Here is a 72,089-nt window from a genome sequence, read left to right as displayed (position 1 = left end):
AGACCAAGTTTCAGCAGAATTCAAAACTCAGGTGGGCCCAAGTGCTTTTATATGTTTTAACGGTGTTTCACATGATTTTAAATGGTATGGCCCACCTGAGTTCCGCATACAGCTAATTTTTGGGATATCCCATAATTTAGAGGGTACCCATCAAATGCACGGTGTTGATGGTCGACACGCATCATGGTGGGGCTCACACAGCTCGACCTCACGGGAGTTAATGGTGAGGCCGAGCGCATAGTACCTTTTCCTATATATATATATATATATATATATATATATATATATGGGAAATGGTTCTATGAGGTCGAGCTGAGTGGGTCCCACCATGATGTGTGTTGAACATCTATCCCATCAGCTAGTTGCATCATTCCATGATGGGCCACGGGATTAAAAATCAAGTCAATCCATGACTTTGGTGGGCCACACCTCGTACAACAGTTGAGAGGGTAACATTCATAATAATTTATTGAGCCCACTGAGATGTGGTTCATAAATCCAGCCCATCCATTGTATGTGTCCCACTTGGATGAGGGGTTAGACTAAGTTTCAGCGCATCCAACACCCAAGTGGGCCCCACTAAGTGATTTTATATGTTTTAGTCATGTCTTCACATGGTTTTAGATGGTATGGCCCACATGAGTTCTATATATGGCTGAATTTTGGGGTATCCAATAGCCTAAAGGAGGCCCATCAAATGCACGGTGTTGATGTTCAACAAACATCATGGTGGGCCCCACACAGATCGACCTCATGGGAACCATTTCCATGTACACACACACACACTCAAACCCATTACGTCAGTGTTGACACACACTCTGTCTACTGATCCATGAGTTGAAACCCGGCCCATGAGGGGCCTGGGCTGGACCTCTGTCTTGGTTTTCTTTGTAAACTGGGCTGGATTCTACAACACCTGTTTCATCCCAGCCTGTAAAACACATAACCTCTATGGGGCCCACCATTTTGAATAAGTGAAATCCACTCCGTCCATCAGTTTCTATCCTCGATCCTGGCTCTAAGTTAAAACATCAGCAAGATCTAACAGCTCAGATGCGCCACACTACAATAGACAATGGCTATGGGATACCAACCAGAGGTTTTTGTTTGAGGTCACCATGGTAGGTAGCTTTCATCAAACCTGTTAATCAGGTATAACTCATCAGGATGAATTGAAGATACAAAAATCACCGTTTAGTCAGGGTTATCTTCTGCATGAACGGTCCAAGTAATGGTTCTCACCTGACGGACGGAGTGGATTTCAAATATACAATTTGGGTTGACCCTAGAGAAATTGGACCTTTTGCGTGCTTGAGGAAACAGGTCAGTATTGGACATCCAAGCTCCGACTGTGGGATCACCACGTTGTATAAGTGAAATCAGCTCTGTCCATTGTGTGAGAACCATTACGTTAGCCATACATTCAAACGATGAACTTTATAAAAATATCATATGAGCTATGCCAATGAAAAAAAATATATATATATGTAAACTTCCTAAAACCTCTATGTTTGTGCTGCGTGGCCCATCTGGGTGTTGAATGAGGCTATTCCATTCATTCTTCTAAGCCACACCTGATGAACGGGTTTGATGAAAGATGTAATGGCCCCACACAAAAACCTATGGTTGGATTCCATCCCATCGTTTCCTGTGGTGTCGCCCACCTGAATAGTAGATTTGGGTGATTTTTTATATCCGGGTCTAACATCAAGGAGAACACCTGATTGACGGTGTAGATTCACTCTGACTACATGATGGGCATAGATAGCTTTATTGTTTTAAACTTTGTAGAGGACGCTTGCGTGACTTTAGTTGGCAGACGGTGGTGCGAGTCGTGCGACTTTCGCTAACGTGGACGGAGTGACTTCATGTGGATGAGATCCAGCCGTCCATCATGTGCTTTATCCTTTTTTTTCGGATGGGGCTAAAAAATCAGGCTGACAACACTCATGTGAGCTACACCATGGGACACAGTTGAGATGTGAAGTCCTCCCACCATTAAAATAATCCAAAATGTGTGTGGGCCTACCATTGTGTGTATATAACATCTAATCCTTTCATCAGACGCTTCCACACCCGGATCAATGATTTCCCAAAAGCTTAAGACATTCCAAGATTCATCTGGGCCACACCATGTGAATTTAGAGGTCTTAGTCATGATTTTACACTGTTCCTTATAGTGTGGCCCACCTGAGTCATTTTAAAGGTTTCACGGTCGAGATGTAGAGGCCCATCTAATGGACGGGGTAGATCTTATGCATATCTGTCATAGCATTGGTAAGTTTACAAGGGGGAAGCCGAACTGTGACGCCAGCGTGATGTATATGTTTCATCCAGGCCATCCATCCAGTTAAATATATCATTTTAGGGTATTAGTCCAAAAAGGTTTAAGTAGCCCATAACACAAGAAGCAATAGTGATAATGATGCTATGTTGAAACCTTACCAGGGCTCACCCTATTTATTTGCCATCCAACCTATTTATAAAATGTATACATAGAATTGAATAAAGGGAAAACAAAAATATCAGCTTGATCAAAAGCTTCAGTGGAACCTTAAATAAGGGTTCAATCCCCACTGTTTCCTGTGGTGTGGTCCACTCCATCCGCCTCATGTTTACGCTCATATCCTAAAATGACACGACAATATGGGTAAACAGCGTGTATAAAATATATACGTTGCGGTGGGCCATATAGAGCTCCTGCCAGGACCGAGTCCGTCCTAGAATGTAATCCGCGTGGTGGGGCCACTATTGATGTATATGTTTTATGAAAGCGACTGGGCTGATGTACCACACACCACCGATTTGGCTAGTGTGCTAGTGTGCTGATGTCACCAAGTTTTGTGGGTATATCACGAGGTATGTGTTAAATCCCAACCGTCCTTTCATTTGGCAAGCTCATCCTAAGGCTTGAATCGAAAAAATAAAAAAGATCAACAGATCATGTGGACCACACTGCAAGAGGTTTTGGGGGATTGAACGTCACCATTGAAACCCTTTTAGGAGAAATGAAAGTTTTGAATCGATATGATATTGGTTTTTCTTCGTATCTATATCTACATGACCTTACGAACAGATTGGATGGAAAATAAACATTATGATGGGCCCTAAGAATGTTTTAAGGGTGAGAATCATTGTCCCCACTGCTATTTTTTGTGTGGTCCACTTATGCTTTGGATATGAATCATTTTTGCTACAATACTCTAAAATGATATCACAAAATGGATTAACGGTGTTGATATAATAAATACATCATTTTGAGGTAATGTAACTTTATCTCATTTGAACCGTTACTACTACTAAGGAGCTCCAGGAGCTGCAACGGTCTCGTCTTCGCACGACACGTATCCACACCAGCCATATCGCTGGTGTGCGGTACACCAGCCGTTCTGCTTCCCATGCTATATGCTTTTAGCCGGACCCATTTAAGGTTTCAAAGCTATTCTTGTCAACATCATGCATTTTTTCTTATTCTTTAGGTGGAATCAACTCCGTCCATCATGTGAGAACCCTTATGTTAGCCGTACAAACAAATATGATCATCTCGATAAAAGTATCGTATTAGCCGTACCAATGAAAACAATGTAAAAACAATTCTAAAGCATCTTACGTTTTGGGCAGCGTGGCCCACCTGCGTGTTTTATGAGGCTGATTTTTTGTATTTTTCCATTCATTCTCATAAGCATATGGATGAACGAGTTTGATGAAAGATATACACCATGATGCCCCCACACATAAACCTATGGATAGCATCCATCCCTATCGTTTGCTATGAAATTTTGACTCATGAGCCAGAAAGCTCAGCGTGGTCTACGGTATATTGCCCTTTCTCTCTGAATTTCACATCCTATCTTTGTAAACTTCACCTTGCATGTATTTTTTAAGTTGTGCCATTTCTCTTGGGAGTGACATTTATGCATGCAAGACATTTATGCCAACCTTGAAAGGAAATGGCAATATGCAGTGGTCTTCCCGAGAGATTATCACAAAATTGAGCTGTGGTCACCTCACCGTTATTTATGAGGAATTTGATCGTACTGGCCTCGCAGTTTGGGTAAATTAACTAACGAGATTCAACCTTTCAAATATTTTAAGAGTGGCCCTCTATCAAGCTTCTGTAAATTACTTGGACCAAAATGCCCTTGTCCTTATTTCAGTAGTTGTATAGTTTCTTAGGGAATAAGAAGTTACGTCGTATTTAATGCCAAGAAAGTGACGTGTACGGAATCCTTTTTTGCGAGTGGGCAAGGACCAAACTAGTGGGGCTCAAATGGATGTTTGCGTATAATCCATGCCGCCCATCCTTTTCGTTGTGTTATTTTAGGGCTAGGGCCAAATATTAGCATTAGCCAGAGCTCGTGTGGGCCACATAACAGAAAATAATGGTGACAATAGAACCTACTATTGAAACTTTTCGGGCTCACTGTGATGCTTGTTAGAAGTTGACATTGCCCAAGTCAGGACTTTTTAGGCCCACGGCGAGTAGGCTGACAAGGCGGACGGAATGGATCACCGCATTGTGGGCCTATCAACCTGATCTAGCGCTCGTGTAGGCTAGAAAATAGAAATAATAGTGGGGCCACATTGATGTATGTGTATAATCTATACCACTCATCCTTTCTGAGCCCACGACGAGCTGACATACAAGGTGGAAGGAATGGATTACCCAATTGTGGGCCTTAGGCTATTATACCAAAGACTATCCTTTCATTTGGTAGTAAAGGAAGTGAACATGCAACAATCATGACCCATATAATATGACAACCACGACCCAAATAACATGATAACTATGGTCTGTGATAACTACAACCCATATAGCACGACAACCACGATCCAGGCAACATGACAACCACGACCCATATAACATAGCAACTACGACGCATGCAAACCATGACCCATATAACATGACAACCAAGACCCTTATAACATGACAACCACGATCCATGACAACTACGACCCATATAACATAAAAACAACGACCCATGTAACATGACAACCATAACTCATATATACATGAGATATTCGGTATCTACATATGTCATGTACTAACTTTGATGGGTCATGGTCCATTACAATCGTGACCTATATAACAGGACAATTACGACGCATATAACATGATAACTACAACCAATGACAACCAAGACCTATATAACAAGACAATAACGACCCATACCTCATGATAACCACGGCCCTTACTGCATTATAACCACCTGATGCGACCTATGTTACGATACAGATATCATTTGCATGACTATGGCGTGACTTACACTAACTTGGTGAGTACATGGAATATTCGATATCTATGTATGTCATGTACTAACTTTGATGGACAGTAAGGATCTTATGTGCAAGTCACACCATCGTCGTGCGTATGTAGCCATATGGGACGTAGTTGGCATATGAGTCGTAGTTATCTTGTTATATGGATCATGATTGTCATGTTATATGGGTTGCGGTTCTCATTTCTTGCTCCCAGATTGCATCACAACCACAACTCTTACCTCATAATAACCACGACCCTTACCACATCACAACCATGACCCTCGTGGTTGTCATGTTATATGGGTCGTGGTTGTCATGTTATATGGGTTGTAGTTGTCATGGATCGTGGTTGTCATGTTATACAAGTCGTGGTTCTCATGTTATATGGGTCGTGGTTTGCATGTGTCGTAGTTGCCATGTTATATGGGTCGTGGTTGTCATGTTGCCTGAATCATGGTTGTGGTTTTCAATATGTTCACTTCATTTTCTACCAAACCATTGGTACCATAACTTAAAGCCCACAATGCGATGATCCGATCCATCCACCCTGTCGGCTAGCTTGCTGTAGGCCCAAAAAGTTCTAATGTCACGCCCCAAACTCAGAAATTGGGCTCACAAAATTGTCGATCACCAAATCGGGCACCGACTGCCTCCGTAGTACCCCATTCTCAGCTCCTGGCATCCATTTACCAGGTTTCTATCCTGGGATCCTATAAGGAGAATTTTCAACATCAGTTTGATTCGTAATAAGCATAACCAAGGCATAACCCACAAACAACAACCAAAAACTCCATCACATTTTCATTATGATAAAAAACTTATAAGTATAGTGCACATAAAGGAAAATATAATGATGATAGACAAAAGCTCTAAGATGATTTGCTATGCGGTCTTACCTCAGCGCTGCTACGGTCCAACGCCATGTGCATGCAACGGTCGTGTATAAGCTTACGGAAAGGTTAGAGGGTGGTGAAAGTGTGTGCGCAATGTAGTAATACAATTATGTAATATCAGAGTATTGTGAAATATGCTAATGAATTCATGAATACTATTGGTCGTACCAAGGCCATGCAATGCAAGGTATGAATGATGTCGGCCATACCAAGGTCATGCGATGCAAGGCACGAATGATGTCGGCCATACCAAGGTCATGCAATGCGAGATGTAATTCAAGCACACCAATCCTTATCTAAGCCCATATATCAATACAACTCAACTCTGGAATATCACCGGGGTCTAGTACACTCGAGACTAGATTGCCGCCCCATCGCGCGCAACAAGGTGAGTGGAAGAGACCTCACTATCCGCCTGCCAATATCGAGCTTAGCTTGGCTCGTCGATAGTAGACCCATTCCTCGAGCTGGTCAAACTCAGTCTAGCTTTGCCCCCTCCTCTTGGGGAGGTAAGATCACACCCCCTTCCAACTGACCTCACGACACAGTAGAAAGCACGACCTTCTGGTATTTGGCACTCGGCGCTCATGCATTCACTCGGTTTAGGCGTTGGAGTAATCTCTTGGTACTATAAGGGTTAAGAAAATTTCACCCAGGAATATCTATAGCACCCCATGTAGAACAAGATTTTTGGTGTCCAACCTTACCAACTACGATACAGCTGTAGAGGCTATGGCCCTGATGTCATTATGGCGTACAGTTATCATGTTACACAATGCGAAATACATGAATCACACTATCCAGTCATGCAGCAATCCTACGCGTATAATGCGCTCATGTGGGCAACTCCCCCCATCAGGGAGTAACATAATAATCTGCCCAATGGCATGTGCTATGATCAATCATTCCTCATATCAAGCATACATATGATGCGTATAGGCATGGATCGTGGAGCTATATTAAGCATATTATGATGATCATGTATCCTCCTTATATCAAGGTTGGGCTTAAGCGGCTTACCCACAATCCTAGGGATCCGGAAAGGGTTCCTTCACCATACTATTGCATGGCCCGCTAGATGCCCTAGGAGTCCTATATGGACTTCAAAAATAAAAAAAGTAATCCCACTAACAACCAATGGGGGCCCAACATCTTGGGATAGCCTAATGAGAATAGATAGAGCATGCGAGTGGGGCCCAATAATCAGGGTCAACGCACTTAGAGAATGGTACGAATGGGCTTAACAAGGCCTAAGGGAAGGTCACAATGAGGACATCTAAACATCATTGCCCATCAATGTGGACATCTAACCAACATTGCTCCCAAGGAGTGGTCCACATAAGGGATTCATATATAACTTAATGGCCACACATACATTACATTGGGCCTCATTCATGGGCCTCTCATATATCGTGTTGGGCTTCATACAAGGGTCTCAAACGTATAGCAATAGGCCATGCCCATGGGCCTTGAACACATCACAATGGGCCTTGCCCATGGGCCTCAAATACATCACATTGGCCTCGCCTATGGGCCTCGACACTGGGCCTCATATATAACGAGTGGGCCGCATCATATGGGCCTCATACATATCAAGTGGGCCATATCACATGGGCCGCACCTATGGGCCTCATATACATCATGTGGACCGTGTCCACGGGCCGCACCAATGAGCCTCATATACATCAAGTCGGGCCCACCGTTATGTATTTTTGAGATCTGACCTATTCATAAGTTAACATAGAGATAAATGAAGTGAAAACAATATCAGATTGCTTGGAAACTACTGTGGCTCCTAAGAAGTTTGAACGGTGGATGTCATTGTCCACTATTTCAATGGTGGCTCCACTTGAACTTTAGATCTGACTAATTCTTTCACCGATGCCGTAAAATGATATTTCAAAATGGTTGGATAGTTTGGATACAACACATGCATCATGGTGGGTCCCATAGATAGACGACGTGGATGAAACAGGTGGGACCCATAGAACTTGCTGCCATCAGTACAACAGCTGAGTATGATGCAGCTGCTGCTGCTTCACGTAGCATAGGTGGGTCCCACGTAGGGCCCACCACAACATTTATTTATAAATATAATATATATATATATATATATATATAATATTATATTAATATCATAACAACGTCCAGGCCCTAGACGGCCTGGACAGATGCATACAACAAGGTGTAGCCCCACATGTGGGGTGGGTCCCACCGTCCAAGGATGGTGTGGATAAAATATATGAGGTGGGTCCCACGTGATGGGCCACCCTCCCCATAAAATAATAATATTATATTATATTATAATAATATTATATTACTATTACTTGTAGCTGGTTAGTACACCCCACTGTCAGTTCACCTTTAAGGTGAGCACGTCCAGCGTCCAGGTACACTGGACGGCCAGGATGCATGAATCAAAGTGGGTCCCACGTGGACGTGGCCTTCCTAATATTTGTGTTTTCCCATCACCATTAAGGTAGGGCCCACTTGGCTTGGACGGTGTGGATCCAACACATCCATCAAGTGGGTCCCACGAAGGTGGACGACATGGATAAGTTACATACATCATGGGGCCATCAACAAGGGAAAGAGAGAGAGATAGAGAGAGAGAGAGAGGCGAGTGATGGAGGGACCCCGGCACTATGGGCCCTCCCTTCCATGATTTACGATATACATCAAGTGGGTCCCATTACATATGAGCCCACCGATCAAAATCAATGGTAGAGATCCATTCTCCACCAAAATGTAAGGTCAAGATGACCCTATTATACAAGGAAAATAACATCATGATGGGGTCCATGGAGAATGGCCCCATCATGGAATGATCATGAGAATCATGGTGGGCCATCGGCCACACCTAGGGTCTAAAGTGGGATCCATACCATCAATCGGTAGCCCCTACTTGGCCCATCATCAAAATATAAAATCTAGGCCCATAGAAACACCCACCGTCTTCATGGGAATGTAGTCTCCTTGGCTTTGATCTCAATGGAAGATGATGAAGAATGAAGGGTTGAGATGGGAGATGAGAGGGTTAGGAAGTGGGCCACACACAAAACTCTCTCATGGAGGCTTAAAGAGCTTGGACATGGGATTTTTTTGGTTGCTTGGAAAATGGTTTGAGAAATGAGAGAGAGGGATAGGTGATGGAGTGATGGGTGAAGTGAGGGATGGGTGTGTAAGAGATTTGTTGACTTTTAGGATAGCTTGTGTAAGAGGGGTATGGGTTGTGATAGGTTGAGTGATGTGTTGAGTGATGTGTGTACTGGACATGTACTTGACCCTTGATGGGATTGATTGATTGATTGATGTGATATTTAGGTAGAGATTTTCTTAGGAACGCGCGGTGTTTTTTCTTAAACTGAACGCAGGCCCACATCTCCTGGCCTAGGTATTGTCTCGGCGCGCGAGACGCGGCATCGGAACCACGGCGATCCCGCAGTCGATAGGGTACAAGTCTTGGGTTAAGTCGACTCGGGTTGACAGCATGTGACTTAGGGTCACACGCAAATGCTTGTTATAGGTCGTGGGTTGCTGGAATTCGAATTTTATAACAGCTACGGTTAATATCCGTGGCTATAGCCTACATTAATTTTTTTTAATAATCATTCATTCATTTATTCAATTACCACCTGCATAATCATTCATTCATTTAATTACCACCTTCATAATCATTCATTCATTCAGTTACAATCATTCATTCATTCAATTACCACCTGCATAATCATTTATTCATTCAATTACCACCTACATAATCATTCATTCATTCAATTACAATCATTCATTCATTCAATTACCACCTGCATAATCATTCATTCATTCAATTACCACCTGCATAATCATTCATTCATTCAATTACAATCATTCATTCATTCAATTATCACCTGCATAATCATTCATTCATTCAATTACAATCACATATGAGCTACCTCAGATTGAAGCAATTACTAATGGTAAAGAGTTACAAGACCATTCAGCAATGGTGAAGTAAGAACCATTCTCTGGCCTCATATGAGTTGCCTCAACTTGAAGCAAGGCAAGAGAAACACTTTCATTTTAGTTGCGGATGACTTCCATGGCCAGCTGGTGAGCAGTCTTGTTCTGCCACTTTTCAAGTTCATCGATGGCTCATACGTGTCTTTGTCAGCAAAAAGCTTTAGATTAAATCGTGCCGGTGCCTTTGTTATGCCCTCCCACTTCTCAACTATCTCTTTCAGTTTGTCAAAGCCCTGCATAGGACAGGAAGAAACTTAATGTATGCTTACTTTGCCGGTATAGAACCGTTCGGATTTTCTATTAGTTGCCCCAGGAATGATATGTAGATGAAAATGGGGCAAAACCAAGCATTAAGACACTGCTGATATAGAAATTTTCTGTGGTAGTGTTCTCTTAAAAATGGTTAGACATTTGCTAAATTTCAGATCCTAAAACCCATGAAATAATTCAAGTTGTAAGTATGGTTAGAAGAAATTTAGATGTTGTAAATAACATAACCCAAACACAAACTTGGGTACTCACCAGGCGGGTTATGAAATCGCCGAAAGATTCTCCCTGTTGGCGTTTGCGACTCCAGTTGTAGGTTTAGGGATTTGAGAATACATTTAGGTTAAGGTTATAGGTTTAGGTTTAGGTTTAGGTTTAGGTTTTAGGTTTAGGTTAAGGTTAAGGTTATAGGTTTAGGTTATAGGTTTAAGTTAGGTTTAGGTTATAGGTTATAGGTTATAGCTTTAGGGAATTGAGAATAGGTTAAGGTTTAAGTTTAGGAAATCGGGTTCGAGTTCGGGATCGGGTTTAGTTTTGAATTTTCAAGTTTAGGTTTAGGTTTAGGTTAGGGAGTTGAGATTAGGATTAGGTGTAAGTTTAGGTTCAGGTTAGGGAGTTGAGATTAGGATTAGGTGTAGGTTTAGGTTTAAGGATTTGAGAATACATTTAGGTTTTAGGTTATAGGTTTAGGTTTAGGTTTTAGGTTAGGTTAAGGTTGGGTTATAGGTTATAAGTTTAGGTTATAGGTTATAGGTTAAGGTTTAGTTTATAGGTTTTGGTTTAGATTAAGGTTATAGGTTTAGGTTTAGGTTTAGGTTAAGGTTTAGGTTATAGGTTTAGGTTAAGGATTAAGTTTTGGTTATAGGTTATAGGTTAAAGCTTTAAGGAATTGAGAATAGGTTAAGGTTTAGGTTTAGAAAATCGGGTTCAGGTTTGAGATCGGGTTTAGTTTGGGTTTTCAAGTTTAGGTTTAGGTTAAGGAGTTGAGATTAAGATTAGGTGTAGGTTTAGGTTTAAGGATTTGAGAATACATTTAGGTTTTAGGTTTAGGTTTAGGTTTTAGGTTTAGGTTAGGTTTAGATGTAGGTTATAGGTTATAGGTTATAGGTTATAGCTTTAGGGAATTGAGAATAGGTTAAGGTTTAGGTTTAGAAAATCAGGTTCGGGTTTGGAATCGGGTATAGGTTTGGGTTTTCAAGTTTAGGTTTAGGTTTAGGTTAGGGAGTTGAGATTAGGATTAGGTGTAGGTTTAGGTTTAGGGATTGGAGAATACATTTAGGTTTTAGGTTTAGGTTTAGGTGTTAGGTTATAGGTTATAGGTTATAGGTTTAGGTTTAGGTTTTAGGTTTAGGTTAAGGTTAGGTTATCGGTTATAAGTTTAGGCTATAGGTTATAGGTTATAGGTTAAGGTTTAGTTTATAGGTTTTGGTTTAGGTTAAGGTTATAGGTTTAGGTTAAGGTTAAGGTTTAGGTTTAGGTTATATGTTATAGGTTATAGGTTATAGCTTTAAGGAATTGAGAATAGGTGAAGGTTTAGGTTTAGGAAATCGGGTTCAAGTTTGGGATCGGGTTTAGGTTTGGGTTTTCAAGTTTAGGTTTAGGTTTAGGATAGAGAGTTGATATTAGGATTAGGTGTAGGTTTAGGTTTAGGGATTTGAGAATACATTTAGGTTTTAGGTTTTAGTTTATAGGTTTAGGTTTAGGTTAAGGTTAGGTTATAGGTCATAGGTTATAGGTTTTGGTTTAGGTTAAGGTTATAGGTTTTGGTTTAGGTTTAGGTTTTAGGTTTAGGTTATAGGTTTAGGTTAGGTTTAGGTTTAGGTTATAACTTTAGGGAATTGAGAATAGATTAAGGTTTAGGTTTAGGAAATCGGGTTCGGGTTCGGGATCGGGTTTAGGTTTGGGTTTTCAAGTTTAGGTTTAGGTTTAGGTTAGGGAGTTGAGATTAGGATTAGGTGTAGGTTTAGATTTAGGGATTTGAGAATACATTTAGGTTTTAGGTTTAGGTTTAGGTTTTAGGTTTTAGGTTTAGGTTTAGGTTTAGGTTTAGGTTTTAGGTTTAGGTTTAGGTTATAGGTTATAGGTTATATGTTGTAGGTTATAGCTTTAGGGAATTGAGAATAGGTTAAGGTTTAGGTTTAGGAAATTAGGTTCGGGTCCGGGATCGGGTTTAGGTTTGGGTTTTCAAGTTTAGGTTTAGGTTATGTAGTTGAGATTAGGATTAGATGTAGGTTTAGGTTTAGGGATTTGAGAATACATTTAGGAAAAGATGTAGACAACGTCATGCTATAATTTAAAAATATCATCCAAACATCTCATACCATGCATAAATGAACTTCCATTAGTGACCATTCACTATGTCACATCCATTTGCCTCACACATGCCAAGTAACTTCAACTACAAAAGAAAGACCGCAAATCAGATCTCTAGTTAAAACTTAAAAAATAATGTTCTACTATTTATACTAAAACAAGTCATGAGCCTGTTACAATCCGGCCCAGCTGTTATTAAAAGTTGAAGCACTTCTATATATTTTATTGGCAATTATAGATTTTATCAATATGAAAAGATGACAACGAAAGCTATCTATCAAGGCAAAAGACAGATAGGACTGATGCACAAAGATTGCATGCTTACACCTCCCTTTGCCTAAACATCTGCAATTCTAGCCTACCTAGAGGTTTGAAATCAGAAAAAGTACATCATATGTTCTATCTTATTGAATCTTTACCAACGTGTCCCTCTTTGGGAGGCCCAAGCATTAGCACTCTTAGAACCCCTTCAATAATCAAGGACTGGTGAAGAAATCAACATAGGAACATTGTTTTAACAGCCACGATCTCCACATGATCCAAGTTAGCCGGTTCAATGGAACCACAGAACACAAAATCTAGTGACATCTTTACACTTATATTTGTAAAATCACCATCATAATAGTCATGTGTTAGTTATTTGTGTCAGTGCTAAGATTTTGTATAATGTAAAATGATCATCCCAAAATGGGCCATGCATCCATACCAATGTCCCCATCATGGTCATTGATGAAGGTAGTCACATTTTCAAAAGTGGACCAGACCCTGTCTCTCAAGGAGCATCCTCAAAAGGCAGTACCATTCCATGCATTACAATAATCTTCTTAAATTAGCAGTTTTTCACAATATAAGAATAGATTACTGTATACTTTTAAACTGTAAATGGTTTGACATAGTAAATCAATAGTGTCACTCTGATTGGTAATGGTATAATAGAAAAGCACGAATTCATTAGAACTCTAGAATGTGGGGTGAGGGGGACAAAAGGTTTACCTAGAAGAATGCAAGAATGTGAAAGAAATAACTGCAACATTTAAAATGAGAAAAATGCAACAACGACTTGTAAGTTTAACTGACTATTGCTACAAAGCAATTATGGTCCATTGATATCATGACAAGCACATTTACCTTGCCTGCAATGGAATGAAAACCATTATCCAGTGAATCCTCAGCAAAAGTTAGCCACTCCTCATATGACACCCGCAGCCACTGATGAGTTACATGTTTAAGATCCCGTAGAACCGAGGCCTCATATTTCAATGCTAAGCAGCTCTAAAAACATATCAAGGAAATCAAATAAGAAAAGAGAAACAAAAAGACCTGATAATAAATTTAATAACATTAAAAAGGAAATTCTAAAGAAGTTCTAGTGATAAAATCTGGAAGGGCTTCTAGTAATCAGTTTCCTAGTGTCAGACATTAAAATAAGGTTTGTAAACTGGTCACGTTTTTATTTGGAGCCTAATCAAAATAACAACCATTTGTGGAATGGAAAAGCTTAGAGCCTGTTTAAAAAACAAAAAGAAAAAGGACTGAAACTGCAAATTCAGATGATTTTGAGTCTGAATTAAAATACATGATATGCAATGCCAACCTCATTCAAATTAGAATAATGATACCTGATTCAAGATTGTTTTTTTAACATTTTTCTTTGTTTCCTTTAGTTCAATTCAATTGAGCATGCCTTGCATCTAAACATGCCCTACGTTTAATATAACAACGTCGCCAAAATCTGTGGCCCATAAGACATCTGCATTGACATGTGGGTCCACTTCACATTTCTTTTTGTCAATGAAAAAACATAGCTTAACCATTCAGTTTGTGCTTTGGGTGTATTTAGCGATGGACTGTCTTTTATTTATACATTCAAACAAGAGAAAAAAAAGTTAGTAATCCGGCAGAGTCGATGGATGAAAGGCAAACACTTAAAAATTGCTAAAAAAAAAATTACATACCTAGAATTCAAGTAATAAAGTTAAATTGTCCAAACCTGGAATGCACGTGGATGGCAGGGCTCACGCGCGTGTGGAATTAGCAAATCTCTTTCCAATTTTGGCAAACTTGGTTTCAAAGACCCGCTTTTCCATAGCATCAAGGCTGTCTATTAGTTTCAACCAAAAAAGTAATGGTAAATCAAACTTGCATAGAAGTATGAACTCGGATTGACATTCGTAGAGATTCCAAAAGAAAAGAAAAGTGCAGATGAAACAACATTTTTTTCATTTGGCTAAAATAAAAGAATTAGTTCTTATGCCATTAGCCAAAGTAACAACATTTTTTTAAAAGAAAAGGATGTAAAAGATACCTCTTTCAAAGCTACACCTGGAATTACAACAAAATGAAACAAAAATAGATGTTTTTTTATGATTTGTTCTGGCTGGAAAAAAAAATAAAAATAGTTCTCATGCTATTAACCAAAGTAACAACAGTTTTTAAAGAAAAATATTTAAAAGAAACTTCTTTAAAAGCTACACCTGGAATTACAACAAAATGAAACAAAAACACACTGGTCGTCCTAATCATTCAATGGATTCTAATGGATGGATTGGTTGTTGGATCTATCATTCCATTCTGGCATATGTTTGGTGTGTACATGAGCTTTATTGCACACGTGTGGGCTTAACAAAGCTTATATATTTTTTTTATGAGATATAATTGTAAACACCTCCCCTCTGGTTTGGATTATGGCAGGCCTCTGCCTAACAAATTCATTGTGGACTCCTGCACACAGTCTATTATCACTGTTGTCTTTGAGAAATTGACTGTTTTACCACTCTCTCACAGGTAACTAGTTGAAGACACATGGGTCCAACATGGTGCATGTACGTCATCCAACCTAACATGCACCCCACCATGAAAATGGGAAACCAAGAAGATAACTATCAAGTGGCCTACCATCTGGCTTTGGAGGTTTTTGGGTGGGTATGGCCCACAAGAAATCCTTTGATTTCTCAACAACAACATTTAAAAAAAAAAAAAACAAAAACAAAAACAAAAGAAAAAAGAAAAATAAAATAAAATTCCACTATTTCTTTGTGCTTGCAAAATGATCTCTTTGGATAAGAGCTTCTTGGTCTTGGAGACCAAGGATGGTTGTAACATTGCTGGTTAATGAAGCAAATAGGTTGGGTTACTGCATTTTTCATAGAGAAAAATCTTGATAGTTACGGCCGAATGTGATGGTTCATGCACAAGCACTCAAAATTGTGCATCTGTCATGCATAAACATCCATTTCGTGGGGCCCACTTTGAATGGGTTGCAAACTGAAACTTACACTGAAATAATGTCCCAACTGCTTGACTGGTGGGCATCTAATGGACTACTAGAATGAAAAACAGTCAACTGTCCGAATTCAATAAATAAATGTCCATCAGTCGGAGGTTAGGATCATCCAATCAATCTGATTTCTAATTATTAGAACAGTTCATTTTGCACCACATGTATGACACATGTACAATTTCTGAACCATCACAATTGGCTAGACAAATAAAAAATCAAATAGATCCCCTTACCCATTAGAGAGAGAGAGAGAGAGAGAGAGAGAGAGAGAGAGAGAGAGAGAAATAGAGAGAGAGAGTCAAATATCATTGAGATACAACTGAGAATAGATTTTCAAAATTTTAAATCCAAGAATGATTTTTCACAAATCTAAATCAAGCTTGCAATGAGGTAACTTTCAACACTAAACACAATTCAATCACAAGGGTAGGAAGATTGAAGTGACGTAGTTCACACATGACAACATTGGTAAGGGAAGAATGATTAATCCATCCTGCCTTTTCCATAACCAATTTTAAAAAATAAATAAATCTCAATCTCTTATTTCCCCAACATTTTACAAAACAAAACATCCACTGGCTATCAACAAACAAATTTGAAGCTTCATTTGATTTTAGTAGAAAATAGGCCTCCTTTTAGGTACTCCACATTGCAATAGGAGACAATCACTTTAAGAGTGTGTTTGGATTCTCAATTGAACTGAATTCTCATAATCAAATTCGGTGAATAAGGAATCACAAAGTGGGGGTGGAATACCATTTTAATTCATGATAATGATCAAGACTCTAATCGCAACTCCATGCGTTTCAAGTTGGAGATGAAACGATTGATTTTTCAATTTGACAAGTTGTCTCCCATCAGGAATATAGTAGAGCTAGGATTGAATTGGGTTCTATTTCAATTCTTTTCAATTAGCATCCAAACACATCCTACAAATACTACTAGAGACCAAAACACAATCCCTAATTCCCTTATCTACAAAAGCATCTGAACCATGGTAAATGAAGAAATTCTGAATAGGCTACGAACAAGGGAGCAATACCAAGACAGATATCATATGTACCTCAAGAGGCATCAGAGCTATTGGAATAACCCTGTAGACAGATAAACAAATACAGAAACAGAAATATCAATCAGACCCCAAAAATACTAACCTTTTATATTTATGGAAGATAACAAGAAGGGGAAATGAAAAAACAGAAAAAACAACAAAATTCCAAGGCTTGATTCTTTCCCAAGAACATGACAACCTCCATCATAAACTGTTTGAGAGATCAAACCCATCAATCCTACACTTCCTCCACCATAAACCAAATCTATCCTCATTTTCACCTGCAACCCACATCTAAAAATCCAAAACAAGCTTAAAAATAGAAAGAAACTTCGAATAAAGACTCATAAGAATAAATACGCAATTACATTGCAATTCAAAACATGACTTTCCAAATCTCTAATTGAAAACCCAACAATCCATTACATACACTACATTGCCACCCTTCACAACATCAATAAGGGCACATTTGCTTACGGATCGTATTTCTACCTCTCAATGATGAACAGGCACTTGATTTCTCGTGCAAGATATATATGTTGGGCAAGTAATATTACAAGATACAGAAACAGAGATTTCAATGGCGCATCGAAACGCAACTGATTTCAGAGAGAGAGAGAGAGAGAGAGAGAGAGAGAGAGAGAGAGAGAGAGAGAGAGAGAGAGAGAGAGAGTAACCATTCTTCTTCTTCTTCTCCTTCTCCTTCTTCTCCTTCTTGCTGCGAAAGAGGGTTTTAAAAATGCTAGCGAGAGAGAGAGAGAGAGAGAGAGAGAGAGAGAGAGAGAGAGAGGTTGGGAAACAGAGAGAGGCGAAAGTGGCTGAGAGACAGGGAGAGGGTGAGGGAGAGCGGGAGATCGAGAGAGAGGTTGAGTGCGAGAGAGAGGGTGAGGGAGCCTGAGAGATGAGAGATGGAGAGAGGGAGAAACGGGCAGACGAGGTATGCGGGCGGGAAAAGAGGGCGGACGGAAATTTCATTTTGGGGAGGGGGGCGCGTGATGGACGGTCCTTTAAGACCGTGGGGCCCACCGTGATGTATGTTATTTATCCACTCCGTTCATTAATTTTAAAATATTATTTTAAGGGTTGATGTAAAAAATGAGTCAGATCAAAGCTATAAGAAGACCACACAGCATGTTAATAATAGAAATTTAAGTATATATTATTTCTCATCGTGTGGTCTACTTAGACCTTTAATCTACATAATTTTTGAGTAAACCACTGAAATTATATATAAAAATTGATGAGCCGCTTAGATCAAATATATATATTCCAACGGGCCCCATGGAGCCCCTTAATCACCGTCAATATCTAATCAAGTTATGATGAAGAGGTAGGTTTTAGCTACAGATAATTACGTTTTAGCTACAAATTAAGTTTGTAGCAACCATAGCTAAGGTTTATATCTATAGCAAAAAATTAACATGGTCCGTATGCTTTATCCCTTTTTTTGGTACTGTACAAAACGAATCTGTCCGAGATCTCAATCGAATATTTCGAAAGATCACCGCGACACGCTCGGCATACAATTCCCTTTACAATATGCATCTACTAAAAATGTTGATTGCCATTTATGTCATCACCCTTTTCAATTATAAATAAGAGTATCTCCAATAGTAAAAGGTACACACAACTTAACACACAATTCTCACTCAAAAATTTTACGTTCGATTATACCTACATTGCATGTCTGACTTTGGTACCGAAGAATCCTCTTCAGTAGCAAGGGTCTCTATCTTTTTCTTCTTCTCCTGCATGTATCAAGTAATCCGAGGACATCCATGTTTCCGCATCAACAACTAATGACAGGTGTGCCACACATGTCCAAATTATATAAATGCGCTTATCTGTCACACTTTAGTTGAATTCATGTTTTTCTAATTTCTCTTTGACATGGGGGGTAAGGTTTCCGTGTCACACTTTACACTTTAGCCGACTTGGTATTTATGTAATTTCTCTTCAAACTGAGAGGCAACGTTATTTGAACATTATTCAGTCACACTTTAGCCGAATTGGTATTTCTGTAATTCTTCTTCGACGTGAGAGGCAGAGTTATTTGAACCTTATTCAGTCACACGTTAGCCGACTTGGTATTACTGTAATTCCTCTTCAACATGAGAGGCAAAGTTATCTTCGCATGATCAGTCGCACCTTAGCCGACTTGGTATTTTTGTAATTCCTCTCCACGTGAGGGGCAAAGTTATCGTTCATGCTTTAGCATAATAAAACATGAGCTAATATATTGAAGTTTCCTCAGGAGAGATTCCCACGAGGTCAAGCTCTGTAGGCCCCACCGTTATCTATACCGAACACCCACCAGGCACACCTTTACATGGGGCCAATAGACTAAAAATCTGCCCCACTTATGACTTAGGTGTGCCATACCATATACAACAAGATACCCGCCCAATTGAAAATTACATGATCGTTTATAGGGCCCACTGAGATGGTTTAGACATCCAAACCATTCATTATGTGTGTCCCACTTGGATGAGGGGTCAGACAAAGTTGAAGCAGTATCAGAAGCTCAAGTTAGCTCCACCAAGTGCTTTTACATGTTTTAGTTATGTTTTTGCACGGTTTCAAATGGTGTGACCCATTTGAGTTCCGGATATGGTTAACTTTTGGAGGATCCCATAACGTAGAGGGGACCCACCAGATACAGGGTGTGGATATGAGACATAGATAGAGGTGGGTCCCATAAAGGTCTAACTCATGGTACCATTTTTCCCATGCGACGATTAAAATCAACACATTAAGAGGAAACTCCCTATCTCTCCTTCTTATAAATACCTTAAATCAACACATTCAGAGGAAACTCCCTATCTCTCCTTCTTATAAATACCTTCACTCCTTCCCCTTCAAAACCTCTCTCTCTCTCTCTCTCTCTCTCTCTCTCTCTCTCTCTCTGATGGGGGATTCTGAGACTGACAACGCTGAAATGGGAGCAGCTATGGAGGTTCACCTGGACGTTGGAGAAGGTCCAGGTGAATCTGTGAACGGGAATCCACCAAGAATGGATTTATTTCAGGTGGGATTTCTTGCCATAGCTGTTAGCGTAGCCTTCATCTTTCTTTTGATAAAGCCACTCGCCGGACTCTACCACTTTGTAATCTACAGCATTTTGTTCATGGGATTGCTGCTGCTACTGGCGGCCGCATTTCCGTCGTCAATCTCAGCAACCACTGCTAAAAGGATGATCTTTATCGTCAAATTCCTTATATATGTTGGACTTGCATTAAAAATAAAGCTTTCTGTCTCATCTTAGAAAGTTGATTATAAGTACTTGTCGATCCTTTCAATTAGCTTCAAGTATCGTTCAGTAAAATTCCATATCTTTAGTCATTTTGCTGTAAAATCTATTCTTATTCTTCTTTCTTTTTTATTGAATAAGGCCTGTTTTCTTGTTGTTGTTGTTGGTACGTTACTTATAGCTGCCTGTGTATATCATTTTTTTTAATAATATTTTAATTACACACGCACAGACACCCCCACACACTCACGCTAGTTCACCATCTATGGATACTCAAACCCTTGACCGGGTGTTGAAACTCCTAGAGTCTAGCACCCGAGCAAGAGCAAGAGTCTACCACCTGGGTGTTGAAACTCCTGAGAGTCTACTACTGTGTATATCATCTATTACACTTAATATGGTGAGATTTCATGATATCATCTATTACAGTTATACATCTACCGTTATTTCATTTTCTGCCGGACTACCATATCTATATTCATCTAGAAATGGGATAGGAGAAACCATGGAAGAGAGTAACGGGCCTGGCTGAGCTGATGGGCTTTTAGACATCTGGTCCAGTAGTTTAGAACACTGACAGGTAACAGCCCAAGAAAGGCGATTAGGTGACCCCAATCCCAAGACCTTGCTGCCCTTACCGTGGGGCCCACCTTGATGTATGTATTCTATATCTACACCGTCCATGCGTTTTGAAAGATCTTTTTAGGGTATTAGCCTAAAAATGAAGTAGATCAAAATCTCATATGGACAATACCCTAGGAAGAAGTGGTGATTGACCATTAAAGAGTCATAAAAAGTTTTTGGATCAAGCTGATATTTGTTTTATCTATTCATCCAGGTTTATGCGACCCTATCAACAGGTTTGATGGAAAATAAATATCATGGAGGCCTTAGATGTGGGCCATAAGAAGTTTTTAATGGTGGGACGTCCAATCACCACTGCTTCCTGTAATATGATCCACCTGATATTTGGATCTTATTCATTTTCGAGATCATTCCCTAAAATTATGTGGAAAAACAGATGGACGGCATGGATATAAAATATATAAATCAAGGTGGGCCCCACAGTAAAGACCGTACCATTTTAGGTGAGGCCGGGCGCACCTAATCAGCTCCCCAACGTGGGCCATCCACAGACATGTTAAGGACATCAAACTGGGAGCGGATTAGGTGTTACAGGGGTAACAGGTTTGTGGGTGTTGCCCTGACTATGGGGCTGACTTTGATGTATGTGTTGTATATCCACGCCATCCATCAGTTTTTTCAGCTCATTTTAGTGAATGGTCCCCAAAATGAAGAAGATCCAAATCTCAAGTCGACCACACGGTGGGGATTGAATGCCAACCATTAAAAGCTTCTTTGGGGCCAAAAACTAAGTTTTGGGTCGAGCTGATACTGTGTTTTTTTTTCATATAGGTTTGAGTGACTTTATCAATAGGTTAGATTGCAAATAACCATTATGGTTGGCTTTAGAAAGTTTTGAATAGTGGACGTTCAATGACTACTGTTTCCTTCCTGTGGTGTGGTCCACTTGAGATTTGGATCTGCTAAACTTTGGGACCATGCCCTAAAATGAACCGGAAGAACTGATGGATAGCATGATATGCAGCACTGACATCAAGGTGGGCTCCAGAGCCCAATGCTATTACCTGGCTAACACCTAATCCAATGACTCCATGTAACGTGGGGTCCACCATTTGGACGGTTTTTTTAGAGTTACACGTGTGTTTCGTGTGTAATTCATGAGTACATGCTCATAAACGATCCATTTCTACCCCGTGATGATTATGCCTGGTCTAGCCCTAAGTGGACCCAAACCCAAGCCCAGCTACCCTCTTTGGTGCAAGATCCGGGCTGTTTGTTAGTTGAGCCAATAATGCTTGATATTCACAAGAATGTCATTGAAAATTAATCAAATCCCTGTATTGCACACTAACGTTTCTAATCCATCCATTGATCAAGTGGACCACATGTACAAAGAGATGGATACTTGGAGAAATGAATCCTTCTGTTGGTCAACATGCAAGTTGGACCGTCCATTCCGGATAAAATGACTTGAAGCCCAGCACGGCCCGTAAGTTGATCAGACCAAGCATGCCAGGCACAAGCATTGTCAAAAGCCGGGTAGGCCGCCTGACCCATTCCTACATCTGTGCCCGGATCATTGGCTGGATCCGATCAGCTGATTGGAGTAAACTCTTCTTGTACTTCCTCTCACATGTGTCAAACATGTGTGAAGTCCAAGTGTCAGATTCCTTCAATCAAAAGTCACGTGATTCCTCTCATTAGGTGGACCACATATGTCCAAACTACATGATAGATGGTTGAAAAAAAATATGACCAACCTCCCATCCATATCAACATACATGTAAAAAGCCCACCTAATGAATGGATCTCTCTTACTTTTGGTTTAGGTATTCATGGCAAGCCTAATCTGATGAATGTCTCAGATTTCAAAAAATCCAAACGATCCAATCAATAATCTGTAAACATTTCATGCTCATGGTTAGATCTATTTGATTGTTGATTTATAAACCTAGATGCATCAGGATGTAAACAGTGATGTGCACCACATGATTCAGGTGACCCAAACCATTGCTTTAATGGGCCCCATTGTGAAGAGGGGTATGGATGTCAGACAGATAATGGTGGGGTCCACACAGCTCGACCTCATGATACCATTTCCCATCTAACGATTAAAGTCACCAGAATCGAAGGAAGCCCCAGGCCATCGCATGCTTGGGTTTGGACCTCTGCTTGTATTTTACTTTGTGGTTAGGCTGGACTTCTACCATACCTGTTTCATCAAAGCAACCCATAATATGGGGCCTAGCATTTTGAATATGTAAAATCCACTCCGTCGATCAAGTTCTATTCTCGATTCTCCGCGTGAGGTAAAACATATGCAAGATCCAATAGCTCAGCTGTGCCACAGTACAAGAGACAATGGCCATGGGATGCCAACCATAAGTTTGTGTGTGGGCCACCATGGTAGTTAGATTTCATCAAACCTGTTAATAAGGTGTAACTTATCAGTCAATTCTTTTTTTATGCCATGGTTTCATTAATGTTTGATGTAGAGCGGGTCGCGGACAGTTTCATGGCCAAGATGGATCAGAAAAGGCCCGGTCGACGACAGAAGTGATCCGGACCATCGGACCTTAGATCGGGCGTATTTCACAACCCGGAATGAGTTAGCTGACGTAAAATATATGATTTTGGGGTAGAACGAGCTACTTTAGCCAATCAACCCCACTATGTCGGGTTGCGCAGCCCGGAATTGCGAAAAACCCCGTGATTGACGGTCGTTTCCCTATTTTAATTTCGTTTTTACTATAAATAGTAAGTTTTAGTTTGATTATAACTCTTCATCCGTTGGGCTTAAGGAGTTGCGCCCAACGTGAAAAGAGCTTAGAATAATTAGGAGAACGGTTTGGTGAAGCCAAATAGGACACTTACTATTTTTGGCCGAAAACCTTGCGCACTAGTAGACATCACGACCGTCTATAAATAGTAAGTTTACTATTTATAGTAAGTCGCGGATTATTGGAGTTTGAGTTGTAGTTTGATTATGATTTCTTTCCCATTGCTTGATACCCTTATTTAAATGGTTGTGAGCTCGTTTTTAATCATTTATCAATCAATTTCGAATTTATTAGAATTTATTTTTATTTTCTGTTTTCTTTTCTTGTGGATTCGAGAAGTCTCTGTAAGGAGTCCAGAGAAGTTCCGTGGATTCGGAATAGTTATCCTCTTGAGGAAGACGGTGCTCGACCTCACGTCCTCCCCTGCGTCAGTTTGGTATTAAAGCGAGCTTTCTCCTCGAGTTGATGGCTTCTAACGACCAGGCCTTTTCTGATCCATCTTGACCATGAAACTGTCCGCGACCCGCTCTACATCAATGTTTTAAAAAATAAAAATTAAATAAATAAAGAAGAAAAAAACGGTAGGATGGATGATAAAAAAGAACCATTATCAAGGACTAAGATGGGCCACACAGCATGAACTTAGCAGTATCAGCGGTCCAAGCAACGGTTCTCATCTGACAGACAATGAATTTTACATATACAATTTGGGTGGACCCCAGAGAGATTGAGTCTTTAGCGCGCTTGGAGAAATAGTTCCACTGCCATGTTTTATATATGAAATCAACTCCATCTATCATGTGACAACCCTTATGTTAGCCGTACATCCAAATGAGCATCTGAAAAAATATCACATGAGCCATAACAACGAAAATAATTTAAAATTGCTCCTAAAACCTTTACGTTTGGGCAGCGTGGCCCACCTGAGTGTTGCATAAGGCTAATTTTTTGTATTTTTGTATTTTTGAACTTATCCACACATGCTAAACGGGTTTGATGAAAGATATAAACCATGATGGCTACACACATAAATTTATGGTTGGTGTCCATCCCCATCGTTTACTATGGTGTGACCCACCTCAGAAGTATATATGTCTGATTTTTAAAACCTAGGCCTAAGATCAAGGAGCACACCTGATGGACGGATTGGATGTGACGTTGAGAACATTTGGGGCACAGAGAGCTTTACTGTAGGCTTTGCATAAAACAGGTTTTGTAATGGACGCTTAATTGCTTGACTTTAGTAGGCAAATCGGGGTGTAATTTTCCCTGATATGGACGGAATGATTTCATAGATTTTAATTGAAATACGAAGTCCCACCAATCCTTTCATAGGTGTGAATGGATTCCCCAAAAGAAAAGACATTCCAGGACTCACGTAGTCTATGCATGTCATGTGACTATATAGGTCTTAAGTATGATTTTCCACCATTCCTTATGGTGTGGTCCATCCAAGTCATTTTTTACCATTTATGGTGAAGATGTACGGCACATCTAATGGACTGGTAGATCTGATGCATATTTGTCACACGCAGTGGTCAGTTTGCACCAGTCAAAACTCCCTGTCGGACCCATCATAATGTATGTATTTTAGTCACACGGACCATGCATTTTTCAGTTTATTTTAGAACATGAGTCTAAAATTGAGGTAGATACAAACCAAGGGTGGACCATATATGAACGACTATCATAAAAAACTTCTTAAGGCCTGTTATAATGTTTATTTGCCATCCAGGTTATTGATAATGTCACGTAGACCTGGATGAAGACAAAAAAACAAATATTGGATTGATTCAAAACTTAAATGGTCCCCAAAAAGTTTTCAATGATAAGCATTCAATGATCCCCACTGTTGCCTATGGTATGACCCACCTGAGAGTTAAACGTCCCTCATTTCGGGGCTCATGCTCTAAAATAATCTAGAAAAATGAATAGACCGCACGAATAAAACACATACATCATTGTGGGCCCTATCACGATGTATGTATTTTATCTATATAATCTATTCATCTTTCGGAGCTCATTTTAGAACACCAGCCAAAAAACTAACTATATTAGTTCATTTTCCATCTGTAATGACCACTTATTGATGCTCTGCCAGAGTGTGTGGGATGAAACATAAACGAAAACGAACCATTCAAATCATGTAAACTGCTATAAATAGCATAAAAATTAAAACTAAATTAGATTTAGTGATTATAATATCATAGTTAAGAAAAAAAAAATCTCATATTTTGAATTGGGTCAATATGTAAGCCTGAGCCTGACCCTCGGGCTTGGTACTCCAGCCCAATCCTGGCTTAAGTACGGCCAGGCCTGGAAGCCTGATGGACCAGACGGGCCCATTGACAGGCCTACTTCCACCGGCTCTTGTAGGACTTGAGCGACTGGAGGTGTCAATGGGCTGGGTTAGCACTTGGTCCATGCTCGGTACGCCTTATTCAACATAAGTCCAAACCAAGCCCAGCATGGCATAGCCCAAGTCTACACCGAACCCTCTCAAAAGGGGAAGCTGGATAAAGAAAACGAAGAATAAAAAACAACATTTATATATGAAAGGTTAGGGTTAGGGTTAGGTTTGGGGTTTGGAGGAGATAAGATCTAGAGGGGTTCTTCTTCGCAAGGTTGAGATTGCGGTCGGATATTGGGGCAAATGGCGGGAGTATTGGGAAGGAAATTTAGATCTAGAAATGAGATTGGAGTGGAAGAGAGAAATGGGCCCAGCCAACTTGGCGTCTAATCAAAGTTCAGGCCGATTTAAAACAGGCTTGAATATTAACCCCAAGCCTGCAATCAGGCCTAATACTCCAGCCCAAGTCTGGCCCGAGGTGGGCTAGGACTGAAAGCTTGACCAGGAAGCCGGCACATGGACCTCCCTCGTAAGGACCATGAAACTGGAAGTGTTACCCAGGTGACATGTTAGTGAGTATTACCCAGACATGGGACCCACTCTGATGTATGCATTGTATATCCTCACCGTCCATTAATTTTTCCAATTCATATTAGTGCATGGTCCCAAAAATAAAGGGGATCAAGTCTCAAGTGGACCACACAATGGGTAATGAATAACCATGGTTAAAATTTTCTTGGGTACCACAAAAGTTTTGGATCAAGCTGATATTTGTGTTTTCCCTTTAATTATGTCTGTGTTAACATGTTGGATGGAAAATCAATATCACAGTAAGCCTTAGGAAGATTTTAATAGTGGGCGTTCAATGACCATTATTTTACGTGGTGTGGTTAATTTGAGATTTGGATCTGCTTCATTTTTTGAAACATGCTAGCAATGAATGAAAAGTATTTTATGTGGTATGGCCTACTTGAGATTTGGATCTGCTTCATTTTAGGAAACATGCTTGCAACAAACGGGAAGAATGATAGGTCCCATGGTTAGGAAAACACCCACTAGTATTACTTGGGTAGCACCTAATCGGCTCCTCATGAAACTTGGGGGCCACGATTGATCACCCATGTAATTTGGGGCCCACCATTGATGGCCCATATAACTTGGGATCTATCATTTTGACTGTTTATTTGAGTTGCACGTGTGCCAAGTGTACAATTTATGAGTACACGTACGCTCTTAAAGGATCCATCGGGGACAGAGGAGATTGCCTGCAAAAGCCTTTTCTGTGAACTTCATGCAATGGGAAACTTAGGGGGGCCTATAATAATGTTTGTGAAAAATTCATCTCATCCATCCGTTTTGTCAGATCATGTTAGAATTGAGACCGATCCAAAAGTCAAGTGAGCCATATGACAGGAAAAAGTTGGGAGGGAAATGCCTACCATTAAAATCTCCCTGGGCCTTCTATGATGTTAATATGTCATCCATGATATTCACAAGATCACTCCTAATGGATGAACTGAAAACACAAAAATATTAGTCTGATTCAAAACTCCTATGGCCTCACAAATATTTCAACAGTGGCCATTGAATCCTCATTGTTCCTGTAAGCCGGTGCACCTGAGTTTTGGATCTGTTCCAAAAACGCGGATTCCTGCGCAAGATTCTGTGTGGGGCCACTACCATGTTTGTGATTTTCGAGTTCATTTCAGGACATGCGACCAAAAATGGGGATGATCAAAAACTCAAGTGAGCCACACGAGAGGAAATAGTGGGGATTTAGTGACCACCGTTGAAACATTTATATGGCTACGAAAGTTTTGTATTGGTTTAATTTCTTAGATTTTTCACTTCATCTCAGTGAAAATGATCTTATAAACGGTTTGGATGGAATATAAACATCAAGATGGATCCTGGGAATGTTTCAACGGTAGGAATTCCTTTCCCCACTGTTTCATCTGGTATGGCCCACTTGAGTTTTGGATCCCAATCATTTTAGGTCTCATGTCCTGAAATGATCTCAAAAAACGGACGGACGGGTTGGATTTCTAACAAACATCACAATGGGCCCCATCCAGAATCCTTGCGCAGGAACTTCCTGCAAAAGTCTTTCGCAGGAAATCCGCGTCCCCCATTTTTAAGCCCATGTCATTATTTGATCGAGAGGATAAGTTATATTTTTCACAAACATAACGGTCGGCGCCTGTTAACTCGTACTGACAGTTCCACCGACTACCATGCTACTTGATGTACTATGTAGACCTCAAAATGATGTATGCGTTTTATCCACACCATCCATCTATTTTGCATCATTATTTTAAGGCATGAACTAAAAAATGAGGTAAATCCAAATCTCAGGTGGATCACACCACATGAAAACAGTAGTGATTGGATGCTCTCCATTAAAAACTTTCAAAGGCCTATTATAATATTTATTTGCCATCAAACCTGTTGATTAGGTCATGAAGACCTGGATGAAGGGTAGAAAACAAATATCAGCTTGATTCAAAACTTTTGTGGCCCTTGAGAAGTTTTTAATGTGTGCGTTCAATCACCACTGTTTTCTGTGGTGGATGGACAGGGCAGTTTTATCACAAACATCAGGATTAGCCTCACTAGATTCCGACCTCTTGGGTGGTAGACAATGTCGATAATTCCGCGTAAAAACACGCGGTGTTGAGAGGGTGGAAAGTAGGGACGCAGACGCTGTATTAGCGAGTAGCTACTGATGGGTGCTTGGTGTACCTTACCATGATGTATGTGTTTTATCCACACCATCCATCCATTTTTACAGATCGTTTCTGGATCAAATACAAAAATGATGCAGATCCAAATCTCAGGTGGACCACACCACATGAAAATATTGGTGATTAAAGGTCCACCATTAAAACTTCTTTGGGCCACTGTAATCTTTTTTTGCCATCCGACTTATAGGTTAGGTAATGTGCTGAGAGTTTCTCGTGATCTGAACCGTCTGTGCTGTAACTGATGTTCCATACAGTAAAATCCAAGAAAATTAAGATGAAAATACAATATAAACATAAATATTTGTGGATAAATTCAGAGCATTGAAATAAAACCGTCTAATTATTCACACTAAAAATCAAGCATTGGATCATAATTGAAGCTTAATTATTAGAGCAAAGCTTCTTTATGGTATCACCAAACACATAAACGGTTCAAATCACTCGACCAATTAGCATGTGGGCCCTAATTTAGCTGCATATGATGACAGATCTGAGTATTTTAAACAAAAATAATGCAAGTTTGGAATTGGTAGTAACCATTTATTACTCCCATGAGATCAACTTGCCCAACCATATTCCCCACCATAGTTTGATCTGGCGGAAAACTCCTGCAACGTAGACTCGGTGGTATCATTTTCCTCAACTTGAAAATGACCTGATTAGGCCATAATTGAGCAACTCGAAAAAAGACAAAAAATATACCATCGGGTCTACCTGGTTGAAATTTCCCACAAGATCAAGCTATGTGGGCCCCAAAGTAATCTATGTTGGACATCTATCCCATCAATCAGATGCATCTTTGGATGATACACTATGGCCCTCAAAAATCAGACCAATCCATAACTATTATATTCAACAGTGGAGAGTGGGTACCCATCCATTGAAATCTTTATTATTATTTACAGAGTTCACTGAGATGGGTCCCTTTAAATTATGGGATATCCCAAAAATCAGCCGTATACGAAACTCAGGTGGGCCATACCATCTAAAATCATGTGAAGACATGCCTAAAACATATAAAAGCATTTGGTGGGGCCCACCTGAAATTTGGATATGTCTGAAACTTGGTCTGACCTCTCATCCAAGTGTGACACACATGATGGATGGGCTGGATTTGTGAATCATTTCTCAGTGGTCCCAACAAATGATTATGAATGTTTTAACGGAGGGTAACCCCTCTCAACTTTTGTATCTGCTGTGGCCTATGCAAGTCACAGATTGACTTGATTTTTAAGCCCTAGGCCCACTATAAAATGGTGCATTTGACTAATGGGGTAGATGTTCGACACATCACAGTGGGGCCCACACAGCTTGAGCTCATGGGAAGTTCCCATGATCTCGATGCATAGAACCTTTTCACTAGGGGAAAAGGGAAAAAGGTTCTATGCAGTAGAGCTCATGGGAACTTCCCATGAGATCTAGCTGTGTGGACTCCACCGTGATGTGTGTTGAACATCATCACTATGTATTTGATGAGTCCCCTTTAAATTATGGGATATCCAAAAAATTAGCCATATACGAAACTCAGGTGAGTTATACCATGTAAAATCATGTGAAGACATGCCTAAAACATATAAAAGCACTTATTGGGGCCCACCTGAAATTTGGATACGTCTGAAACATGGTTTGACCCCTCATCCAAGTGGGACACACATAATGGATGGGCTGGATTTGTGAACTAGTTCTCAGTGGGCCTAACAAATGATTATGAATGTTTTAATGGAGGGTAACCCCTCTCAACTTTTGTATCTGCTATGGCTTATGCAGGTCACAGATTGACTTGATTTTTAAGCCCTAGGCCCACCATGAAATGGTGCATCTGACTAATGGGGTAGATGTTCGACACACATCACAGTGGGGCCCACATAGATCGACCTCATGGGAAGTTTCTATGAGCTTAACTGCACAAAACCTTTTTCCCTTTTCCCCTATTCCCCGAGGGAAAAGGTTATGCGCGGTCAAGCTCATGGGAACTTCCCATGAGGTCGATCTATGTGGGCCTCACCGTGATGCGCCTAGAACATCAACACTATGTATTTGATGAGTCCCCTTTAAATTATGGGATATCCCAAAAATCAGCCGTATATGGAACTCAGGTGGGCCATACCATCTAAAATCATGTGAAGACATGCCTAAAACATATAAAGCACTTGGTGGGGCCCACCTAAAATTTGGATACGTCTGAAACTTAGTCTGACCCCTCATCCAAGTGGGACACACATAATGGATGGGCTAGATTTGTGAACCAATTCCCAGGGGCCAAACAAATGATTATGAATGTTTTAATGGAGGATAACCCCTGTCAACTTTTGCATCTGGTGTGGCCCATCTGAGTTCCATATACGACTGATTTTTGGGATATCCTATAATTTAAAGGAGGCCCATCAAATGCACGGGGTAGATGTTTGACACACATCATGGTGTGGCCCACACAGCTCGACCTCATGGGAAGTTCCCATGAAATTGCGCATAGAACCTTTTCCCCATTTTCCCCGAGGGGAAAGGTTCTATGCAATCAAGCTCAAAGGAACTTCCAATGAGGTCGAGTTGTGTGGGTCCCACCGTGATGCATGTTGAACATCAACACTGCGTATTTGATGGGTCCCCTTTAAATTATGGGATATCCCAAAAATCAGCCCTATATGGAACTCAGGTGGGCCATATCATCTAAAATCATGTAAAGACATGCCTAAAACATATAAAAGTACTTGGTGGGGCCCACGTGAAATTTGGATACGTCTGAAACTTGGTTTTACCCCTCATCCAAGTGGGACACACATAATGGATGGGATGGATTTGTGAACCAGTTCTCAGTGGGCCCAACAAATGATTATGAATGTTTTAATGGAGGGTAACCCCTCTCAACTTTTGTATCTGGTGTGGCCTACACAAGTCACGGATTGACTTGATTTTTAAGCCCTACACCCACCATGGAATGGTGCATCTGACTGATGGGGTAGATGTTTGACACACATCATGGTGGGGCCCACACAGCTCAACCTCATGGGAAGTTCCCATGAGCTCGATCGCACAGAACCTTTTCCCTTGTAACTAAGTGTTAAAAAATGCTTAAATCTCCCTATCTCTAACATGTCCTTCTCCACACACCCACAGCCCCACCACCTCTCTCTCTCTCATGGCGATGGCGGAAATGGAAGCGGCTCTTGACGTTCACCTTGAGGTTGAGGATCCTGTTCAGGCAGTGAACGGGAACCCGCCAAGAGCTGGTTTAATTCAAGTAGGATTTCTTGCCATCGGTGTGAGTGGAGCCTTGATCTCAGATCCCTCGATTAACCTACTCACCGGACTCTACGTCTTTCTAATCTATGCCATTTTGTTCATTGGATTACTGCTACGACTGACAGCAGCATTCCCCTCCTCAATCTCCACGACCACTGCTAAAAGGATGATGTTTATAGCCACGTTACTAATCTACGTTGGACTAGCACTCAAGATGAGGCTTCCTCTCTCATCTTAGAAGTCAAGTTGATATGATTGGTACTTCTCCATCCTTTCTATTAGTTTTCAACTACAGTAATTCAATAAAATTATCTATCTTGGCTGAAATCTCTTATTATTAGAGCTTGTTTTCTTCTTCTTCTTCTTCTTATTGGTGGTGTAATGTTTGGATACAATAGTTATATCGTCCTCAGACTGATTATATTGGGAGATTTCGTATTCTCATTCTCATTCTCATGCTTTGTCGTCCACATCTCATGATTGGGCCTTTGTTTTGATGAACGGACTAGATCTTGCACAAAAGAGAGTGGCCCGGCTCGAACTCGGGCTGGATAACTTGGCGTGCAAAATCATCACGGGCATGCCTGTTTGTTTTGCCCATCACAGCCTCGAGCTGGAATCAGAACCTGGCCCTGCAAAATTATCACGGCCTAAGCTTAGGACTGTTTGTTTTTGGGCCATCACCAGCTTGAGAACCTGGCCCTGCAAAACCGTCGCGGGCTAAGTTCAGGCCTGTTTGTTTTGGCCCATCTTGGGATTGAGCTGGACTCTGAACCTGGCCCTTCGAAATCATCATGGGCTAAGCTCAGGCCCGTTTGTGTCGAACATAACGGCCGGGCTCGAGCTGGACTCGCCCATCAGGGACCTGGGCTGGACCTCTGTCTGGATTTTACTTTGGGAACGGGGCTGGATTGTACAACACCTTTTTCATCCTAACCCATAAAAACACATGAGCTCTATGGGACTCACCATTTTAAATATGTGAAATCCACTCCGTCCATCAGTTTCTATCCTCAATCCTGGCCCTAAGTTTAAACATCAGCATGATCCAACAGCTCATCTGCGCCACACTACAATAGACAATGGCTATGGATTACCAACTAGAGGTTTGTGCGTGGGGCTACCATGGTAGGTAGCTTTCATCAAACCTGTTAATCAGGTGTAACTCATCAAGATGAATTGAAGATACAAAAATTACCATGTGAGTTTTTAATCGGAGTTATCTTCTGTATGAACGGTCCAAGCAATGGTTCTCACCTGATGGACGGAGTGGATTTCGCATATACAATTTGGGTTGACCCTAGAGAAATTGGGCCTTTTGCGTGCTTGAGGAAACAGGTCAGTATTAGACATCCAAGCTCCGTCTGTGGGACCACCATGTTGTATATGTGAAATCAGCTCTGTACATCGTGTAAGAACCCTTATGTTAGCTGTACATTCAAAAGATGAACTTATAAAAATATCATATGAGCCATACCAATGAAAACAATGTAAACTTAAAACCTCTATGTTTGTGCAGCGTGCCCCACCTTAGTCTTGAATGAGGCTAATTTTGTATATTTTTTTCCCCCCCTTCATTCTTCTAAGAAACACCTGATGAACGGGTTTGATGAAAGATAGACACCGTAAGGCCCCACACATAAACCTATGTTTGGCGTCCATCCCATCGTTTCCTGTGGTGTATCCCACCTGATTAATAGATTTGGATGATTTTTTATATACAAGTCTATTATCAAGGAGCACACCTGATGGACGGTGTAGATGTCACTCAGACGACATGGTGGGCATAGATAGCTTTATTGTTTTAAGCTTTGCGTGGTAGAAGACGCTTGCGTGACTTTAGCTGGGAGATAGTGGTGCGACTTTCGCTGATGTGGACGGAATGACTTCATGTGGATGATCAGATCCAGCCGTCCATCAGGTGCTTTATCCTGTGACGGGGCCAAAAAATCAGACTGACAACACTCAGGTGGGCTACACCATGGGAAACAGTTGAGATGTTGAAGTCTTCCGACCGTTAAAATAGTCCAAAATGTGCGTGGGCTTACCATGCTATGTTTATAACATATAATCTTTTCATCAGACGCGGCCACACTTGGATCAATGATTTCCCAAAGCTAATACATTCCAAAACTCATCTGGGCCACACCATGTGAATTTAGAAGTATTACGCATGATTTTACACTGTTCCTTGTGGTGTGGCCCACATGAGTCATATTTAAGGATTCATGGTCAAGATGTACTGGTGAATCTAATGGACGGGGTAGATCTTATGCATATCTGTCATAGCAGCGGTCAGTTTGCGCCGACTTCTGTGGTGGCCCCTCTAGTCCCATGTCCGTACAGGTTTAAGCCGAACTGCGACGCCAGCTTGATGCATGTGTTTTATCCACGCTGTCCATCCGGTTAAATATATCATTTTAGGGCATGCATGAGCTCATAAAAGAGGCAGATTCAAGGCTAAGTACGCCAGACCACATAAACCTTCGTAAGCCCACCCTGATGTTTATTTGCTAACCTGTTCGTGATGTCACGTAGACCACTAAAGGGAAAACAAAAATATCAGCTTATCAGAAACTTCTAGCTTCAACTGTAGATTAGGCGTTCAATCCCTATTGTTTCCCGTGGTGTGGTTCACTTTGACCTTTATATCTACCTAATGTATGTACTCATAACCTAAAATTATTTTTTTAAAATGAATGCACAGTGTGGATAAAATCCATACATTAAGATGGCCCCACGGAGCTCCTGTCAGGACGGAGTCCTACTGTCTCCGGCTGAGAATGGGCGGAGGCTTTGAGTGGCCACTGTAATACGGGTTTTATCCATGCTGTTCATTCATTTTTTTCATATCATTTTAAGGATATAAGCACAAAATTGAAGTTGATCCAAGACATAGATAGGCTATAAAATGAGGATTACACTTTTACTGTTGAAAACTTTATGAGGCCGTGGAAGTTTTGAATTCGAGCTGATATTTGTGTTTTCTCTTCATATAGGTTTGTATAGATTTATGTACCTTTATTAATAATTTAGATGGAAAATAAACATCGTGGTGGCCCCTAGAAAAGTTTCAATGGTAAGAATCACTATTACTGCTTCTTCCTATGGCGTGGTACATTTGAGGCTTGGATATTCCTAAAATTTGGTCCTAACTTATAAAATGCCATGGGAAAATGTATAGACAGTGTAGATAAAACAAATACATCACGGTAGCCACTCAAAGCTCCTGCCTGTTCCACCTCGAGACAGGCGGAGGTAGGGTGGACGGAATTTCCTGTGAAACGCTTGCACGAAGTTCCTGCGCGGATAACTTAGTTGGGGCGGACAGTGATGTTTGTGAAAAGTCCATCTGGTCTATCATTTTTTGGTGTTCATTTTAGTTCTTTAAAGGAAAAATGAGAAAAATCAGGACTAAAGTGCGCCGCACTAAAGGAAAAGATCTGTTGGAAAATTCCTACAATGGAAACCTCCCAAGGGCTGAAAGCTATGCTTATATGCCATCCATACCGTTCGTAATGTCTTTCCTATTGAGATGAACTGAAAACACAAATATTAGCCTGATTCAAAACTTCTATAGCCCTACTAATATTTCAACTATGGACGTCCAATCCTTACATTTTTAGCCCACTTGTCCTGAAATAATTTTGAAAAATTGATGAACACGGTGAAATTCCCACAGATATAGACCTCACCTATGTTTCCGCGAACTTCCCACGAAAGCCTTTATAAGGAAATCCGCATCCATCACCGTTGGGCCTTCCCGTCTTGGCAGGGGTAAGGAGAACGGATTGGCTACTGCTCTATGGACCCCACCATGATGTATATGTTTCATCCATGCCATCCATCTACTTTTCTAGATTATTTTATGGTATGATCCCAAAAATGAGATATATCCCAGTCTCAGGTGGACCACGTTACAGGAAACAGTTTTGATTGAACAATTACCATTAAAAGCTTTTTGGGGGCTATAAAAGTTTTGGATCAAGCTGATCTTTGTTTTTCCATTAATCTAAGTGTGTATGACCTAATCAATAGATTGGATGTCAAATGAAAAGTGAGCTTTAGGAGGATTTTAATGGTGGATATCCAATCACTATTGCTTTCCTGTGATGTGGTCCACCCCTCTCATTTTTGGAATCAAACCCTAAAATGAGCTGTAAAAATGGATGAAAGGCAGGGATAAAAGACATACTTCATAGTAGGGCCCGCAGAGCGGGCTAGTGGCAGGGGAGCAGCCAATCCGTTTGCAGGGGTAAGATGCAATCCACGCCGGTACTGGTCAGTGTGGTGGGCCCTAGCATGATGCATGTGTTTTATCTATGCAGTCCATCCATCTTGCCAGATCACTTTAAAACACCAGCCCCAAAACTAACTGGATTAGCTTTATCTTTCAATGATGAGACCATCATAGTGTGGCTCATCTTTAGGATTTAGATTTCCACGTGTGTTACATATCATGGGTTAAAATAACAGACGAACGTGTAGTTAACGTACAGCAGCACTACAGCACGTAGATCATTTCCCTGAAGATGCAGGCACTTGAAAAGTATTTTGCTGGTCAATTTCAAACAGGTGGAGGAAGTCATAATTACTTATTTTTCCTGTATTTACCAGAAAAATTAAAAATCAAACGGCCCCTAAATAAAAACAAACCGTTCAAATCATGTAAACTGCTATAAATAACATAAAAAACTAAAACTAAATCTAATCTAATGATTTTAATATTAGAATTTTAAAAAAACTATGATTAAGTATAAACCATTGATTTCGTTTACTGTTTATCTTGACTGTAGATTATATATCAATTAATCAAACAGTCAAAAAAAAAATTAAAACCACAATATTTAATCTATAAACCTTCCAGAGAGATGCCCACCATATGAACAGTTTGATTTGAAAATTTCGGCTCCAATGTATCGTCAATCACAAATAGGGAGAGTATAAAATTCAAAGCTTCCCTCTTCTCCCAAGAAAACCAATCACGGGTCCATTTTTCTGCAGTTTCTTCTCCCTCCATTCAAGATAAGAATTTTAAAAAATAAAAATAAATAATAGTTCTTAAAAAATCCCTCACCACAAAATTCATTTTATAACTCCCTAAGTTTTCAAAAAATCCCCGATTCTTAAAAAGAAGGGAGCATTCCGACATCTGTGTCCAAGTTCGGCTCGATTTTGAAATGGACTCAATTTTGAATTCCGAGCCCAACCCTCAGGCTTAATACTCTAGCCCAAGCCCAGGTAGAGATGGGCTTGGCTTAAAAGCCCGACAATCCAACCTAGCCCACTGACACCCCTACTTTCAACAGCTCTCATACAACTTGCAGGAGTAGGGGTGTTAAGGGGCCGTGTTACCACTGGCCAGGTTCTATCGAAGCCTAGCCACCAAGTTCAACATAAGCCTAAACTAAGCCCAACTTGTTCATGAAGGGCTCAGCCTAAGCCTAACCCGCACCTCTAAAAGGAAAAATGAAAATAAAAAATAAAAAATAAAAATGAAGAAGAAATGACATTCATATATGAAGGGTTATGATTAGGGTTTGGAGGGGTTCTTCTTCGTGGGGTTGTGATTTTAGTTCAATTGTGGGGAAAATGTAATAAAATGAGTTCGTGTAGGCACGTACACGCACTTATGCATACCTAAACTTCAGTCACATGGAACATAGTGAACACCTAGGCATGTCATAACTAGAAAGGAGTATCATTACTCTTTCATATGGTAGGTATGTATGTTTAAATTTCAGGATGAAATGTCTTTTAAAATGGTTAGTATGTAATATCCCACGCATTTTTTAGGGGTAGATCAGTCTTTTCACTTCATTATGTGTTATTGCTTTATTTTCCTTTTGAGTTATTAATTGTATAAAGATTTGACATGCACACTTACACTTATATGATCTTTTACAACAAAGTAATCTTTATTCATTTATTCATGAAATTACACTCGCCCTTTTGTCAAAACGAACACATAAATATCTAGTCGGCCTTAGATTTAGCTACCTATTCATTTAGGTCCTCATCAAACCGCTACATTATAGTGATTTCACTTTAAAACCATCAAATGCACTCATATCCTTGGTCATTTAAAGATATGAACCAAGCACTTTGTTTGTGTATAGTAATCTTTTTTGTTGTTGCTTTTCCGTTCTAAGAGACTAAAAAGTGTAAACTATCAACCTAGGGAATTTAAGGGCTTACATGCCTACACTCATAGGACGCGGATTGGCTAGTCCCCCCACCAGTAGCTCCTGGGCTGGTGCTCATAGTTGGCGCCTTTCCATTGGTGCGTCAGAGTAGGCCCCATCACAGCTATCGAGGTAAGTGAAATGACTATTACAAACGGCGTTACGGCCCGTTTCACCCGAGTACTTGCTCGATGAGAAAGCATCCGAATTCTCTCCCGCCTCTCCCTCTTTCGAGTCCAACAAAAACCCATTTCTCTCCCACTCTCTCTCTCTCTCTCCCTCTCTCAAATCCAACAGCAACCGCCATGTCTCTGTTGCATCTCATGGCGTGCTAACCCCGACGCATGAATCGGACCTCGAATCCAAAGCCTCTCACCATAGGAGCCCTCCATTGTCTGAGAGAAACCCAAACACTCCACATCAGGTCTGTCTAATTCTCTCTCTCTCTCTCTCTCTCTCTCTCTCTCTCTCTCTCTCTCAATCTTATTTGCAACAGCATGGGGATTTGGAGATTTATCATTTTCGAATGTGGATTTGGTCATTTTTCAGCTTTGTATGTCGATTTTTAGGATTTGGGGATTTTTCAACTTCGGAGGTAGATTTTAGAATTTGGGGATTTTCCAACCTGAATGTGGAAATTAATTTGGGAAATTTAGCATCTTCTTCTTCTTCTTCTTCTTTTCTTTTTTGCCTTTTTCTTTTCCATTTTTGTTTTCAAATTGATTGTTGGAGGGCTGTTCAAAGTGGCACCTACCTGAAATCCTCTTTTGTACAGCCTTGTGCTCTTCCCTAGATGAAATGAAGTATTCGTTTGTCTGAAAAAAAAAAAAGTTAGCACCTACCTGATGAGTAGCCCAGATTTTGGGGCTTGAGAGCATAATGTTATCGTGAAATTCGAGTAAGGAAGGGGTTCAAAACATGTGACATGTTGGTGGGAAAGAGAAGGCTGCATTTTTCTTTTTCTTTTTCTTCCCCTCCCTCCGTCTTCTCCCTCTATAGATAGATGAACAGGTATAAAAATGCTGAGGCTTGCCTGTTACCACAATTCAATCATTTAGAATTCCCCACTGTATGTGGGTCACATGGCAAAACTTTTATCTCAGTCCATGAGACTCAATACAGAGGTTGGTTAGAAATGTCGAAATTTCATATGAGCAGTTCTTTTGGATGGTTAGCATCTTTGGTCGTTGAGATTCCTTCCCAAGTGGTCCATGTATGGGGTGAGCTTTTGGAATCGTCTAGATCATCATATGGTGGGCCAGTAAGGAGAGCCTCAGCATTTTTGAAATAGGTAAGTTGTTACGTTTTTTGTTGGAAGATGAAAACACCAATTGGGCTTTGGATTAGGGATGGCACGAAATATGAAGTTGATATGTTATAGTTTTAAAAACTTACAGAGCTATTGTTTTCAAGGGTTGGGTTAAAATCAAATATAAATTATATTTTTCTATAATGTGCAGGAAGGGGAAAGTGAAGAGTATGATTAAGGAAAAACATGAACCGGGGCATGATCCACAAATTCAAGCTTGGTGAATGCTTTTTTACTTTGAAGGTTGATTGGTAAAATGGATGGTAATTCATTGAAGAGTCATGCATTTGATGAGCCACGTCGAAGGTTAGATTTTAACACTGAAATATATGTTCAAAAAGCAAGCCAACAAATAGATGTCCAAGAAGCAAGTCAACATGTATTGGTCAATGTAAATGAGAATTTAGATGAAGAGCCAGAACTAGGTATGAAGTTTTCTTCTGACGAGAGTGCATTTCAGTTTTACAATCGATATGCTAAGAATACAGGGTTCAGTGCTCGAAGGGGATGGGTGAAGAAAGCAGATGATGATACCATCATACTTAAGAGAAGATTTTGTTGCTCTAAAAAAGGTAAAAAATGTGACAAAAAACAAGGTGAGCCTCCAAAATTTAAGCGTCCGATTACAAGAACTAATTGCCTAGCATCCATGATGATTAAGCTTCAGATGAATGGAAAATATAGTGTGACTAAGTTTGTTGCAGAGCATAACCATGAAGTTATCACACCAACAAAGGTACACATGTTAAGGTCACACAGAGGCATGACCGATGCTCAAAAAGATGAAGCGGATAATGCTGATGGCTCGAGAATAAAACCTAGGGAGGCTGTAGAATATTTTAGGAGACGATCTGGAGGTCGAGAGAATCTGGGTTTCCAATCCATTGACTACAAAAATTACTTGCGGAAAAAGCGAATGAAAGTGATGGAAATGGGTGATGCAGGGGCCATTTTACAATACTTTCAAAAAATGCAAGCGGATAATCCATCTTTTTTTTATGCAATACAAGTGGATGAAGATGATCAGATCACGAATATATTCTGGGCAGATGCGATTTCAATAATGGACTATAGTGTTTTTGGAGATGTGGTTTGTTTTGATACCACGTACAGAATAAATAGTTATGGACGACCATTTGCCCCATTTATTGGGGTGAATCATCATAAGCAAACTATAATATTTGGTGGGGCTTTGCTATACGATGAAACGATTGAATCTTTCAAGTGGTTGTTCGAAACGTTTTTGAGTGTTATGTCTGGAAAACAACCGATGACAATCCTTACTGACTAAGATGCTGCAATGGCAAATGCAATAGCTTCAGTGATGCCAGGAACTTATCATCGCCTATGTATTTGGCATATCTATCAGAATGCTGCCAAGCACCTTAGTCATGTATTTAAAGGTTCAACAAGTTTCGAACATGATTTGAATAGATGCATATATGATTATGAGTACGAGGAAGAGTTTCTAACTGCATGGAATAACATGATTTTGAAGTACAATTTAATGGATAACAAGTAGTTACAAAATCTATTTAAGGAAAAAGAAAAATGGGCTTTAGTTTATGGAAGAAATACATTTTGTGCAGACATGAAAAGCACACAACGAAGTGAAAACATGAATAACTTATTGAAAAATTATCTGAACTCTAAATACGATCTTCTGCGTTTCTTCACCCATTATGAACGGGCAGTGGCTAGTCGACGATACAAGGAATCCATGGCTGATTTCAAAATGAGGCAAAGTACCCCAGTAATGTTTCTTGATGTGAAGATTTTAAATGAAATGGCAAAGGTGTACACTCCAGAGGTATTTGAAATGTTTCAAGAAGAGTATAAGAAACATCTTCGTTATTCAATTTCTAAATGTGGTGAATTTGGCACGATTGCATATTATTGTGTATATAATGATAAAGATGAAAGACGTACTGTTAGATTCGACTCTTTAGATAGTACAATAACGTGTAGTTGCAAGAAATTTGAGTTTGTGGGGATCCTATGTAGTCATGCATTGAAAGTTTTAGATTTTTATAATATAAAAGAAGTTGATCCTCGGTATATTATGAAAAGATGGAGAAGAGATGCAAAAGAAGGTTTTGGTAGAGATCATACCAGGGTACCAACAAAAGGCGAGTATAATATTGTTTTAGGTAAGCGGTACAAATATTTGTGTAGCAAGCTTCATAGAATTGCAGCAATGGCTGAGGAACATGATGAGTTGTTCAAATTTTCTGATAAATACACAGATAAATTCCACGATGAAATGATGGAATGTATGAAAGGGATGAAGGAACCTCCACTAAGGTCATCTAAATCCGTTGATGAAAGCATAGAGATTGAACACGCACACCATGAGCCGACCGAAAGTGAAGAGACTAGACGTGCGCACTCTAGACGAAATGAAAACGTTGATACTAAAAGTGCATGCCATGAGCCAACTGAAAGCATAAATATAGAAACAACACACCCTGAGCCTATTGAAAAAGAAGTTACTTTTGTTAATAGCCAAAATTCACAAACTGTAAGTGGGATTAAAGTAAAGCCTCGAGTTGGGGGCAACCGTCGTGTGTATCAAAATCCGTTGGATAAAGTACGGAAGAAAAAATCTCGTATTGAATCCGTTCAACCACAAGCAAATCAAGAGAGACGAGAAACTGCTCAAGCACCAAACATAATGCACCCTACTTCATTTTAACCTTCAAATTATTCAATTCCTTCTCCTGAACTGAGTCATCTTAATCAGGTATCAGTGAGAACTTATTTACCAAATCTTGTCATGTCACATGTTTATGTTCTTTAAATTCTTGATTTTTTTCCCTCCATCAGGGTACACATATTGCTGTCATGAGTCCCTCAGAAGTACCGATAGGATCCCATGTAGGACCCGATCATCATATGGTGATTGGCTACACTCCTGCCTCTCGTGGGTCCATAAATGCACCACTGGTTCAATTTCGATACCAAGCACCTCATTCTGGCATGTTTCAACAAAATCTCTTCAACATTAGACCACAGGTAAAAGTGCGATTTAATTTTGTATATTTCTAATATTAGAGTAACATTTATAGGAGTCGACATTCATGTAAGTTGTGCTCATTAAAGTTTTCATTATTGTGTTTTTACTATGCTAGACTTCAATTGGTACCAGTCTGAGTCGTTTTGGAATACCTAAGATCGGCCCTAGTGGATCAATTAGTGGTCCTTTGGTTGCTTACCAACCAAGTACAAACTTGAACAAGCAAATTCCCTCAAGCAACCTGCAATTGGCACATTTACGTGAAGATACATCTATAGGAAGTATTGCATTTCAACAGGTAAAACTGTTAATGTCTATCATTCATAGTATTGAATGAACTTTTTAATTTTCAATATAGTGAGACGTCTTATTCATTGAAATTTGAAATCCCTGTATGCAGTTATCACAGCACCATGTGATAAGAGTCAACCGTCACAGTGTGAAGAACACAACCTACATTTGAATAAATAGATTTTCTTTCCTCAAAGGTGAGTGTATGTTCTAACTCTTCTTATAAAAGCCAAAAGATTGCAACTTGATTGGTGGAATCTATTTACTTTCTTTTCTCTTTACAGAACGAAAGAAAAAGAAGAAGAAATTTTGTGTTTTGTGTGCAAAAGTTTGCGATATTAAGGTAGGAAGGGACCGATGCGCCATCCATATCCTTCATGGGACTTTTTGAGGTGGAAAGGATCTGATTTTCACAAGCATGTTTTCTCCACTTATGTGGAATTTTGAGGTGGGAAATCAAAAGAGATGTTGATTTGGCTTCTTTGGTGGGAACTCCCATAATGGTATTCAAATATGCAAGGCATCCATCAGGTGGACTATTGCAAAAAAAATAATCAAGGCGCTCCATTTAGAAGGTGAGCTATGATATAAATAGGTTGGCAAGTTACAAAATTTCAGCTGATTTTAGTAAGCACCCATTTTTCCACCTACTATGCTAGCCTTACTAATAGCAAAAAGCCACTTGAAGTTATTGAGTCGGAATTTTGTCAATAAATTTGGAGTCAAATTTGTTGTCAAAATTAGTAATATATGTGCTTGTAATAAGACCTTTGTTGTCAAATTTGTCATAGTTCTCAACCATGTGGGGTCAAAACTTCCATAAGACTTTTGTCGTCAAATTTGTCAAAAGTCAAAATTTGTTCCTAAATTTCGTCAAAAATATGAAGTTAAATTTGTACATTACAAAATGCCGATGCTTGTTTTTCAATAAGACCTTCCAATGTTTTCCATTTTAGCCATCCAATAATCATTCAAAAATCTTATTTATGGATAACGAACAAAGTGTAATATTTTGTTCATGATATATCTAATTGAGACATCATAGTTTGAATTACCTGTATTCATGTATGTAATGTTTTAGTAAATTCTAATTGCTTATGTATCATCCATTATACTTTGCCAATTTGTAACTGCTTTTCTACTTTATTTGCATAGAATGCTTTTTACCTTATGATTTTTTCTTGTTGATAATGTTGCAAGTAAATTCTACATGTCTGAAATGATGGTACAAGATGTGTATGAGAGGATTCAATTGCTCTTCAGCACTTTTAGGTTTTTAAGCTGCATGTAGCTTCATAGCTGGAAGCAGTCGCAGCCCTCATGGCTCTCCATGTATGACATGATATGGTTTTCAACAACAGCCCCTGTATGTAGTAGCAGAAGCAACATGTTCTTTTCAAATCAATGTGGCCTTCTTTTGCTCCCTGCGATTGTCCTGTAGCTGATGTTGTGCAAGTTTTGGATAGGAGCTACCCTGGTCGTTTTGTCTTGGGCTGTTGTGGGTTTGGTGTGGTGTTATTGTGGTGTGCAGCTGGTTTATAGGGATGGTAGTTGGTGGGTGTTATTGAAGATTTAGATCAGTTTTGGGGTACCAGATTGGTGGCTTGTTCTGTGGGTCTGTTATATTTTTTTAATTTTTTTAGCCCTGTATAGTTTTTTATTTTTTATTTTTTGTACAAGTGCTCTAAATAATAGGCGTGACTACTGCCCTTTTTGTTGGCGTCCACCTGAATAGTTGTATAGAGCATTTCCACTCAATAATCTTGGGTGGTGTGCTTCACCTTTAGAAAAAGAAGAAGAAAGAATGGGTATATATCAATATGGGCAGGATTTGGATTTTGAATATGTGATTTAGATGTGGATTGAATATGCAATTGAATGATTAACAGGTTGAATGTGGATTGCATGTGTAACTGAATGTAAATGCGTTGTTGGCAAATAATCAAGTCCTTTTTGTTGCTTTAGCCTTGTCAATATGATGAACGCATTGAAATATGTAAGTTTCCCAGATATTTATTTGAAGCTAAGCAAGATTGTTATGCAGGCTATGGGTATGTTCTCCGAATAAAAGGAGCCAAACTGCTCACCATAATTTGCAAGAACATTGGAATGCATTCCTTATTCAAGTATGCCATACATCAACCTTGATAGTCACTATAAAATATAAAACACCTTTGATATGCTACACTCTCTTCCTTAAGCTTATATTATGGGACCATGTTTGGAATTTTCATTGATCTGGAGAATTTTTGTGTGTGTGCAATCCACAATAGGCCTAACATATTTGACAATCTGTATCTTTTGTCGGCCCTATTTATTAATGTACATATTCAAACAAGTGATTCCTGAGATCCTTGGCTTGTATAGATTTATGCCATATTAACAAAGATCAACTAGTGTGCTCATCTACCTTTCCATGAAAGAAATAGAAGACTAGCAACCAAAGTCTAAAATTGCAAAATCCTTATCCTGAGTTTTTAAACTACTCTATAGCTCTATAGCTACGGTTTTAGTCCGTAGTATGACCGTAGGTCTAAGTCTGAAAATTATAGCTATGGATTTAATCCGTAGCTAATTCCTCTATTTTAAAAAAATATTACAATCATTCTTTCATTCAATTACCACCTGCATAATCATTCATTCATTCAATTACAATCCTTTGTTCAATTACAATCCTTTGTTCAATTATAATCCTTCATTCAATTCCAATCCTTCATTCAATCAATTACAATTACAATTACAAAATTAGTTTCCTAGTAATTCATGAAAGCAGGTGGACTCCGCACTACTCCGCAAAAGAAAGAAAAAATAGGTAGTCATTTGTTGAACTCTACCCTCACAGCAACAGAAAGGACCATTTGCTGTATTCTTGAAAATTACCAAAAGGAAGATGGCATTGAGATTCCGGCACCTTTACAACCCTTCATGAGTACTGCCTTCCTTCCCTTCCAGAATAGCCCAGCGCCAGAGATGAAAGGAAAGAAGTCTAAAGCCAAGGCGGCTGCTTAAACATGAGAATCGAAACAACCGGAAGCATGATCGGCTATGTTACCAAAATATTACATTGAGCAATGTGTTGTCACATTTATCTGATATGATCAACTTTTAGAAGAAGGGGTTGAATTGGCCCAACACCACCACCACCACCACTACCACTACCACTACCACCACCTCCTTATGGCTGGTTGCAGAAATTTTTATTCAGTTATTGTGCAACTGTCTTCCTCAAAAATATTTAGTAGTCATTGGCGTGCTTATAGCCACACTTCTTTTTGTGGAAGTTGAAAAAAAGAGTGGATGGTTGGTTTTTTAAAGGAGTCGAAAGCACCTCAGTGTATTTGAATTGTTGTTCGATGTTCCTGATGACAAAACTGCATTCCAAGTACTTGAAGATCCCTTGTAGAAGCTCTGGCTGGACCTCATTCGTTCATGTCTATGGGAGATTGGAAAAAGTGTATGGTGACAATGACAACCAGGGGTAACAAAAAAGTTTTGCTAAGGCACCTTGCAATTCTCATAAGTAGCTTTGACAATCTCCTTATTCAGCATTCTTTAATTAACTTTCTCCAAGAACTTCAAGTACAACTCATGAAAATTTGGCTCAATGCTTGCTCTGTCAAATATAATGTCCCAGTAAAGTAAAAATCAGCTGATGAAACTAAAAGGTTATTAATAAGATATCACCATATACTCAGCAAACCATGGATAGTACTGCTCTTTCAGGACATCAGTAAATTCTTTTGCTTTCACATCCATATTTGAAGCTGAGATATTATTAATCATAAATAAAATCTTGTCCTGTATCTCTGATGCAGGTTCCTGCATGAAATAAACAACAAACTCAAAACTGAATTAATGCTCCAAACAGCGTTCCCACAAACAAATTTTCAAAAAAGACATGTTGGGCCACACAAGGACAAAATAAATGAGCAGTTATGAAAAATTTATTGACGGTCCGAATTCAATATCAAATGGTATCCATGTTGTGTGGCATTCAACTAATTTCATCATCTATGGTCTCATACACGTAGTCACGGATTAGATATTTTCTGAGGTAATACCTAAATCGGGTGATGAGATGATGTGGAAAGATTTGATCGGTGGACCTTACACTGTTGGGTATCTATAAGCATGCGACCCTATCAATCAAATCTTGCCATGTCATCTCACCACTGAAGTGAGATTCTCTTTTCAAATCTTTCTGGTGGAAAATGATTTGTAAAGCTCCCTTGTTTCGATTTTTCTGGCCGAGTAGGATTTATAATGTTGAGCCAAATAGTTTTTGTTCCCAAAACATAGAACTAAGTTCCAATAATTTTGTTCCCAAAAAGTTTGTTCCATAGCCGAGTTATAAAGCATGTTATTGTTAGTGCAAAGATCATGTTTTTGTTACAAAAATTCAATATATGTATGTCCAAAAGACCAAAACAAGCATCAAATAAGAACAGATCCACCATGGTTTTTCACAACTCACTGCAATTCCTTAAATTGTAAAAATAAAAATAAAAAAAAAACAACTCCAAAAAAAGGGTCAATTTCTGAAAATATCGATGAGAAACGCTAGGTTGACTGGCATGAGGAGAGATTGAAGAGGCAATTTGCAGTACACAAACCAATATCAACTTGTGCAACATCTAGACCACTCATAACAGAGGTATTTTACATCTAGATTACAAACATCGAGCCCACAAATTATGGTCCATCACCTGTGATTTGAAATAATGGCAGGGAAGTTTTAGATACTAAAAAACAGGATTTGGCTTCTAGGAGTTTACATGTGAAACCTTCTGGTTGAGATTCTTCTGAATAAAAACTTTAAGATTAACCAGCTGAGTAGATTTTTGGAGCATGTCAGAGTCCATCCACGTGTGGAACATAGCAAACCAATGTTCTAGCCTATAAAATCATCAGAAAGGCCATACCATTACTGCTCTCTTGTGTAGAAAGATTGGCCTATAGAACTGCATTTTGACCAAATTTCCAACTAACTTTTAGTCCAACCCCAGCCGCTTTCATCTCACTAGCTTTGGGCTCCTCTTGCTTATTTTTCACTTTTGATTATGTGTTCTCCATTAGAGTAGGTGGAGGCTTCTTTACAACCTTTAGCTATTATAGCTACAACTCTGATTGTTGGTTGATTCAGAATAGCCTAGGAGGAAGCAGCACGAACATGCTGAGAAGAATCTAATTACAATTCTTGCAAAAAACCAATTGAATGTGCACCCCTAATTTCATCATCTATCAAACAAGAAAAAAAAAATCACACTGCATGAAAAGATACTTCCAAAAAGTGTTGGAATTTAAAAAATGAAATCCATCATGAAAATGATTGGATAAGGAAGTATACAAAACAAATGAAATTTCTTTTTGCCAATAGGAGACTTGGACAGGGAGCGAAGATGAAAATTCTCCCATTGGAGTAGACAATTTCCTGCATCCCGGAGTTTACAGTTCAAGAAAATCATACTAGTGGTAGCATTATGCAAGCAGGCATGTACATTCTACATACTATGATGATGGATCTTTTATGCAAAAGGGGTAGGGAAGCTGCCTATGCCATGCTAGCTTTTAGAAACCTCTGGACATACAATCGACTGATGTGGACTACCAACTTTTCATTCCCACAGTGCAAAATCACACTTTTTTTTTTGGTAGGACTGATTGGATGATCCTACCAATATATTTCCATCATGTATATCAAACAAGAAAAAAAAAAAAATCCAGCACTAAAGCAGCTTCCACATATACATATGAGAATTTAAGTAAGGAACTAACAAACATAGTTAAGCATATAGCTGCATGGTGGAGAATTTTCATCCAGTCCACTCATCCATTAGATGTGTCACCATATTTTCACCTGGATCTTAAAAATCAGTCTAACCCAAAATTCGCTGCAAGAAAGAAGAACATGATTGATTGATTGAATAAATAAAAACTAATATATATGCTGCAGTAATGACAAGCCAAGTACTAGGCTCTCTATTTCCTGCTGAACGGCCTGAAATAACAGACTCCACTCATTTCTACTCGGTTTCTACTATGAGTTGAAACAAGTGGGCTATCTGTTTTATGTGGTTTTTCTGACGGAAATCGATCCGTCAGACCACTCTTTCATCACAAATGCCAAGGACAACTTTTTCCATGTCCACATGATCATCCTGAAATAAAATAAAAATAAATGTTGACAGAGTGTGCACCTTTAAAACAAGCTCTTCAAAACACTGCTGTACATTAATTCGAGTTTTTGCACTACATTCAAGGAAAAGACATCCATACTCCCGAGAAAAATCAATTCCCTCTTTCTTCATGACATCCCTTCCACTTTCCTGCAAAATTAAACATCAAGATGCATATCTTGTATTTAAACTATGGAAATCTTATGATATATAATTCAAAACAATAAGGCCGTGATTGGAAGTGCACTTAAACCACATTTACAGCATAGAAGTTCTGAGGCCACCCTGTGTTGAAAAGTCCTCTGAGAATGGAGGTATAGTTGTTGTAAACCTTCGTTGGAATTACCTTATCAACTTTGTTTCCAACAAGCATCTTGATGCAATCTTGATTAGTTGAGTAGAGATCGATTTCCTTAGCCCTTATATCCGCAAGATTTGTAAATGTGTCTCGTCTTGCTACATCATAAACTGGAAACATTGCAAAAACTTTAAGATTATCCGGCTGAGTAGATTTTCAGCTTTCAAGACATTCTCAGTAGATCTTCTGCTCACGGAACTGCACTAATAAGAAAACTTTGAAAAGTTGGCTTTTCGTCACCAAAAGGGTGGGCTACTTTTCAAACATATTCAAGTCTAACAACGAATTTGGACTCTAAACAGATTGTAATCTATGTTTGGCAGAGCCCTCCATTATTCGTCGAATATGAATGTGAAGTCGAACCATGCATCCCCAGTGCTTGCAGACTCCTTACTCCTTACCAAGTCTAGATTAGGCATCCCAAAGAAGATGCTAAATTCCCCAAATTAATTTCCACATTCAGGTTGGAAAATCCCTAAATTCTAAAATCTACCTCCGAAGTTGAAAAAACCCCAAATCCTAAAAATCGACATACGAAGCTGAAAAATGACCAAATCCACATTCGAAAATGATAAATCTCCAAATCCCCATGCTGTTGCAAATAAGATTGAGAGAGAGAGAGAGAGCGAGAGAGAATCAGACAGACTTGATGTGGAGTGTTTGGGTTTCTCTCGGACAATGGAGGGCTCCTATGGTGAGAGGCTTTGGATTCGAGGTCCGATTCATGCGTCGGGGTTAGCACGCCGTGAGATGCAACAGAGACATGGCGGTTTCTGTTGGATTTGAGAGAGGGAGAGAGAGAGAGAGAGCGGGAGAAAAATGGGTTTTTGTTGGACTCGAAAGAGGGAGAGGCGGGAGAGAATTGGGATGCTTTCTCATCTCGAGCAGGTACTCGGGTGAAACAGGCCGTAACGCCGTTTGTAATAGTCATTTCACTTACCTCGATAGCTATGATGGGGCCTACTCTAACGCACCAATGGAAAGGCGCCAGCTATGAGCACCAGCCCAGGATCTACTGGTGAGGGGACTAGCCAATCCGCGTCCACACTCATAGGCCATGGTCAAAATCATATTTCTACTTAGCCATTGAGACGAAATTTGAGGAAATTTAAGGGCTCACATGCATACACTCGAAACCCACACTTAGACATTTCAATCCGACTATACATTTTTTCTTAGCCACCCAATCATCAAGAAAGTATTATCAATAGAATCCTCACATTTTTTCTATCAATTATACTGGTTTACTTTTTAAGAGACTATATGGACACGTTTCCGTGACCATCGGGTCATGGAGAAACTATAAGAAAAATTCACTGATTTGTAATCCTTAAGTGCTCCATACACACCCTTAATCCCCCACATGTAGATCATCACCCTAGTTCTCTCAGCGTGGCAAACTACTTGTACAATAGTCCCTTGTACTTTCACCCTTGAGTTCATCCAAATATCCATCATGCACGTCCATAGTATCACTCAGTCGGCGTGTCTAATCTTGACTTCAACCGTGTATTAACTAGTATACTAGGTGTAGGTCAATTCTACTGTTGCGACCCAAGTGGTAACTCCCATACAACTCATAGGATCCATGTAGTGATTAGGGTTTCTCTAAATTAAGGAATTCCTTATTTTCAAGGCTTTGGGCATAGGAATGCTTGGGACAACTCCCAACCGTCCGCCGGATCATACACCCTTGCCCCACTTTCATGCAAATTTAACCCATCCATTAATAATATAACTAGAACACCTATAAACTCTAACTACCAAATTAGGCCCCATGTTTACCCTAATCATTTATTCGAGATCTTTCGAACAAACTGCCTAATCGATATGAAACTTTACACAACAAGTGAACCTGTGATGCAGGGAAGGACATGAGGTCGAGCACCGTCTTCCTCAAGGGAATAATTGTTCTGAATCCACGGAACTTCTCTTGACTCCTCACAGAGATTTCTCAAATCCACGAGAAATAAATCAAGCAAAATAAAAAATAAATTCTATAAAATTCAAAATTAATTAATGAACCCAGTAAACGAGTTCACAACTCTTTAAATAGGGATACCAAACAATGGAAGACAAATCAAAAGCAAACTACAACTAAAACTCCTAGAATTCGCAACTTACTATAAATAGTAAACTAACTAGTTATAGACGGCCATGATGTCTACTAGTGCGCAAGGTTTTTGGCCAAAAATAGTAAGTGTCCTATTTGGCTTTAATAAGCTATTCTCCTAATTATTCTAAGCTTTTTTCACGTTGGGTGCAACTCCTAAAGCCCAACGGATGAAGAGTTATAATGAAACTAAACCTTACTATTTATAATAAAAATGGAATTAAAACGGGGAAACGACCGTCGATCCGGTGGTATTTCGCAAATCCGGCTTGCACAACCTGGCATAGCGGGGTTGGATGGCTAAAGTAGCTCGTTCTACCCCAAAATCATATATTTTACGTCCAGTAACTCATTCCGGATTGCAAGATACGCCCGCTCTAAGGTTCGACGGTCTGAATCACTTCTGTCGTCAACCGGGCCTTTTCTGATCCATCTTGGCCATGAAGTTGTCCACGACCCGCTCTACATCAACCCGAGACCCTACACATTTTCAATGGTCATATTAACCCCGAACCTTTTATTCAAACCCCAAATCATGGTAGCCCTAATACCCAAAATCATCACACTATTCACACTATAGAAAAACCAAAAATAAAAATAAAAATTCCTTTTATCTTTTTTAATTTAAATTTAAATTTAATCTCACCGCAGGCATGGGTCACACGTGTATGTGACTCATGAGAAAGAAATGAGAGGGAGAGTATTTTCGTAACCATTGTCTATATACAGTGTGTGCAACACGCTGTGAGTAGGGCTAAAAGTTGGGCAGGTTCAACCCAACCGACCAACATTGGGTTGGGCTTGGGCAGGATGTATCAGGTTTGGTCTCGAGCTTGGGCTATATAAACACCAACCCGATAAAACTTGGGTTGGGTTTGGGTTGAGGTCTCTTTCATGCGGCCACCAAAGATTTGTATCGATTGATATATATATATATATATATATATATATATATATATATATATATATATATATATATATATATATATATATATATATATATATATATAAATTATACTCATAAATTATAACTGAATGTGGATCATATGTGTTGAAGGCACATGAAATTCCAGTGTTGCCGGGTACTTATTGGTCCATGCCATTTGCGATAACTCAAGTTATCAAGATATGTCAAATTTCTCTCTCCCAAATAGATTGCTACTACACAACATGACTTCTAGAGTAGTTGTCTTATATTTTAGTTTGTTTGTTTAGAAAAAATAAAGTTCTTTACGATAAATAACTACATATAAAATCATAGGTACAGAAAATAAGACATGTATTGAAATATAATAGACTAATGTAATAACAAAAATATTAGCATGTATCCACCCGATCAACCTGACCAAGCCCGCTTAGGTTGGGCTTGGGTTGAGAATTCCCAACCAGAGGTTGGGTTGGGTTAGGGTTAGGGTTGAGGTATAGGAACCTTGGGTTGGGCAAGGGTTGAGCACCAACTTGACCTAACCCGCCCGACTTCCAACCTTAGTTGTCACGCAGCGGCATTATATAAAAAAACAAAGAAAAAAAAAAGAAAAAATTGGACAGCTAGCTGTGTTGCTGGTTTATAAAGAGAAAGAGAGATTAAAGAAGAAAAGTGGAAGGAGACACTCCTTTTTGCAGTGTTTGGACAAACATGTGAGTGGAATTTCAACACATTTTTTTTAAATTTTCTTTTATTAATTTCTGCACTCATTTTCTTACTTGAATCTTTTTGTATTTTATATATTCTTTGTCCGTAATTGGTAGGCATTCATCGTGCTTAAAATTGGATAGTTTTGAATGACCTGATTCATGTCAAATCTGCACTTTTTTAAACAGTTTGATTGGAGTAAAATTTTAGACAAATTTGATTAATTGGTTTATATAAATTTTAAGCATTTTGAATTGTTTAATTGGCATGAATTTTTTGATAGATTTAAATAGTTTTATTGGTATATATTTAGATAGTTTAATTTGGCAAGGAATTGGATAGTTTTTGAATGGGATGATTGGTGGGAATTTTAGACAGATTTGGAGGGTCCAAATTGCGTGAATATTGGACCGAATTGGGCATCACAATCTTTCAAAATTTTGACAGTTGTTTAGGCACCCAATCTACTCAAAATCTAACTGTTGATTGGAATTCTAATTTGCCAAAAAATGACCATTGTTTGGACATCCAATCTATTCGAATTTAACCATTAAAAAGATGAGTAAATTTGTCCCAATTGAACTTATGCATAGATATGAAAATTTGTCAACTGATCAACTATAGAAAGATGCATAAATCTATTCGAATCGAATCTAGCTAGGAATAAATGTGCAGATTTGTCCACGATCAAGTGTATAATCATGTGCATGGTTGTCCTTTAATCACATGAATAATCTTGAATAAATCTATCTAGCAATAAAAAGCATTGAACCATGTGAATTTATTCATCGGATTAGGTATTCAAACCATCTGCTTTTAGCCATTAAGCATTTATATATAAATTTTTTCTAAAGCTAGCCACCCATTGGACGTGTAAATTTGTATACTTAGGCTACTAGTTTTGACGAGTAAATGTATGTAAATATGGTCATCAACAGATGTGCAAATATATACAAATCATGATATTGATTAATATGTAAATTTGTATAAACCTAGCCATTAGTTGGATACACAAATTTTAATTAAATATAGATATACATTTTATATGAACGTGTACAAATTTGACCATGGTTTAACTTTCACATTTTATATTATGTATAATCATTTGTTTGTCCCAACATTGTAGTTGGTTAAATCTTTTTTAATGTGTTATCATAGCTATCATCTTGTGCGTGTATTATTTTGATTTAAAATAGATAACCATATATGTTTAGATTATATCTTAATCTTTTATCTTATTATGAGGTTTTGAATTAAATTAGTTATTTTTTTCCATTTAGATCAGAATTTACCAATGTATGAAAATCATGTGTTTTATCTCAACATGATTATTTGGTTAATCTTTTTAGAATGATGTATAATCTATAAATGTGTTATGAACATTTTATTTACTTCTTTTTTTTTTTTTTTTAATGATTAGATATGAGTAATCGTATGTTTGACTAAGATATCTAACCATGTGACTTATACTAGGAAATATACATGCAATGGTTTGGATCCTTGAGATTCATTGGATTTTCCTTAACTATTGAATTATAAGAATTGATTTTGTAGTTTATACCAACAATTAGATCAATACCCTTTGTATGGAATAGAATTGTATCCGAATTTTGTCATTGCATGTATATATGCTTCGAATTTCCACTGTATATTAGATAGTTACATTTTTTAAGTATTAGATCATTTTTATTTAAAAATTCAAGAAGGTGTTCAATGCTCATTATTATTATATTTCCTTTATATATATAAAGAAATAAAAATTCTACTTATATATATATATATATATATATATGTTCATGCATATGATGTTAGAAAAGTACTTATGCCTTAGATAATTGTTACGGAATGATACTTAGATGAAATTGTGGGAATGCAAAAATAGTAAAGTTATACTTCAGAATATATTTCATAGAAAAATAGACGATGAAAATTCTATTTTTAAAATTTTTTGTGGGGAGAACATGAACATAAATTTTCAAGACACCGATAAATAGTAGGGCAATACACCCTCCCTCTGATTGCAAATTTTGGAAAGTAAAATATAAGAGCTTTTTAGACCATTAGGTTGAAATTTCTTAAATCCTAATTGGATCTTCTTGGCCAACCTTGGCCCAAGTGTAATGTGATAGTGCGTCACTAACATAAAAATGACATGTAGTTTTTGCCCGACCGAGCTGATCACGTCTCTTATCATGATTTACATGGATGGATATGATGAGAATTAATTTAAGAGGCCACATATTAGACATGTATTGTATTAGTAAAGAATTATGGCCTATTAATGATAAAATACCCCGATGTTACCAATAATTTGTTTATGTAAGTAATAGTACACTCCTTGTGCATTATATAATGCAACTTAATGTAATTTAGTACTATAATTTATATTACCATTAATATTTTGTTCACTTTACAATTATTCATATTTTTAAACTCGCTTGTATTAATTGTTTCAATTAAATGTTATAGTAGAAAACCTACCATATATGAAATTATTATTTTTGAGAATGCTAGATTTGTATCACCATTGTATTTGAAAATTGTCCTATTAAATTTATCATTATTATGAAACTTTCCTTATTTAGAAATATGTTTTATTTGGAATTTATCAATTTGGGATTATTATCATTGTCAATATACATTTTAGTATTGTTGTATTTGAAAACTTATTATTTTTGTATTTCTATTATTTTTTTAAGTACTTATTTTGGAAACTAATTGAGATCATTATCTCTAGGCTTTGCAACTCACTTATGTTTGAGACATTTTAGTTGCAGGAATTATCGTGAAAGATAGTGATTATGAGAATAAAGATTACCTTAAAGAATGAACTAGTTATGTTTACATTCTGTTCTATAATAATTGCTTAGTGGAGAAAGCCTTGTAATAAGACCTTTATGATGAGTCTAGTGATTAGTGAAACTTTATTTATGGTTATGGATCTTTTACTTTAGTTTGTAGTTGCGGTTTTCTTATTTCATTTGTAGACATAAGCTTGATATCTTTCAGCAGTTAATGTGATTGAGGTTTTTATTATATTTCATGAGATTTAGTTTTAATGTGATTATGGAATGAGAATATTATGTAATTCATACACATTACACCTTCAAACTCGGGACTAAGGCATTGTACTCGGTGCCAAGTTTTGGGAGATTAGCAGTAAATAGGGAGAATGTTGGGAAAGAAATTTAGCTGTAAAACTAGTATTAGAGTGGAAGATAGAAACGATCAAGCTGATTGATGGGCTTTTAGACTTTAAGTCTAAGCTCAAACCTGCCCTCGGGCCTAATACTCCACCCCAAGTTTGGCTACCAATACTAGGAGTTGAGACCAATGAAATTAAGAGTAGATTGGGTGTTACCTTATGCCCTGCTCATGGGGCCCACCTTAATATATGTGTTTATATCCACATTGTCCATCAATTTTTCTGGCTCATTTTAGCACATGGTCCAAAAAATGAAGAAGATCAAATCTCAAGTGGACCACACAAAGGGGAATGAATGCCCACTCTTAAAAACTTTTTGGGGGCCACAAAAGTTTGGATCAAGCTAATATTTGTGTTTTCTATTCATCCAGGTTTGTGTGACCTTATCAAGAGGTTTAAAGGCAAATAAACATTATAATGGGTCCTGGGAAATTTTTAGTGGTGGGCTTTCAATTGACCGTTGTTTCTTGTGTTGTTGTCCACTTGGGATCTGGATCTTCTTAACTTTTGTAACTATGCCCTAAAATGAATCAAAAAAATCAATGGATAACATAGATATACAAAACAAGCATCAAGGTGGGACCCATGGTCAGGGAAACACCCACTAACATATTACCTGAGTAACACCAAATCTTCTCCCTATGAAACTTGAGGCCTATGATTAATGACCCATGTAACTTGGGGTCTACCATTTTGACCATTTATTAAATTTAAACATGTGTCATGTGTATAATTTATGAGTGCATGCTCATAAACTATCCATCTCTGGGACATATATAGTTGTTAATTTATAAAAGCGTGCTCATAAACAATCCGTCTCTAGGACACGAAGTTGTAGGGCCCACTGTGATGTGTGTGTGTAAGAGAGACAGATTGACATCCACTTTGTCCATCACTTGGAGTAGCTCATGTTAGGACATGAGCCCAAAAATAAGGCCAATCCCAGGCTCAAGTAGGTCACACCATGGGGAGAAATGTGGATGGAGATACCTACCATTGAAACCTTGGTGTTTCCTACCCAAGTATTAGATTAGGTTGATATTTGGCTTTTACCTTCATCTTAGTGGCACTTAACTTATGAATGAGCTAGATGGCATACAAACAAAATGGTGGGATCCATGACAATTTCAATGGTGGGCATCCCCATTTCTCTATTCACCTTGGTGTGCCCCACATGAGTTTGGAATTGGCCGAATGCATGTGTAGGATTTGGGATATTCACTAGATGGCAACTTTAACGCATGTCATACCTAAGGAATTATGTTGGCCCACCCATTAAGTGAGTAACATATGTACATTGAGTGTAGACCAATGATCTCTCTGACTGTCTATTTTCCATAAATGTGTTTGTTTTACTTGATTACCTTTGTATTCCCACAATAGATGTTCTCAATCTAGGGATGCAGATTGCATGTTGACACTATCAATAGCTTGTAGCCATTGGATGGTGCATGTAGACCTCAACATGATGTATAAGATTTATCCATGATGTCCATCCATATTTTATATCATTTTAGGGCTATAAATGCTTAGGAAAACTTTCCTGAGCTGCCCACTAGGCGTCTGGGCTAGACTGTTTGATGGTTGCATGATTTGAACAATGCATATGTGTGTGTGTGAGGGGGAAGGGGGGTGTGCGGTGATAGATATATGACAAGAATTTATTGAAATTTCTAATTTGACAGGATTCAGATACCCAACAAGTCACAGAGCATATATCTTTCGTAAACCTAGAAGATTATATGTTCAGTTGATACAGGTGATAGTATGTGAAGGTCAAAATCCGAAGTCTATCCAAATCTAATGAAACCCCTCACTAAGACCTTCATACATGAACCTCGCAGAGGGGTTGAGAAGAGAGTTTAATGATTTTAGGTGCTTGATTGATACGCACAGTAACGTATAAAGGCTCATATTCGAAGTCTATTTAGATCCAGTAGAACCCATAGCTAAGACCGCCATACCTGAACCCAAAGCTGAGCATCGGACCGAGTTGGATCGGATTGGGTCCAACTCGGTTCGGTTCGAAATCTAGCGAGGTTGATTCGAACACGATCCGATCCAAGACCGAGTCTGGAACATCTGACTCGAACCAATCCGACACACTGTTGGCCTAACCCGAACCGAATCCGACTCGGTCAAGGAAACCGAGTTGGATCGGGTTGGGCACGATTCGGATCTTTTTAATGGTGAACATCATTATCCTCGCTGCTATTTTCAATGTGGTCCATTTGAGCTTTGGATATGATTCAATTTTTTCCTAATCCTCTAAAATAATCATGAAAAATGGATAAATGGTGTGGATATAATAAATACATCATTGTGGGTCCCATGTAACGTTGATCTTATTTGAGTCATTTATACAACTCGGAGCTCGAGGCGCTAGCTGTATTGACGTGCTGCAACTATAACGTGCTGTGCACAGAGGTGCTGCTATTGACGTTGGCAAGTTCTGTGGGTCTGATCATGAGGTATGTATTATATCCAAACCATCCATCCATTTGGCGAGCTCGTTTTAAGGCTTGAGACAAAAAATAAGATAGATCTAACTATCAAGTGGACCACACTGAAAAAAGCAGTTGGGATTGAATGTCTACCATTCAAACCCTTTTTGGGGTCACAGTCTCATAGAAGTTTTGGATCAATTTGAAATTTGTTTTGCCTCTTAATTCAGGTCTTTGCAACCTTATGACCAGATTGGATGGAAAATAAACGTTATGGTGGGCCCTATGAATTATTTAACAATGAAAATCACTCTCTGCTGCTATTTGTGGTGTGGTCCAAATGATCTTTGGATATGATTCATTTTTTGGACAATGCTCTACAATAATCTCTAAAAATATATGAACGATTTAAATATAATAAATACGTCACTGTGGGCCCATATAACTTTGATCTCCTTTGAACCATTCGTACAACTCGGAGCTCGAGGAACGTCAGTGCTCGTCTTCGCACGACACGTTCCTATAGCTACAACAACCTATAACAGCTATATAACAGTGTATGGTACACCAGTGAATCCTTTCTTATTATACTCAGTAAACTCTATTGAGGCCCACCGTGAATGCATGTGGTTTATCCACACCGTCCATTCGTTTTTCCATATTATTTTAGTGGTTGAACCCAAAATTGATGCATATCCAAAGCTCAAGGGGACCATACCAATGGAAAAGGTAAAATCATTGATAAGAACCACTTCGAATCGGGTCGAATCGAATCGGTCTGGATCCATTCGAATCGGATCGGTCTGGATTGACCACGACCCAATCTTGATCCAAAAAAATATCGGATCTGAATGACCTTACTCGATCCGCACCAATCCAGGTCGTCGGTTTGGTTCGGAACGGGTCGGATCAGGTCTGATCGGGTCAGATCCACTGGATCAGGTCAGATATGCCCAGCTCTACCTGAACCTCGCGAAGGGTTTGAGAAGAAAAACTAATAATTATACTTATCCCATTCGTAAACCCTCATGCAACATATTCATATCCTCAGATGTTGGACCCGAGGGGGTGCACTTGGTTTACAATAACCCAGTATGATTTTAAGTTCACAAGATTGATAGAATGGCTCAACTGAGCACCATTTTAAAGTCATAATTAGTTAAAAAAGGGTTTATAATCCACGGTTGGCTAAAATCCGTGAAATTTCCTAGAGATATGGAAAAGTAAAGAATTTCTAACTCGAGTGACTCTTATTTTGATAATGGCTATGGATTTTGAGTAAGGGCCTCAATTAAAAAAAAAATTAAAAGGAAGAGGTTAGGCAGCCTTTTACTACTCGTGTGAAACACGGTATATATGTTACAATGTTGTATGCTTTCAAAGGGGATTTAAATAACTTCCAGTAAAATACTAAGCTCTAAATTTCTGATTTTTTTTTTTTTAGATTTTAACAAGTATCTAAATTTTTTGGTATTTTGAAAATATCTAATGTTTTTGGCTTTTGAAAATTTTTTGATTTTTTTTTTGTCAAGTACCTTAATTTTTTTAGCATTTCGAAAATATCTAATGTTTTTGGTTTTTTTGAAATTTTCTGATTTTTTTTAAGGGACTAAGCAAGACGACAATGTGAACCAGGGATTGCCTGATTTGGCTCAGGGAGCTAAGCATTATTTGCTTTTATTACATCGTCATGGGGACTGTGAACCAGCTATTGCCCTGCACTCCATCCCCTTAGGAGGCAGGGCCAGAAGGATCAGTAGGTGGGCCCTCTCCGTCGCACTCAAACGTTATGATGAATTTGGGATTGGGTTTTAAGTTGATGTTGGATGTCACTTTTCTTAGCTCATTCCCGATGCATTGGATACATTGGATTCTTCCAGCTCTAGTGGGACCCAAACTGTGGCCTAGTTAATTGGGGATAATTCTTGCCCCTTACCCGAGTCATTTTCAAATGGCCCAGTTAGGCTCATTTCGCTCATTTGATCCTCCACGGTGGATCCCAGCCTGCCAACCTGATAGATGATCTCTTCTCCGATGGATTTGATTGACGTGTGGATGAAGGGATCATACTCCTCTTGCCGTCTTTGCCCTCCTCCGATCCATTTGTGCTTTGGTACCTCACCCATAGGAGGTTAATATCACAGTCCTCTCATGCCTGCATTCTCTTGATATTCGAGCTGATAAAAATGTTGGCGCTCAACTGAAGTAAAGACATCCTTTAATCTGATGGGACATGCAAGAGGCATGCAATTTATAGTCTCAAACTTGAGACTATGGTATGGGATTTCCTCAATGGAGCATTGTATGTCTATGATCGGGATATGTAGCTCTTGATGGTTGGTTGCTTCTATCAGGAAAGTTTGTTTGGGATCATCCAAAATAGTTAACGCCTTGTCTCTAAAAATGTACTTGACCTTTTGGTGAAGAGTCAAAGAGATAACATTGACTCAATGGGTCCAAGATCGATTAGGGAGCATATGAAATGAAGTCGTAATGTCAAAGACTTGAAAAGTGATGGTTGATGCTTTGAGACTAATCAGGATCTCAACGTTAATCTCTCCCTCGACCTCTCTCCTAGAGACAGAAACCACCCGTCCTAAACTCTTCTCTTGAAGGATTGAAGACTGAGCAGAGTTAGGCGAATCCCTTTGAGTAGTAGAATGTCCTTCTTGAAAAGTTATCGCATGATTGAAGCTGGGCCCTGATTTTATTAGGGGATGCAGCATGTTGATCAAGGAAGGGGCATTTTCTTGGAGCACGATGGTTGGAATAGGGGTCGGATAAGTAGGTGGTGCCCTTTGTAATACAAATGATGTATGGACTGGATTGATCGAGGGTAGCTCTTATAAACATGGGGGCATGGAGATTGGACTAACTGGAGATGCCCCTTGCATATTTAAAGGCGCGGAGATTAGACTGGCTGGGTATGGCCCTTGTAGAATCGGGAGTATTAGTGTTGAGCTAGCGGTGATTGAATGACTGCATTGGATTGGATGGCAAGGCGATTCTCCATGAATGATATTATTGGTGGGGGTTCCTGATGAGCTGGGGCATGCTTGATGCAGTGGCACAGAATTCTAGAGGATGTAGTTGGTGACAGGAATAACAGGAGAGGTAACCACAATCCTTTGGTTGTCAATTAGATTTTGGACCACATGCTTCAGGGTAAAACAATGTTCCATTATGTGGCCTTGAGATTGGTGGTATGCACAGTACTCATCTCATTATAGTTTGGAAATGTGGATTTGGTGAGGGCTTAGGCAATAGCGGGGTAAGTATTTGCATTTATATTATGATAGCTAGTATCTCATCGTAAGTTTGGGCTATCGGCATGAACTGCCTAAATTCCCAGGCCTTCCCCATCTGTTGACCATGATTGGGGTACTGAAGAATCTCCCTTTGTTGTTGTTGTCATTGTCCCTCTTAAGGGGAGAATTGAGCGCCCTGGGTAGCGGCGATAAGATTATCTTCTCCTGTCGGATGGAGGTCGGGAACACTTCTGTTATCATTCTCCTATCCAGTAGGCCTTAATTCCACTATCTGTTGTACTGGGGAGGCCTAATGATGCCACTAAGGGGATATCATCTTAGCCCTTATTCCGACTTCGATTTGTTCCCCATCATCGATGAATTGGATAAAGTTGGCATATGGATACGAGACGAGGTATCCAGAGATACTCGGGTTTGCCGAGTGGATGATCATATAGATTTGCTCCTCATCATTAATGGGTATTTTCATTTTGGCAATAATGGCCTGCCACCATCCAACGTAAGTTGATAATGGCTCATCATTCCTCTGCCTTAAGGCAGCAAGATCCACCCTTCTGGGCGCTATATCAAGATTGTACACGAAACGATCGATGAATGCTTGGGAAAGTTATTACCAAGTTTTGATTTGATGGTAGTCTAATGATGTGTACCAATCTAACACATCGCCTTTCAAGGACTTTTGTAATGCCCTGGATTTCAGTGGTCGAGAAGATACTCAACTCCCGAATTCCCGAGTACCACTTATGCCTTACGAAGTTTCAAAATATGTGTTACTTGTTTGTTTCATAAGCAATGGAGAAGTTTAGTGGACCATGCAGCATAAATTAAGACCAATATAATAAGCTCATGTGCAACTAATATGGGATACATATATTTAGCAAAAGAGATAATATAAATAAACGTAAGGGACCGTGTCCCACAAAATATATAATCCAAAAGATGTACAAATCCCTACCCTAGGGCCCCATCGCAAGTCCTAAGGAGGTATACGGGGATCTGCCAAAAGTCTGAAAATAAGAGAGCTCTTCTTCCTCATCCATGCTTGCCCCATTCAGCACATCGACCTCTGTGACACCTGCATCTAAGATAGGTTCTGGTTGGTGTTTTAAAACACCATCTCAAAGTGGGAGTGGGTAGCTAACTCAGTAGTTCCATTATCAATAAGTTACGCATATTATCAAATACATGGAAAAAGTTAGTGAAAAACAATCATTCATAGAATCATAACCACTCTTATTAATACATATGCATGGTTTTATGATATGATGCATGCCCTTACTTCCAACACTCCCTCAAGCGATAACGTCTAACGATCGTAATGCCCAACACTCCCTTAATGTGACCTCGACTGCCAAATCACCAATCCTAGTTAATGCAATGTGATGGTGAGATGTTCGCTGGGTTGATTAATTATGTCCATTTATCTAGCAGTTTGGGAAAACTGGGACACCCTGACAGATCAATGCCCTATCCCGATCGCGCGGCCGTGGCAGTATTGCTCTCGTGATCCTTGGCCTGTTTTGGGTTTGTCACTCCCAATAATAAAATCATAAAAAGGTAATTTTTAAGAAAAAGTCATTGCTTGAAGTCACTACGGGGAGGCTCGTCACCCCATCGTAGGTCGACAGCTCGGGCATAGTGTCCCATATCACCATGCCCAACTCTCGAGACTTGTGGGCCGCAACGAGCGGTTTGTCAGTGGGTGCAAATGGAAATAGGGTGTCTCGGGTTCAAGCAGGCATGTACATACATGGTTAACGAACATATATGGCTAGCTAGTAAGCCATTTTACCCCCTCTAGATGAACTACGAATCGTACGACATTGGGAGCAACGTCCCGCGTAGTCCGACTACAGCCGACTATCCACAATTCAACTAATTGGGTCAAATTTGCCCATGGACGACCCTACCAGAGGGGCTGCCCATATGAGTTCTGAAATTGCTGAACGATCCGAAAAGGGGACAGTCTAATAGTGAATTAATTTAAAGTAGAAGTCAATCTACTTCTAGTTGCGAGAAAACTAGGCATGCATAATGATAAAACACAACTGCTATTAGCATAAGGGTCACAGATTTGTAATATCCAATGCAATTCTAAATAAACATACACACAAATCCTAAGTTACCTAAAATCATAGGAGAATTAAGTGCAATGATTGATTTCAAAGAAAATTAAACATGCATGTAGTAAATTTAATGGTTAATTTATGCAATTCACACATATGGGGAAACATGCAGCAGGATTTTTCCTATTGATTTCAAGAATTTGGGGGTATCATGCTTAGAATTTCATAATTAGCAGAAAAATTAGATAATGCAAGTATTGGGGGTGATTTGGGGTCCAATATTTCTTCCCTATTTAGAAATTATACATGTCCAACTTCAATTCTTCAATTATGCCCCATGCAAGTGACATGCGAAACAATTTAACAAACACAATCACTAAAATTCATCATAGATTTGATAAACAGTCACCCAAAGGTAATGGTCCGCACCTAGGGGTTGCTGAAGGCTCGTAGAGTGGCTTTTGGGGTGTCGAACTCATGGGTTGAGGCATCGGAGTCCTTTTGGATTGCAGCAAATCCCCTCTTGTGGCGGCAAAGATGCGGTTTCCAGCGTGAGGTCATGGTAGGAGAGGGAATCCTCTCAATTCCCACCCTTTGAGCTCACTCTCCCCTTCCACTCTCTCTCTCTCTCTCTCTCTCTCTCTCTCTCTCTCTCTCCCTCTGCTGAAAAATTCGTATGAGAGGGTGGGAGAGGATTTTAAGAGCTTATATAGCCTGAAAGTTAACCCAATTAGCCCTAGGGAGGCTAGTCCTAATGCATATACCCTTAGTGGGTGCATTTCTGGTCCCTGGGGCTGTCCTAGTGGCCCTTGAACCATCTGTGCTATGAAATAGGTGTTCCATAGTTAGATGAAGGGTTATCCTAAGTTTGGTGGCAAATAGATGAGTCAGTTGATCGCGGGGGCCCAATTTTCTATCAATGGTCATTGTTGATCGATCGGGCCTACAATTATACGGATATGAGCAGGCAAATATCTATGACTCATTACCCAAGTTTGATTGCAATTTAATGGTTAGAAAGTCTCAACTTCACCATTTTAGTGGCAGGACCAACTCACTTAAGTTTCAGGTTTCAAGTTCCGGAGAGTCACGCCTTTCAAGCTCTACCTTCATGATCCAAGTTGTGCGGTTCGGAGCATCGTTTGGGCCCACCGTCCGCGATGGACATCAAACCCAGTGAAACGGATATTATTCTATAATTTCGGGACTAGTGGCCCACTAACGAGCGGTGTAGAGCTTGTTCGGATAATCAAGACATTTCTAAAATAAATTGGACAGGGAGATTTCTTGGGCGCAGTTGTTAAGGTCCGGATTAACTAAGTTTATAGTATGGCCTATTTGAAATTAGCAAAAATGGTGATTCGGTCATGATCACTCTAGATCGTTGGTTCTTAGGCTAAATGAGTGACCAGATTGATTTGGTTTATTAATCAAGATTTGACCCATAGTTGTCTTGGCTTTAGATATATCTTTATTTGGTTATGGTTATCTCAATTGGTCAGTGATAAGTTGGCTAGATTTGGGCCCTATGTGATTAAATTATGGGGCTAAACTCGATCTTTAAGTGATCGGTCGGATTAGTTAGTTTTCGATGGTTGATTAATCTTATTTGTACGGTTCTTTATCGGTACTAGCCGCGTATAGGCTCACTTTGAGCGTTAAGGGTTAGTAAGTGATGACGTGGCTAGTTATAAAAAAAATTAAGGATTTTTGGCAATCCAAAATAGCAAAAATTCAGGATGTTACAACTTTTGAAACAAACGGATCAATGCTCCGTCATTACCTGCTGTTCACTCCCCAAGTATAGGGTTGTGATGTAGTAATAAACTCGGTAAGACCGAGGTCGAATCCACAGGGACTGAAACTTGTACGTTTCCTGAGACTAGGTAGAAATAGAACTAGACTAAGATATGATCTAACCAAATAGAAATTTAAGGAATAATTGTGGAGTAATTATCTAAAACTTTAAGGAATTCAGAAGAAGGAAACTAGGGATTCAGAGGATCCACTTGTAGAGATCAGGGAGATCTTATGCCATTACCATGAAAAATACTGAACTTCTTTTAATATAGTTTTAAAGAGATGAAAGGTATATGAATTAGAATGGATTCCATCATTAAACCATGCCCAGGAGGCAAAGCAAACAATAGAATTAAACTAATTACCAACCACTCAACAATGCATGAAGGTTAAGAAGGATACCGTCATCCAACCATGCCCATGAGACGATGGTGAACAACAGGGCTTCCTGACATCATAAACATCAAAGGGAGAGAGAAATACTCAAAGCCATCGCAGATCTATTGTAATTTCAGTCACAACAAACCATTAAAAGAGAACTGAAAGTATTCCTTTTAATTGAACTAAAATCATCATTGGTCAGTCAGCATAATTCAATGGCATAGAGTCAGTCCCATCACGCCACAAGCTTCCCCTCTTAGCCCCAGCTAAGAGGTTTAGCTCGCCATGATGCGGCTAACCCTTAACAAAAATAAGAAGAAAAAGAAGAAACAAAAAAAAACACTTTTCTCTCACTTCTTTTTCTGCTCCACATTCAAAGTCCAGTCCTAAGCTTTTCCAGCATCTTCCCTTTCCTCCACGGTTCTGCCTCCAGCCAAAACACTGCCGTTCCCTCAATCCAGCGGAAAAAAAAACCTGCTGCTTCCCACGTGCTGCAGCAACCACCGTCAGCAGCAGCAACCCACGTTCAGCCTTCCTCCCTTTTTCTTCTCCCCCGAATGCTTCTCTCTCCAGCCGTGGATACCCTCTCAATCCTTTCTCTTTTTCCTCATATAGGGGAGGAGGTCCGTGCGCAAGGCTGGAGTCCGCGGACGAGTTGGCTGCGGAAACGTTCCTCACGCACAGCAGCCAAACTCGGAGTCTTCCCCTCTTCTTCTTCTTTGCTTTCCTTCCAAAAGGACAACGTCCTTTGGGAGATTTTCGGCAGACCTACATGATGAACGGCTCGGATCAGCCGACCGATCGCCCCCACGAGCGCACAACTCGCCGTGAAAACCGGACGGCGTCGGTTGCGAAACAGAGTGCGTTACGCACTTACGCTGGCTGATGGTGGGGCCCACATGGCTTTCGTTTTGAGAAATCCACACCGTCCACTGGTTTTCCCTCGAAATTTCAGTAAGGAAGGGCTGGTTCTTGTCGAGTTTTGGTGTGGTCCACCGATGCTTTCATTCAGCCGTCCGTCCCATGTTTTGGGCAGTATTCTCCTGTGTATGCGAGCATAAATCAGAAAAGACCTTATATGTACGGTCGGTTTGACCCCCTGAAACATATGGACGGTCCCGATCATCTTTTTGGTGGCCCATATTGAGATGGTGGACGGACAGTTCGTCCGTCTATTGTAAACGGACACGGACTCTGCTGCATTTGGGCAGATATTTCGGTCAAACGCCCGTTTGACTGCTTCCTTTGCTCGGTACACTGCAATGGTACAGCCCTGTGCACTCCCACGTACGCACGGTGGGTCCCAGCCTCATGCATGTGAGAAATCTGATCCGTGCAACCTCTTTTTCATTTAATTTAAGCAGTTGAGACCAAAAATGGAGCATATCCATACATCAGGTGGGCCCCACTTAAGGATTTAAGGGGCTGATCTATTCGTTTGGCCACTTCCACAGCAATCCAATGGTTGATTTTTGATTTGTACGGCTTATATAAGGTCTTCAGGCCAAATATGGAGTTTCGAGCTGAACGGATGGTGGGAACCCTGTGATCTTGTACTCTGTACCAATTTCAGGCTACTTGAGCATTAGTTTCTTGATTTCCTTGGATCCCTGGCGTGCAAATATGCCGATCTTGATCTCCTGGGGTCCATCCCATGCTTTGGTGTCATCAGAGCATTAAATCCATGCTTTAAGCATCCTTTTTCAGTCCATGCTCGTACATACACTCTGCAATAGAAACATGATTAAAATGAGATATTAAATGGTACCATGTTTATAAATCTATGCAACAACTGGGTCTGATATGCAATATTTGACCCTCAACACAACCCCCAACCAGCATTTTGCTAGTCCCGAGCAAAGTATGCGAAAAATAAGTTGAGAATTACAGAACAATTTATAAACTCGAGTGATTTTTGCAGAGTAATCCAGATATGAGAATTTTTAGATTCATGACTGTTGGATATTACTTTCTCCTAGACTCCAGCGCACGGTAAACTTCATAATCAAGTTCAAAGTATTATTCCATTAATTAGAAAAATTCTAACCATTGAGATCTATGAATGTATAGTCTAATCTCGACTTGTCAACATTAAGATTCACCTTGATATTTAAGGATATCATTGGTAACAACTGAGAGAATTCACGATAACTCTTCTTGGCTTACACAAAATTTTATTTTATTTTATTTTTTTTTTTTGATTTTTTCATTAAAAGTAACGCCAAGAAGAGGGATCAGATCCTCACCTATAGGGAGCAAACCTAAGGTAAAGACTGTACACTCAACTTTTTCACATATCATTCATGGGGAATTAAATCTACACCTATAGGGAGCAAACCTAAGGTAAAGACCATTTGCCCAATCCTTTCAATTTTCCAAGTTGGTTCCTTTCATGTTTAGTGATTACCAAGTTAATCCTTTAATATCGAACTGAAACCTTAATATGCAAGCGAGATGTGTCCTGCGAATTCATGACTCAACCAATGTTTACAAATTCTAATAATGGATTAATAATTCAAACTTAGCTGTGAAATTTAATAGATAACTGAATCCAAGAGTCATAAAGTACCAACATCACGCATCTTGAAATTCTAAGTGCCCTAGATGGCCGTCAAAATCACTTCGACTTCATCAGAAGTCCTGAAAAATTAAAAATTTTCACAACTTTTGCTCAAGATGAAGAAAACACTGATTATGAAACCTAATCTCCTACCCCCAACCAAAAATCTACATTGTCCTCAATGTAAAAGAAATAGGCATGCGATGCACATGGGACAAAAAGTAAATGAGAAGTGATGGAAAGATAATACCTGGATGAAAGAATCAAGAGGCTTTTCAAAGATTTCTACGTAAGAGAGGTCAGCACAAGAGAGAAACCAACAGAAGTAAAATAAAATAACAAAAATACAATCCCACCTATACCACTTTCGTAGGTGCTCTCGATTGCATTTAGCGTATGCAACAAGCCTTTAAACCCCTAGGTTTCCCCTAGTGGATGAGTTGTAGTCTCGTGAGGGTTTGCAGTAATGTTACCCACAAACATTGAACTGACTAATGAAAAAAATGACATAAAATGAAGAACTGGGTTGCCTCCCAGGAGCGCTAAGTTTACCGTCTTCAGCCAGACAAATAAGGCAACTACTCTAGTCCTAAGAAAACAGGAAACCTACCTATACCTCCATCAGACTAGGAGATCAATCCTGGTAAACAGGATCAGTCAGAGGCATGGACATGTCCTCTGAATCAAATTTTTCGACAAATGGTTTCAATCGATGGCCATTGACTTTAAACTCCTTGCCATTGTCGGGATCTCTTATCTCAACGGCCCTATGAGGAAAAACAGTAACAACAATGTAAGGGCCGGTCCAACGAGATCGAAGCTTACCCGGAAAGAGATGTAATCGAGAATTGTACAAAAGGACCTTCTGACCAGGCGTGAATGATTTTCGCAAAATGTGTTGGTCATGAAATGCTTTCATCTTGTCCTTGTAAATTCTCGAATTATCGTACGCATCATTCCGGATTTCTTCAAGTTCATTCAATTAAAGTTTGCGTAGCGAGCCAGCGTTGTCCAGATTGAAATTTAGATTTTTTATCGCCCAGTACGCTTTATGTTCCAACTCCACAGGCAAGTGACAAGCTTTCCCATAGACAAGTCTAAAGGGATACATTCCAATAGGGGTTTTAAAGGCAGTACGGTATGCCCATAAGGCATCGGTCAATCGGATTGACCAATCCTTACGATCTGGGTAAACTGTTTTCTCCAAAATGTGTTTGATCTCCCTATTCGAAATCTCAGCTTGTCCACTTGTTTGTGGATGGTATGGGGTGCTCACCTTATGAGAAATACTGTATTCTTCATTAAGCTCTCAAATGGTCTATTACAAAAGTGTGAGCCCCCATCACTAATGATGGCTCGAGGCGTTCCGAATCGAGAAAGGATGTTTTCTTTTAGAAATTTAATGACCGTGCGATGGTCATTCTTTCGACACGGAATCGCTTCGACCCATTTAGTGACATAATCCACGGCGAGCAAAATATACAGATTTCCAAACGATTGGGGGAATGGTCCCATGAAATCGATGCCCCAGCAATCAAATGCTTCAATGATAAGGATGGGATTCAAAGGCATCATATTTCGACGGGACAATGCTCCCAATTTCTGACAACGCTCACAAGCTTTGCAAAACTCATGAGTGTCCCTAAACATAGTGGGCCAGTAAAAGCCACACTGCAGAATCTTGGCCGTGGTCTTTTTAGCAGAAAAGTGACCACCACAGGCCTCTGAGTGACAGAAGGAGATGACGCTCTGATGCTCATCGTCTGGTACACATCTCCTTAGAATTTGGTCTGGGAAATATTTAAATAAATAAGGATCATCCCAGAAAAAGTTGCGCACCTCGGTGAAAAATTTCTTCTTATCTTGCGCAGTCCACTGTGTCGGTATGGCACCTGTAGCAAGATAATTGACAATATCAGCAAACCAAGGTGAATGGGAGATTCTGAACAGTTGTTCATCAGGGAACATGTCGTTGATATGGGGCGTCTCAAGGGAATCAGAAGTATTAAGGCGAGAAAGGTGATCGGCCACAACGTTTTCTACTCCCTTTTTATCTTTAATTTTCAAATCGAATTCTTGGAGTAGAAGGATCCATCGTATCAAGCGGGGCTTAGAATCATTCTTAGAAAGAAGATACTTAAGTGCCGCATGATCCGTGTAGATAATGATCTTGGATCCGATCAAGTAGGACCTAAATTTGTCTAAGGCGAACATTACAGCTAAGAGTTCCTTTTCCGTAGTCGAGTAGTTCACCTAGGCAGAATTTAAAGTTCTACTTGCGTAATGAATGACGTAGGGCCGCTTATCTTTTCTCTGGCCTAGGACCGCTCCAAGAGCATAATCAGAAGCATCGCACATAAGCTCAAAAGGAAGGCTCCAGTCGGGTGACTGCATGATAGGTGCAGTGGTTAACGTGCCCTTAAGCTTGGTGAAAGCTTCCTGGCACTGCTCAGTCCACTGGTACGGAGCATCCTTTTGAAGAAGATTACATAAAGGATGAGAGAGAAGACTAAAGTCCTTTATGAATCGCCTGTAAAATCCTGCGTGCCCTAAGAAGGATCGCACGTCTCTGATGTTCTTGGGTGGAGGTAGTGTCACGCCCCGAAATTCGAGTACCCGAATAAGGTCTTCGGGACCCGAATCTCAAGGTGTGAGTTAAATATAATACATTAATTACAATCCAATTGATTTAATTAAATTCAATCAACACTCAACATCATCTAAAAGGAAATACAACTGAAATGTTTATTTAATTCAACCCTTTCTACATCGAAATTTGAACATAAACTAAACCTAATAACAAAATGATTTGAATTAAAACTAAACCTGATAAAAAAAAAAAAATAAATAAAAATAAAGCTAATAGTAGAGACCCGCCTGCTCGTAATATTCCAGCTCTGCACCTGTGCATTTGTTTTAGTAGGATGAGCATAACAGCCCAGTAGGGTCGTTTCTTACCCAAAATTTAACATGTTCAGATAATATCAATTTTAAAAGAAGGAATCGAAACAGATAATGGAATTTAACAACAGAATTATAAAATGCAATACATGTGATATTTCCATGAATACTCCTAACATTTGTATTATTTCTTACAACACCGTACTCAAGTGGATGGCCACGTTGCATTAACGCCCACTCACCGGTACCTCATGGTGAGGGACCAATTTATACATTAACTGGTCAGACTACTGCTCTAGTTGTACCTTTGACGTATGTTTGCGCACACAATTGTACTCATACACCGTACACAAAAGAGACTCCAAAGG

General features: G+C 39.4%; 1 protein-coding gene across 1 annotated transcript; it reads right to left on the bottom strand.

Annotated features, from left to right (window-relative positions):
* Positions 1-46,484: 46,484 nt before the first annotated feature.
* Positions 46,485-49,469, bottom strand: LOC131226817 (ras-related protein RABC1-like). Its single transcript, XM_058222542.1, has 3 exons — positions 49,338-49,469; positions 49,013-49,141; positions 46,485-46,634 (listed from the first exon to the last, which is right to left on the bottom strand). The coding sequence occupies exons 1-3, from the start codon at positions 49,467-49,469 to the stop codon at positions 46,485-46,487; spliced, it is 411 nt and encodes a 136-aa protein (XP_058078525.1).
* Positions 49,470-72,089: the final 22,620 nt, after the last annotated feature.

The sequence above is a fragment of the Magnolia sinica genome, chromosome 15, assembly GCF_029962835.1.
Source record: "Magnolia sinica isolate HGM2019 chromosome 15, MsV1, whole genome shotgun sequence".
Taxonomy (NCBI): domain Eukaryota; kingdom Viridiplantae; phylum Streptophyta; class Magnoliopsida; order Magnoliales; family Magnoliaceae; genus Magnolia; species Magnolia sinica.
The sequence above is the reverse complement of the archived record's forward strand: the minus strand, read 5'-3'. Positions and strand labels throughout refer to the sequence as shown.

Excerpts from the sequence above, each read along its gene's own strand:
- LOC131226817 (XM_058222542.1), bottom strand. The coding sequence starts at position 49,469 with ATGTTTCCAGTTTATGATGTAGCAAGACGAGACACATTTACAAATCTT. Across the intron at positions 49,142-49,337 it reads TTGGAAACAAAGTTGATAAG|GAAAGTGGAAGGGATGTCAT; the intron begins GTAATTCCAACG and ends TTAATTTTGCAG. Across the intron at positions 46,635-49,012 it reads TTGAAGAGCTTGTTTTAAAG|GAACCTGCATCAGAGATACA; the intron begins GTGCACACTCTG and ends TATTTCATGCAG.